The following is a 65,401-nucleotide window of genomic DNA, read 5'->3' on the forward strand; positions in this document are numbered from 1 at the left end:
TAATCGGTTGTTTCCGTGAACGGCCGAATGTTGTGTGACGGCAAATGCTGCGGCTGCAAGGCATTGTGGGGCAGCATTTTCTCATCTCCTTTCGTAAAGGGAGGTCCAGTGGTTCCTAAGCTAAAGGAGGTTATAAAGGAAGTTTGAAACCTCTGGGTCATTTCACTCCGTTAGGAAGGTTCCTAAGCTAAATGGACTATTGGACTGCAACCCGAGTCGAGTCACGAGTCCCGCAAATCGGCACTCTAGTCCGACTCGAGTCCGACTCGAGTCCGAGGGTGTTTCTCAATCGCGAGTAAAGCTGCTTCAGAGCCACTATTTCAAGCATACTACGTCATCGAGTGCCGCCGAAGTACTGTTCCAATCTCCAGTATACTTGGAAATCTACCGAGCCCGGCGTACTCCGTTTGGAGAAATATCGAGTCTGCACATGAGTAGACTTCGCGGTCTTAAAATCCCCACAATGCTTTGCGCACGGACCAATTTCCCCAAATCTGTGGCGGAAGATGTAAGGCGGGGCCTCTCATATGACGCACACCTGCACACTTGCTAGCGTGTTCCACACTTTGTTTTCCGAATGCCAGGAAGTATTCTTGACTCGCTTCTGAAGCAAGATGCTCGGCAGACATGTGCTACCAAGCAAGCGTACTCGCGATTGAGAAACACCCCGAGTCCAGGACTCGAGTACTCCATCTCTGACGCACACCGGTTGCGCATCGCACTGATTGCTGCTGCCGCCGTTCCATGGTGCTCAGTTCAGTAGCAGTGGGAAATTACATACATATTGCTACAAGCACACACACAATTAAAACACAGCAATACTTAATATAAAAACACATCAGATCCCATTAAAACTGACCCTGTCACACATTCATATAGATTAAATCACCATAGTCCAGCACAGGTAAAAAGGTCACAGAGACTAGCCTTTTCCTGGCCTCAAGTGAGAAACAGCTAAACACCCTTAGCTTTCTAAGCAGATTATTGACCTGACATTTAAAAGAGAGGCAATTATCAAGCCAGATACCAAGGTATTTATAACAGGCAACCACTTCAAGTACTTGTCCTTGCGTAGTAACAATATCCAAAGTGGTCTCCGGTGTCTTTTTGGCTTTTGAAAATAGCATTACCTTAGTTGTATTAACATTTAAAATAAGCTTAAACTCAGAGAGCTGAGTCTGAATAATATTAAAAACTGCCTGCAATTTAACAACAGCCTCCTTAATGGAGGGACCTGCACAATACATCACGGTATCGTCCGCATAAAAATGTAAAGTTGCTCCATCCACATTTTGACCTAAACTGTTGATATTTAAAAAAAATTGTAAACGTTTTGTATACTCCTGTATGTAAACGTGGCTAACATTTATGTTTCCATTTCATTTTTCTATAGGTAAAATACAATGTGCTCCAGTTGAGACCAGGCAAAACCCCTGTCCAATTGGTTGCACATATAAATCCTCTTATCAGTATTGTAAGGTTTACTATTTATTGATGCTGCCAGCTTCATCGAAAAATACCTCATTGGCCATTGAAAGACATCCAACCCCTCTCAGCTCTAATATGTCGTGTGTGTTACTTTTAAAATTAGTGGTCTTATTTAAAAAAATAAAACACATTAGGAGTTTCCAGTTGTTCGTAAACAGCAGAAGGGTCAAAAATATGGACTAAATTAAAATTACAAGTTTTATTACAACACTGTCTTCATTTTAATGTTGACTATTTTTCAAGTTGTTTTTATAATCAGAGGCATTAACGGCACAGTCTGGCAAAACAAATAATAGTTTACTCTCATTGAATTTGAACTGTATCGTCAATTTGTGTCAGATTGGATCGACTATTCTCTAAAGTGTACCTGACTTTAAAACTCATGCTAAAAAATAAAACATCTTATTATTATTTTTAATATATTAGATACTTGATTTATGATCTATTGTGTCCCTTTTTGAAGTTGCATTATTTAAATGTTTTAGTTTGAGTCTTTACCGGCATGATCATTTAGTATGCATATAGCTTTTTTGTGCAAACCTGAGATTTAAGATTTGTATTGCCAACCGCTGCTTCGTAATTGTGTGATTGTGCAGAGGTGGAACATTATTCAGATATTGTACTTAAGTAAAAGTAGAAGAACCAGAGTGTAGGAATACTCTTTTACAAGTAAAAGTCCTGCATTCAAAATGTTACTCAAGTAAAAGTACAAAAGTATTAGCAACAAAATATACTTAAAGTACCAAAAGTAAAAGTACTTGTTCTGCAGATTGGCCCATATTATATGTTTTGATTATAATTATTGATCATTAAAGTGTCATCAAAGCTGGTAAAGGTACTGCTTTTAATAACACTGTAAAATTCAGGGTAGCTTGTGAATTTACTCCAGGTGTAACTAAAGTCTTATTTAAGTGTTGAATATATTTCACATCACTAATCCAAATCTGTAAAGTAACTAAAGGTACTACTAAGTAAATGTAGTTGAGTAAAAGTACACGATTTACCTCTGAATTGTAGTGGAGTAGAAGTACTCAGTAGCATAAAATGGAACTACTCAAGTAAAGTACAAGTAGGCCTACCTCAAAATTGTACTTAAGTACAGTACTTGAGTAAATCTACTTAGTTGCACTTTACACCACTGTGATTACGTAATTGTTGTGCACATGATAAGTAAATAACTTGAACCTCATTGTGTTTTCAACCTCAGTGTTATATCCAAATTAACTGTCAAAAGTCACTCCAAAATATTGAATTTGCAAAGGATACACTATCACAAATATTGTTATCTCCAGCTCAGCAAAAACCTTTCTCTGGCATCTCTGCATAAGGTCTGGGAAATGTCTCCACCGGAAATAGAGAAATCGTCATCCTCCCGGAAAGGGAAACGTCAACAAAATGAGGTGGTGTTTTTGAACATTTGGCAGAAAACAATACTCTTGCATATTTGTCCTGTTCAGGAGGACTACACGAAGGGCTCCTTGTTGGAAGTTGCAGTTTTTAAAACCTTGAAACGGTGAGTTCACTAAACAGAAGATGGGGCAGCCGCTGCTGACCGGTCACTGTTATGTAATTTGTCAGATGAGCTGAACCGCTCGAGTATGCAGGTATTTAAATGTCAGCTCCTAAAACACATGCTCCGTCCTTTATGTTTTGACACTGGCAAGCGGGTGAGTAAGTCGATAAAGTGGCTAATAAATGTCTAACATTGAAGGGCGAATAGAAAGCGAAAATAAACGAAAAGTCAAGTACAAGTGTCCCACAGTAAGCTAATGTTAGCTAGCTGTTATTTTACCACGGGCTGGAGCGGTGAACTGTGTCCGATGGGCAGTTTTTGTTTTCTAGCTAAAACATAAATGTAGCTAGCACCGAGAGGGCCCACTCTCTGGGCTCTTGTGTTATTTCTACATATTGCTTTAGCCATTGTTTGCTAATCTTGTCTAGGTGTTATTATAAGCGTTGTCTTTTTTGTACGGTTCTGATGTATAAAGAGCTCGAGCTCAGTCAGTTCTGCGGAATGTTGCGCGTGACTTTCCAGGAAATGAGCTGCTGACAGACAGACAGACAGACAGACTACGTTTTGGGACAAAATGGTCCCAAAACATTAATTTTATTGTTTAAACTTCGGTTCAAAATGGGTAAGATATAGTAAACACAGACACATTACAAGGGAAGATAATGGTACAAATTACATGCATTTTGGACCAAAGAAACTGCTGCCTAAGGCACTTTTTAAAGACAGACAAATACATCTATATGGTATTATCAATCTCATTCCATACTCGTGGACCTCTGCAAACCACACTAATGTTGGTACATTTAAATCTACATTTTCCGGAATAAGATGCTTTCCCCCTAGTCTTATACTGTATATGTGCAATGGGAAATACGTCGTTGGGAATCTTTGTCCTGCAAATAAAATATACAGGATTTACATGTAAAAAATACATGGATTAGAACATGAGAAATAGAGAAAACACAGAGTCTGTTGAAGCTGAATAGACTGAAGGAGACCAACATGACTTTATAGGGCATCTACCCGAATGTTGTAATAGGATAAAAGTGCAGCATAAATCATAAATCAACCCAAAGCATTACAGTTTTGAATTCCAGTTTAACAGAAGAAGTGAACAGCAAAAACATGTATGTACAACACTTATTGTTTAAAACTCCTGTAAAGGTTTTGTCTTCTAAATTCTACCACTTCTACAGGATTACTACACATATTTTAATAAAACATGGGGCATAAATGTCTCCGGTTGAACAAAGGCCTAAGGACAGACATTGAATGTGCTGGTCCTTCTGGAACAGGAAACAACATCAGTTCATCCTGCTGAAGAAAAAGCATGAATAACTTTACATAAATCTTTTCTGGATATGAGATCTCCAAAAAAATGTTTTAATAATAAAAAGCAGTTTTTACTTATGGCCTTGATTTGGTTGATAAGAGTCTGTTAAAACAAATACTTCTAACATGGCCTTTTAGTGTTTTAGAGTTCTGTAGTATAGAGAGGCGAAGTCCCGCCCATCTACTTCCGACCCATGGGACCTTATTTCGGAAAAATTATGTATTGAAGTCAATGGGGAGAGAAAGATTATCTTTCGATCCCGTTTGAATTGTGCCACGAATTACACATATGATGTTTGTCAATCTTAAAAAATAATTTCCATGTAAAAAAAGTCACAGTTTGTCGTAAAACTGTTGAAATATAAGACTGAAAAATACACACAACTAGAAAGACTACAAATCCCAGAATCCCGGTCCCACATGCTGGCTCTTACGAACCGACTAACTCCCCTTGTGTGTATGTACAGCTCTCAACATGCCCAGACTTGTAGTGATTTTCACCTCTTTTAATACTTTTCGCCTCATTCTGAAAGAAAGAAGTGAAATGTGCCAACGCGACGGCCGTCTTGGTGTGTGGTGCGAGACGGGAGATGTAGTTCATTGAGCGGTTTCACACAAAAAAGTGTTACTTCACAGTTTTACGACACATTTTAATTTTTTTGACTTGTAAAATTATCTTTTAAATTGACAAACATATGTGTAATTCGTGGCAGAATTCAAACGGGATCGAAAGATAATCTTTCTCTCCCCATTGACTTCAATGCATAACTTTTCCGAAATAAGGTCCCATGGAGCTCCCCCGGAAGGGGAGGGACTTCGCCACTCTATGGGAGGGAAAGTGTTTGCTCCTTGATGCCATATGCAGTGATTTCTATCTTATTGTTTCATTAAAGTAATGTATGTTCTCTCTCTGTCAGCTGTGTGTTATCAGGTTACTCGGTTCAGTCTGGTGACTTTTGAGGGAAATGCAAGTCAGCAGCACTTCCCCCTCTTCCTCGGACAGTCGGGTTGTTTTTGTTTCAGACTTATATCCTGCTCTCAATCCCTTCTCCAAATTCAGAAAGGAGTATGACTTTGGTTAATGCAGGTCATTCATGGCGACTTCAGAATGAGAACATCTCTGAATTTTTCATCAGCATGTCATATACATAGTTTTATCAGTAAATTAAGATGGTCTGTGGTTGGCCCATGTTTTAGAGCTTTGATGAAAAGAGAGGCAGTATGAGAAAGAGCTTTTTGAACATTAAAGCATGGAGACATGTCACAGTATAGGCACAACATTTGAAGAAATGATCATTATATAAGCCCTTTAAACATAGCAGTCTGTCGTATTGGAGAAAATGTAATTACCAGCTGATGTGAATATTTCCCTTTTACAGATTTCATCTGCCAATATCGGTGTTGTGCCAATTTCATTGTGCATTCCTAGTCAGATGGTGTTTAGAAATCTTTATTTTTTTATTCTAGTGATGTTTTTGTTTTATAGGCAGTTATTCCCTTTACCAAATCATTTGTAATTTGGCAGCCTCTGGTAGCTTGTTGTATTTATCTCTTACAGATTGTGGAACAGTGAAAATCTCCAGTGTCAGTCTGAATGGCTTCAGAAAGCTAATAAGATATTTATTTAATCGTTTATTTGGCAGGGACAATGCACAGTAATGCTTAAAACATTAAAATGTATCAAGCGTAACATTGCTAGATTTAGCTTTGAGCTCATTTCCATCCGCAGTCTCTCACATAAAACATTTAAGAAGATTACATTTTACAAACATAGCAAAAACAAAATACATGATGTGCAAAAGAGCAAGAGCAGCATACACAAGTATTTATGACATGGATACATTCCTGTTACTGCAGCTTTAAAGCCCTGAGTACGCAGAGCAGCTCCCTCACCGACTGATTCCTCTCTGTCCCTCCAAGGTGCTTCTCAGAGGCATGAATGACTTTGCAGTTCTCAACACGGGGCGGAAGATGCCCCTGATCGGACTGGGAACATGGAAGAGTGAGCCAGGAAAGGTAGAGGCGGCACTTTTATAACTTGTTTAATATGATTTCTCTCTTCCAGATGACTTTCATAAAACAGCTGCCCTTTGGTAGTTAGAGTCATTTAACTGTCAGACGCCAATCCCTTTAAAACAATTCGGCAATAGTATCCTATTCAAATGAATACGCCACTGCATATATTGTAATTATATATTGTGCACATTTACAACCTCTTATCTTTTATATAAATATGTGTATTCAATTTGATGGTTCTTTATCATTTATTGGATATTTACTTTGTCCACTGTAGTGTCCACTGCACTCTACCTGCTACACACCTAGGGATTCTATTTTGGAAGGTGAAAACAAAAGAGTAGATATAATATGCGCTGCCATTGTCATGGTGGAAAGAACTAATAAAGTTGCAGTTCAGTTTTTGCTGTTTGAAATGTACATTGTGTGTATTCATGACTACAATTGTAATAAATAATATGCATTAGGTGGCTGCTTATTGACAAGATCACCATATGAACTTTATAAGATAATAAGTCAGTTTTGCACATTCTGCTGCCCCTAGTGGCCAACAATAAAACACGTGATAGCATTTCCCAACCAACAGCGCTCCCTTTTTCCACCACACAGGTGAAACAGGCTGTTATCTGGGCATTGGAGGCTGGGTACCGCCACATCGACTGTGCATCCATCTATGGCAACGAGGAGGAGATCGGAGAAGCCTTACAGGAGACGTTCAGCCCCGGCAAGGTAAAACAGCTTCACCAAAACTGCATTAAAGTCAAACTAAATCAAACAATATCCTAACATGTTATCCGTGCATCAGGCCCTGAGAAGAGAGGACGTGTTCATCACATCCAAGCTGTGGAACACCTGGCATCACCAGGAGGACGTGGAGCCGGCCCTCCTGAAGACCCTGAAGGACCTGAAGCTGGAGTACCTGGACCTCTACCTCATCCACTGGCCCTACGCCTTCCAGTGAGCGCCCCCTCCTCCAAGGTCCAATGCTGACAGGATTACCTCGTTATCCTCAGGAAACCACCTTGTGTTCCTGACATAACGAGATAATTATCTTCCCATATCAAGTCCAGGGTTCATGGGTTTTGAAAATATTTTTCTTTGACAATAGCTACACTCCTTTTATTAAGGAAATAAATGAAAAGCAAAAAAATTGTTTTACTTATGTTCTACTTCAGTCTGTCCTCTACTGAAGCACTGAGAGGGGATTGAGGGAAAGGAAATTATGATGATCCATTTTCAATTAAATCAGTGAACTCCCCTGTGTTTATTACTTTGATATGGAAAAAACCTTTCTGCAAGAGTGTTTTCTTTTTTTCCAATTTCTATAATGTATTTTTCATCTGCTTTTGAAAAAGGTTTTGGTGTGAGTTTTTGGTGTGGTGTTGTTGTTGTATTATTCATTTCCGCCACAAGAGGGCACCAACACCACATGTTCTTAATAAAAATGGATGCACTTCTTGCTAGGTGAGTTTTAACAAGATACATATTGTATGTTAGCAAGTAACTCATTCAAGTAATGGATCAAGACAAAGACTGATTCATTTAAATGAAAGGACTCCAGTCAGCTATGCTTTTATCAGATGTCATGGCAAACTAAGGGAAGGGTCTTAAAGTAAAACATGAAACTGGAAGAGAAAATCCACTGTCTTACAGTACGTCCACACGGCAGCGTCGCGTGCTTCAACGGAGACGCACCCCATTCACTTTGAAAGGGGTGACGTCATGCTTTGCCGAACTGCATTGTGGTTCCGTCGCGTCGCTTTGCCTCCGTTGCTCGCGCTGAAAGTTGAGAAAAGTTCAACTTTTCAAGCGTCGACGGAAGTGCCAGCCAATCAAATCATATGCCAGTTGAAGCTCTAGCCAATCAAATCATATGCCAGTTGAAGCTCTAGCCAATCAAATCATATGCCAGTTGAAGCTCTAGCCAATCAAATCATATGCCAGTTGAAGCTCTAGCCAATCAAATCATATGCCAGTTGAAGCTCTAGCCAATCAAATCATATGCCAGTTGAAGCTCTAGCCAATCAAATCATATGCCAGTTGAAGCTCTAGCCAATCAAACTGCGTGCTTGTGTGTCCGGTGCGGGAGATTCATGTGATTGGTTGTTGGTCGCACGCCAGACACGCCCACCGGCAAGCTTCAACGCGACGGAACCGTGTGGACGTACCGTTAGTGGAGTGGCATGATTATGGGGTAGTGGTGCCCAAATGATTATAACAACAAACACAAGAAATTCCCCTGTAATCACCAAAAAAAAGAGTGCACCTTTTTCACCCACTTTTTCACTGTTTAAAAAAATCTATCTTTATTTTTGTCTCCCACTCTGTATCTCCCAGACGAGGAGATGCTCCTTTCCCCAGGAAGGAGGACGGCACCCTGCTGTATGACGACATCGACTACAAGCTGACGTGGGCGGCCATGGAGAAGCTGGTGGAGAAGGGCCTGGTCCGATCCATCGGCCTGTCCAACTTCAACAGCCGGCAGATAGACGACGTCCTGTCCGTGGCCAGCATCAAGCCCACCGTGCTGCAGGTACGTGTGTGAGGATCAGGACTTTATTTGACTGAGAGTCAGTGGTTGAATGTGAACACTTACACGTATCTGTGTGTGTTGTGCAGGTGGAGGGCCACCCCTACCTGGCCCAGGTGGAGCTGCTGGCCCACTGTCGGGACCGGGGCCTGGTGATGACGGCCTTCAGCCCGCTGGGCTCTCCGGACCGGGCCTGGAAGGATCCAAGTGAGCCGGTTCTGCTTCAGGAGCCGGTGCTGGCCTCCCTCGCAGAGAAATACAAGAAGTCCCTCGCTCAGATTATCCTCAGGTGATCTCTCTCTGCTGATTACATTGCAGCTCAATAAGCAAGTGTGCATACTTTTTTAGAAAACGACACATTTTTTGCAAAGGCTAAGTTAAAGATTAGATTTATTTCAATCTTAAAGTCCTTCATTTTTAGATTCGATTCGATTATGTTAGATGTGATTTATTGATTCCAATTTAGGAAATAGTTTTAGTCTTAGCAGCATGCCTAATAAGGATTGCACATGAGTTCAAATAAAATAACAAATAAACGTAGACAGTAAATATACACATATCAACATAGGAATACATCTCTATGAAACATAACGTGATCTGAATAAGTTGGTGTACACTATAATGACCAAATGACTACTAACATAGGATACTACTTACATTATACTAGTGTGCAAAGTCCTCTCAGTTTTTAAATATATTTAAATGCAACGAGGTACAGTGTGACAACAAAATAAACAAATAAATAAATGAAGGTTATTAAAGGTCAAAGAAATGAAATAATTTGAGATCTTAAAATGATCTAAGAAAATTAAAATGTATAAAAGGTTTTCACATATTGTTGGCATGCGCCCAACAGCTTACTTAAGAACCTGATGTACACATTAATACATTCACATCGATATCAGGCGGTTTAAAAAAGTTGTAGAACCCTTTTTTTATTGTTAAACTGATTCTATTTAGCATTTAAGTCCTAAAGTGGTTATTGGAGGCAACCACAGTAAAGGGAAAATGGCTGTTGCAGGACAGCTGAATATGTGACTGTTAAAATACACATTAAAGTTGTGATTTGGGGCAACAAGTTGCATACACAACATTTACATTTAAAGTGAAATTAAGAGACATTTAAGAAAGTTTAAATTAGGCAAGTTTTCAAATTGTCCCTTTTTTGTAGTTACTATTGCAAGTTATATCAATTTAGACATTTCCAGATGTTTTTTCTAATGCATTATTTGAACAATTTAAACTATAAATCAAAACTGTACGGTACAGGAATATGAGTATAACGTTTAGGCCACATTGACATGATGTAACTACGTCAATACTGCACAGTTTTAGATGCTCTTGTAGTGTATGAAGTGCACTTTGCCCACTTAAGTGTAAGTACATTTGAACAAGTCTGTTTTACATGCAGGTGGCAGACACAACGAGGAGTGGTGACAATCCCTAAGAGTGTGACGGAGTCCCGGATCAAAGAGAACATTCAGGTGGAGTAACATCTCACTCACAGCTGTTCCAAACATGAGGCTATTATTTTACACATGGCCTTCTTACTGAGATTCTCTGAATTTAAGATTTAGGCTACGCTTTTGCCCTTAAGTAGCTAAAAGCTCATTTAACTGAAGAAGCTGTGCATGTGTGTACGGCATTTCATGCACAAGGGTAGCTTGGAATGGCAAAGCAACTCTTGTGGGGTGGTTGGTGTCGATAACGTTTCTTTCTTTTTTTTTATGTTGTCAGGTGTTTGACTTCACCCTTGAAGCGGAGGAAATGAAAAATATCACAGCCCTGAACAAAGGCTGGCGCTACATTGTACCAATGATCCAAGTAAGTGGCTTTATGTACTGCATGGTAAGTCTTTAGTTCAACACAAATACATGTATCCCTTATGTGTGAAAATCATCACAATACAGTGCAGGTCAATATGAAGCAGGATGGTTTCTTCCTCCAGAGTATCACTAGTATTAGAATGACTTTATAAAAGAATGAACAAACCACATCACATTTCTCGTCAAGCAAACATAATACTAGACAAACCAGGATATTTGAATGATGGTTAATTTAATTCAACTCATAAAGCTTCTGCTGCTGCTCAAAGCTAGAATCCGGGAACATTAAAGAGGCCTTTAAAGATGACAACAGTATCATAGCTACAAAATAATGAACTTACTCTACTCTGATTATACGCTTATAATAATATAATAATGGAAAAATAACTCATTGATAGTATGAGCCCAAAGTGACAGAGTAATAAGTGATGTTACTTTAATATTAACTATAATTCTTCAATGAGTAATTAGTACTTTTATTGGACTACAGTTATAGAACCCTTCTTACCCTGGAGATAATATATGTTTATTCTGGTAAATCTAAAAATCATTTAAATACTGGTACGATCTCCTTCTGACTAATCAAATCTCATTTAGGTTGTCGGGATATAAGCATTAGATATATAAATGTAAGCCCTCAAAGTCTCTTCTCAAGCTGTTTGGTAAAAAGCAATATCTGTACACATGTGTCTGTAACGATCAAACTCTGCACTGGGTTTGAAAACTGCCAGGATGAACGTCACTGTACGAGAGGGAAATGTCTGTTTGTTTCTGATGTTGCAGGTGGAAGAGAAGCGTGTTCCCCGGGATGCAGGTCATCCTCACTACCCCTTCAACGACCCCTACTGAACACCCCCACTGCAACCTGAATATGTGCCTTCTACACCCACACCACCCCCCACATCACTACTAAATGTTCCTGCAGTTTGTCTTTAGATCATGTCACATCCTGCTCTATCATTACAACATTTCAAGTTATCGTCAGTGATGAGTTCTGGAGAATCTGGTATGACTGTGTACGTGTTATTTTTAAATAAACATTTTGTTACTTCACTTCCAGGCTTCTTTATTTAACCAGTGGATTATTTATCAATGGAAGGAATTGTTCCACAGGTTTTGTTTTGTTTCAATCTAAATCGAGAATGAATAATACTAAACAAGTACATTTCATTTAGGATACTGTATTGTTCCACGATGCCATAGGAACACCTTCTCTAACTTCAGAGTACCAAAGATATTATTAAGGTCTGGAGTCAAGCTAAAGGTCCCATGTCATGGCCATTTCTACTGATCATAATTCCATTGTTGAGGTTTACTAGAATAGATTTACATTGTTCAATGTTCCAAACTCACATTGGTTTCTCATACAGCATCTCTGTATAGTATGTGTATTCACTCTCTGTCCTAAACGGCTTGTTGGAGCTCCTGCCCCCCCCCCTCCCTGTGAGCCCAGTGTGCTCTGATTGGTCGGGACGTTGCGAGGCTCGTTGCGAGGCTCGTTGCGAGGCTCGTTGCGAGGCTCGTTGCGAGGCTCGTTGCTGCTCGCCGCGGCTGTGAGCTGCGGCGAGGAGCGGACAAGCTTCCGGGTCGGCGATACAGCGAAACACAGCTAAACTCATCCTGAGCACACACAAACACTCACAGCCGAAGTAAAAACAATGAGTGTGGCTTGATATTGAGTAAGAAAAAGGTTTATAACGCTGTGAGAATGGGTCTGCGGAGAGCATTTCTCCGCCATCCCAACTCGTCTATTACCAGCATTCAGGGAGCTCTATGCAAGTCAATGGGGACTCCCTGTTAGTTAGCCAAAGGATCCCGGTGTGTGAGGTGCTCCGGATTGGTCCATTTGGGCCAATCCGGTCATTTGTTGTTGATTTGGGTATTCACACGTCACAGAACCCAGGAAGCAAACAATTGAAAAAGAGAAATCTCCAACGAGGTGTTCTGGGGCAGCATAGACAGGTCTGCAGATACACGCTTTACAACATCAGGAGGATACGTCCCCATCTGACCCAGAAAGCGACGCAGCTTCTGGCCCAGGCTCTCGTCATCTCACGCCTAGACTACTGCAACTCCCTCCTGGCTGGTCTACCTGCGTTTTTATTTTTATTTAACCTTTATTTAACCAGATAAAAACATTGAGATAAAATCTCATTTTCAATGCTGACCTGGCCAAGAAGGCAGCAACGTTACACATAACACAAACATATAAAATACAGAGAACATAACTAAGAAAACAAAAGAGGAAAAAGCAGTCACTACATTGTGCACATTAGGACAGTAAGAAAAGTACACTACTTGTTACTGCAAGAGCAGCTGGTGGTGAGGACTTCAGACAACTTCAATTTAAAACATGCTATAGAGACAAGTGCCCTCAGTTTAAGGCGTGATTGAAGGTCATTCCAAGACCAAGGACCATAATAAGAAAGACTCCTTTTTCCAGCCTCAGTCCGCACAGCAGGTACCTGGAACCGTATCCAGGCACTGGATCTGAGGTTGTAAGAGTCACAAACTGGGGCAAATCTGACACATATGTACAGTGGAAGCTTACCTAAAATGGCTTTATACATTAATAAAAACCAGTGCTGCATACTAAGTGAGGACCATCCAGTTAGGCTATACAGTGTGCAATGATGAGTCCTATAGGGTGCATTTGATATATAACGCAGTGCAGCATGGTACAGTGGGTCAAGTTTGGCCAAAACAGTGGGACAGGCAAATCTATAGGTGGTATCACCGTAGTCCAGCTGGGACAGGAATAAGCCAGAGACCAACCTTTTACGGGATGAAATTGAAAAACAACATTTAAGTCTGAAAAGGAAGCCAAGAGTGAATTTCAATTTCTTTGTTAAAACTTCAATATGGTGTTTAAAGTTCAGATTACTGTCCAACCAAAAGGCATGTGCCATCCGTCCTCTGCAGCTCATCCAGAATGCAGCGGCTCGTCTGGTCTTCAACCTTCCAAAATGTTCCCACACCACACCGCTCCTCCGCTCACTTCACTGGCTTCCAGTAACTGCTAGAATCCACTTCAAGACACTGGTACTTGCGTACCATGCTGTGAATGGATCTGGCCCTTCCTACATCCAGGACATGGTTAAACCATACACCCCAGCACGTGCACTCCGCTCTGCATCAGCCAAACGGCTCGCTGCCCCCTCACTGCGAGGGGGACCCAAGTTCCCATCAGCAAAAACACGTGGGTTTGCTATCCTGGCTCCAAAATGGTGGAATGAGCTCCCCATTGACATCAGGACAGCAGATAGCTTACACATCTTCCGGCGCAGACTGAAAACTCATCTCTTTCGACTCCGCTTCGAGCGATAGAAGCACTAACAAATAATGACTAACAAAGCACTTATATACTAACAAAGGACTGGCTTATCTAAAGCCAGTTGAGTAGCACTTGAAATGTTTTAGCTCTATGAAACCTGATGTACTTGATTCTGTTTTCTTCAAGTTTGTATCTTGTTGGTCGAATGCACTTATTGTAAGTCGCTTTGGATAAAAGCGTCAGCTAAATGCAATGTAATGTCTTTTCTGTGTTAGTTTTACTCCCTACAGGGTGTCCTTTGAGGGTTTGTGACTCTGCAGACCGTTTACATGCAGAAAAAGCTACATAACACACAAGGGGACGGGTAATAACCGGAAAAGCATGACATGGGACCTTTAACTTTTTTACAGTTAATACTTTTGTGTTGTATCATTTAAATGCTTCATTTCTTCTTTGGGGATTTATCTTAAAGGGGTCCTATTATGCCCATTTTCAGGTTCATATTTGTATTTTGAGCTCTTTATTGTTCTCAAACGGCCTGTGCTGCAGCACCTATCACGTACTGTGTTTGAGAGCTAGCCAATAGAAGCGTAAGTGTTGATGTCACTATGTTACGGAAGAACACAAAGGAGTCCAATATAGGCGTTTCAGGCGTGCGGACAAAGGGCATCGAGCCTTTGCAGACCACTGACATGCACACAAACCTATATAAGACACTTAAGAAAAAGGAAACCCCAAAAGGCACAACAGAATGAAGGTCATAGAAGTGAAACACTGTTAAATCATTATTTCTTCTTAAAGCGAAAAGTGGCAGAATTGATGATTTACACTGTATAACCATCAGGGACGTTGTCATCTCTTTTTAATATAAAAAATAAAAATAATTTACAAAACAGCTTCATTCATACACAGAGGCCACACATTGCATGATTTCAAATTCACACATTTAAAACTGTATGACGTGATTTTACCAAAGCATTACATTGTTCTTGGCATGTTCTCTGACTGATGAACAACAAATACTCTACATCCTTCCCATATTAGAAAAATATGTTTTAATTATGTATACAAAGAGTAATCCAGGAGGTCAGCAGCAGATGGACGGTCACCTCCTGCTCTGTGCCTTCAGCCTCAGTCTGTGGCCTCTGTGCTGACGGATGGACTGTGGAGGGATGAAGAATTGATTCTTTTAATGCAATTTGGAACTAAAAATGCAATAAATTAAAAAAAATATTATGTTTTCTGTTCATTTCATGTTCTTTATCTCATCGGAAATGTTGAAGCTTCATTCACAACACTGATATTCCAGTTCTAAGTCGCTTCTTTTTCTGCACAGTTGCAGATAAGGATTAGGCTACACTTGTATTTATAGTATATTATTTGTAGAGTTTGATTTAAGAGGTGGCTGGCTACTTATGATTGTTTCTGCATTGGGTGATCCATTAAAGCCAGAGCAACTTAAAGGAAACATTATTGTAAAAAAAGGATGTAATAATTTCCCAAATATATACAAAAATATATAAATATATATGTTGTTTTTCTTGCATGCCTCCAAAAAAATATGTATATGTTATTTTAGGGTGATATCATAAAATATGAGTAGACATTCAAAGTGTAATTGGAAACCACTCTAGAGGCATTGAAATACATTGAAAAAGGACATTCCGTGTTGGAATAATAATGACAGATTTTCTCATGCAATGAATATCAGATCAGATACATCACAGAGGAAATGCAGGAACGCTGTGAGCCCGGAATACTGCGCTGAGCTAGCAACATGCATTTACTTTGTTGAAACAAGTCAATCAACCATCAGGATTATTCAACTATACACCAGTATGTGTGTGTGTGTGTGTGTGTGTGTGTGTGTGTGTGTGTGTGTGTGTGTGTGTGTGTGTGTGTGTGTGTGTGTGTGTGTGTGTGTGTGTGTGTGTGTGTGTGTGTGTGTGTGTGTGTGTGTGTGTGTGTGTGTGTGTGTGTGTGTGTGTGTGTGTGTGTGTGTGTGTGTGTGTGTGTGTGTGTGTGTGTGTGTGTGTGTGTATCTCACCTCCTTGGTGTCCTCCAGCGTGGTGTATCTGTAGTCGGGGGGGCCCAGGCTCTGCAGCAGGCTGCAGTGGAGGTGTCGGCTGCTATGGATGAAACGCTGCGTCATGGCCAGCTGCTGCTTCAGCATTTCATTCAGCACAAACACAGCTGGGTTGAAGGTGCTCAGAGCTGAGAGGGGACACACACATTAACAATGAAATATTCAGTAAGACGCAGAAAAGCACATTAACTGGGTTCAAATGAATATTAGACTCCCAATATCACTGTGTCACATTGAATTATTGCATGCAAGGGGTCATTTAGCTGTAGCAAAAGGGGGAAATGTTGTCTTGTAAAGGATCGTGCCATTAACGGTACCACTAGTGTGGGACGAAAATAAGTAAATGATTTGTCTTCAATATTATACACTGGCTATTAACACCGATTTGACAAATACATTGTACACACAAGTACAATAACTTGAAACAGTTTAGTGTAGCATTGCATGATTTTATTTCAGAAACATTTAGCAGGCGTGGTTTTTAAATGTTTCTGACACACTGCCTGTTAGAGCCAGTATTTTTGATTTGATAAGAAAGGCCACCTAATTGTGATGTCTGTAGTCAACGCACTATAAAGGACTACAATTCCCACGGCGCCTGCGCTAAAGCCACAGTGATGGGCAACCTGTTGAGAGACGCCGTCGAGGAACAGTTTGTAACCGTACTACACGTACACATACACATCGTACAAGTACCCTTTAAGTTATGAAGTTATATAAGCATTATTAAGAAAGAAAGAATACCTCAGTTGTTTATTATTTTATTTGAGTTTTTGCTTATTTCTTTTGAATATTGTAAAGGCCTATTTTCTTTGTTGCATGTGCAAAAGTTTGTTATTTTATTTTGAGCAAACGCATCGCAACATCATCTAAACCATCGGAGGCCAAGCAACTCTTCAAACTGTGAGTCATTTAAAGGAAAGAAACTGAAGAAGAACTGTCTGTTTAAGGCGTCTAGTGGCTTGATGGAAAGACAAGGAAGGAAGCCACGACACTGCCTATTCATCTGTAAGGGAGACTGTGACCGAGTCACTTTATCAGCCAGTCAGTCAGTACAGAAGATTTATAAAACCACTGAAGCACAAAGGCATTCTTTCAGCTTGAGAGAGAGTGGGCTGGTGTGATCCCATAAAGCAGCTGGCAAAGCTTCTCTTAGCTCGTGACTGACAACATGCTTTACTCACTTTATTGCATTTCTAATGATATAACATTATAGTTGTCTCTCCTCAGCTGAACTATACCTGATGTTCTACACCTTACAGCCTGCTCTCCGATATTTCTTTATAGGGCTGGGCCACTCCCTAGAGGTGAGGTATATTGCCTCATAAGTTAACTTATCAGTTGGCAAAATCGATCAAATGTGGTACATTATTCTTGATAATTGAATATACTTAATAAACAGCCTACATCACAACTTTCCATAGGGTTTCATTTATTGAACGGTGTATTTCAAGCTTGTTATGCAATTAAAAAATGTTATCAACTAAGATTTGTTAGAAAACGTTTTTGACTTTAATTGACTGAATTTATTTGAAAAGTGGGCCTATTGCCACTTGAATACTAATGTGCAATATATGTGGACATATATATTTAAGAAGTACAATATAAGAAAAGCAGGTGTTTCAGGTGTGGGCCATATTCCAATTCCATTATACTTTCAGAATTTGCTGAGGGACAATTCAAAATGGACCATCAGCCGCAGTTGGGCCGTAGTTTGGACACCGCTGCTCACCTGTAGATGGCGTAACCGCACCAAATGTCAGTGGCCCTACCACAGAGCTCTGAGTATGACATGTTGCATCGCCCTCATCCTTAAGGCTTTATCATAGTAACCATCTGCGTTCCTCTTTCTCTCAACATGACAAAAGTCTGAGCCTGGATGTCACATCTGGAAATGATTCTATGAGTGTTCTTGTTGTGTTTTTTGTATTATGTTGGATTGGGTCTTACTCTTACCTTCCACCATTTCTGCACTGAGAGTATGAGCCACCACTGGGGAGGGGTCCATGTATGACAGACCCACTGCAGGACCCAAAGCAGCCCAACCTACAGGGGGAGAGCCAGAGACAAGATATTATAAAATGATTGTTTTCATTTTATTGCAAATGAATGACCGAGAAACATCTGGTGACCCATTTTCTATCTCTGATTCAAATGGCTTTCTCTCCTGTGCGTTTGACTCAATAACAAGTGAAACGTTTTCTTTTCTAGCTGGATTATTTTGAAAGCTACTTTTTTTGATCAGGTTTTTAAACAGATTCATTTCTTTTTTTGTTTTGTCAGGATCTATTTTGTGTTTGTTGTTGTAGAGGCTGAAGAGAAGTATTCATGTTTTACGGGTTAGTTTTGATATCTCCATGCACCATTTTTCACAGATGTCAACTTAGAAAAACAATTTTTTTCCACCTGTTGCACAGATTAAACAAATTAAATTGAAGAACTTTTATTGAAGATCAACAGTTTTGAAATCACAAACACAGGAGAGAAAACAATGAACCAGTCTTAGAGCACTTCAGTGCTACTGTGAAGAACTGTCACCGTGGTAGTGATGGTAAGTCACCCTACCACATCTTAAATATTGAAGTGTAAAAGACTAACCTGTGTGAGCCAGAGGATCAGGCTGAGTCTGTACGGCCACCTCTCTCAGAACCTTCCTGGTTGAAGCCCCCCTCCTCCCCTGGTGGGAGGAGTTTCGGCTGCTGTGTGACTCGGAGGATCTGCTGCTGCGTCTCTGACTGCCATCAGATGTCCGTGAGCTGCAGGAGCGCCTTGTGCCTGAGAAAGAGCTGGAGTCATCTTCTCCTGTCCTTCCACGGGACAAATCTGAATCTGAAGCCTCCTCTCTGATCACCGAGCCATCCTCCTCTTCCTCTGCGTCTCCCTGCAGGTGCTCTGAAACCTGGCTGTGATCCGTCCTGCTCACACTCTCAAAGTCACTCTGATAGTCCTCCTCCTCCTCTTTCTTCTCCCTCTCTTTGAATGGTGGTCGTTGTTGATGTCTGTTAGAGGATCCAGGATCAGTGGAGCTGTGTTTGACTTCTCTCTGTTTAGACTGCAGGGAGAAAGAAAACAATCAGCCTGAGGAGGCCTTCAGAGGATCCACGAGATCCCAATATATTAAGCAACGTTTTACTATCATTCTTTACACAGTTTACCAACTAGTCGATGCATAAGAACGGCTCATTTCCTACTAACTGTTTTCCTTCCTAATTGTATTGTGTGTCTCTGCTGTGACATGTCTCCATGCTTTAATGTTCTCAAAGCTCTTTATTCTCTCATACTGGCTGTGCTGCAGCACCTCTTTTCACCCTCTGTCTGAAACCAGAGACGAGTCTGCTCTGATTCGTTAGCTGGCTGGCTCTGTTATGATTGGTCAAGCGCTTAGAGATGTGTTGGAAATGTCCATTTACAGTGGACCCCTAGACCATTTACATGCACACAAACGTATATAACACACTACAGGAAAGGTCAAACCCAAAACATACCAGAATAGGTCCTCTTTAACGTAACACATAATGTGTTACTTTACTTTACAGCACTCTGTTACCTTCTGTTGTTACCCACCTTCTTCTCTGGGGTTTCCTCAGTAAATCCAAGGGTAGCAGGGACAAGGTCGTCTAATGTCATCACATTGATCTTGAAGTCTGCAATAACACAAGATCATACCAGAAGTTTATACACAATTATATCAATTTTATTTAAAGGTGGGGTAGGTCATTCACTTCAGAAACACTTTTTGTTATATTCCATGGAATGCTCTTAACATCCCGATAGCAATGAATACATTAAATGCTTTGAAAATAAATACATACAAATGTTTCATCTGTGGAAGCCGTGGCGCTGTAAAAAGCCTTTATTTAATGCACCTGGTAAGATAAACCTAGAAATTGAATGTAATGCAGAGCTAAAGAATGGTGCCTATACAGTATGTACCTTGTTGTCCATCTAGGATGCATGAGGTAAGGAGTAAAGAATAAAACATGATTAATATACAAAAACACACACTAAGCCTTTAGACATCAATTCATCCAGAAATGAGTCAGCATTTTAACAAGTCCGGTTCTGTTGTCTGGAAGTTAATGATTTCTTAACTAAATAAGGTTAACAGAAGCTTAACAGATTATCATGTTTTATTAGATGACATCAAATATGTCAGTAATTACTCTACCTGTAAATGTCCTAAAAACAGCAGTTGCTAACAAGTGGCTAAATGAGAAAACGTCATGACAGAACATTAGCCACCTTTAGCTGATGTAGTTCCTTATAGCCTAACGTTAGCTTTTTACTTCTGGCGATGGCATTTACGCTTCAAAAATCACAAAGTGGTGGTAATATGTGGTAATATGTGGAGATTATCTTGCTGAAAAAAACCTGAAACCTGAAGTATCATTTGTTTCTGAAAAATGTTGTTGGTTTATAGTCTCTTAATGGTCTTGGGCTTGGCCATTTGTCAGATATTGTTTTAACCAATGAACCCTCTAGAATCCTCAGATCTTCTACTAATGGTCTTTTAATTAAACCTAAAGTGAAAACAAAGAGTGTTCATACTTTTAAGAGCTGACTAAAGACCCATCTTTCTAATTTGGCTCTAAATGAAATTGTATTTATTATAATTTATTTGTATTTGTTCTCTTTTTTTTATTTTAGTTGCTTTCAGTCCTGTGTTTATATCAGTGGCGAGCCGTCAGGGCCCTCTCTGAGGGCCTAAGATATTCTAAAAAATAATATTTTAAAACATTAATTTTTTTTTGTTATATTTGTCATTAGTTTTATCAAAATAACTTGATTTAATTGTATTTAAAATAACATTTCCAACTAAATAAATCCTTTGAATCTGCCTATTCAGTTTCTGTTGGAATGTGAAGGGTTAAATGAAAGAAGCTCCTTTGGCCGTCTCTGCGAGGTGAAGATAGGAGCTGATTGGTGGTCCTGCTGTAAGTTCACAGAGGGCCAGCTAGGGTAACTCAACGAGAGAGTAATGTCAAATGACAGTACAATTGACCAATCATATCTTCCCTCTAAATGGGTGGGCTTTATTATTGCAGACTTTATGACAAGTTCCGCCCGCTGTGAAGTTTATGCATGTGTTATAACAACGGGTCAAGCTAGGCGGAAGTAGCTGATTAGCATAAGTTCGTTCATGATGGCTCACGTCAGTTACAACGATAAATTGGAGTAGCAAAGGATCAGCTGCATGACCCCGCCATCAAGTTCTTCATCCAAAAGGACAGGAGGATGGACTTTGTGTTTAAAGTGGACCTATCATGCTATATTTAAATGATATATTGTAGGACCATACCTATATAAAGTATATTTATACGTTTCTGTTTTCAAAATACCAAACAGATCATGCATTTTAGCCATGCCTCATTTCGCTCTATGTGCTGTTTGCTGTCTACGGGTCTGATTCTGTGAGCTGCAGCAGACCACGCCCCCCTGCAGGAGAGGGGAGCCGTGCTCTGATCAAGTCAAGAGGGGGAGAAAAAAAGATCTCCGTCTTCCGTGTTTTATTATAGCCTATTATTATATAGAGTCGTTATTCATTTGTTTTAAAGCTCAATAAATAACAAAGAAGACCTTTGACCGGCACTTTTCTAATTTTGTCCGGAAGATTTAAACTTTAATGGACATCTTGACCGGCGAAAGAAACTGAAACTGAAACTCTGCCGCACGGTCCCCTCGTTCCTTGGAAGAGGCGGAGAGGTGGGTGTTTGTCATCTGCTGGTGGACTAACCAGAGAGAATTACAGTGCTTGCCTCGACGGGGAGGGATTGCATTGAATTAAAGCAGCGGGAGCAAACGCTTGCCTCGGGGAGGGAGAAAAAAAGCCACAGCGGAGAATAAACAGAAGGGTAACCATGGTAACTATGGGCGGGAAGTCTTCTTCGCTGCTTTTGTGGCAGACGACAGCGCCACTTACAGGCCTGGCATATGTACTACAGCGTCTCCAGCGCTTTCGAGCGGCAATGGCCGGCCGTGGCCCAACCCCACATTCCCCTGATAGGTGGAGAGTTGGCCCAATAGCCGTAGCGCCACCATCCTGACGTCAGGACAGTGTTCAAATCTGGATCAGTTTTGATCAGATCCGTTGCAGCCCCTTTTTTAGAGATTTGGGTATGGAGGAAAATAGAGAGGGTTGTGTTTTCTGACACTTTTTTCTTTTAATTTTTTTTTTTTTTTAAATTAAAAGAATATATATATATAGCACCAAATTGCAACTGAAGTAATCTATCTACGGTCACTTTTCACATGTGCTCTTTTATTAAATAAACTAAACGCCTATGTTATTTATCCAATGTATGTGGATGTTTCAGTGTCTACACACACACACACACACACACACACACACACACACACACACACACACACACACACACACACACACACACACACACACACACACACACACACACACACACACACACACACACACACACACACACACACACACACACACACACACACACACACACACACACACACACACACACACACACACACACACACACACACACACACACACACACACACACACACACACACACACACACACACACACACACACACACACCATAAACCTGGCTGCATTATCCTCTTTCAAAATGATTTGACCGCCGCGAGCAGGGGCTGCAATATACCCTTGCTGAGGAAAGGAGGAGAACAACAAAGTGTAAAAAAGTCAAACAAACCTGCATTATTGCCCCGAGCTCTGCTGTCTGCCCGTTTGTGTGTCCCCCCAGTTTCAAATTAGTTTATTATTATTTTTTAACCTCAGGACGTTATCGATAAAAAAAAGAAATTCAAACGCTTCTGGGACGCTTCTGAGCCGTAACGCGCCGCGTGTGGTGGAATAGCTCCCATTGACTAGAGTGGCCGTGATAGCCGCGGCACAGCCGTAACGCGGCCGTAACGCGCCGCAGACGGACCCGGTGGAATCTAGGGGTGAGTCATTTTCAATGTGGGCCGCCGTGCCGACTTAATTCATTTGTAATTGTTACTTGGCTGTGGGTGCCCTGTCATGATAGGTGTTTCTATAAATGGTGTTGTTTTGTGTGGTAGAGGGTCGCTGTCATTGATGCGTTTTGCACCCTGGGCCGCTGTTTTGATATTCCGCTGAAGTATACGCTGTGACGTAATAACTCTTCTTTTTTTTTCTCGAGGGAAGGGGGGGGGGTCAGAGGGCCTAGGTATAAAAGTCACGGCTCGCCACTGGTTTGTATAAAATACAAAAGTCATGCGTTTCTTGTTATTTATTATCTTGGAAAGTATTTTTGGTTTGTGTTACCTTTTGTGTATGAAAAGTGCTTAATAAATCAAGTTTGATTTGATAAACGTGATCTTATTTTCTGCAATGTACCGACATCAAAATGGAATAATCTGGTTTCTATTTGTGGAGGGAATCTGGTTCGGCCTACAGAAACATCACGGCCCCGCTCTACAGACTCCTGATCTCAGTATCTGCAACATAAGGGACTTCTCTCACCCTCAGAGGAAACTGCACTCATCTCGCTGTGAGGGTCCTCAGAGAACAGCTCCTCCAGTGAGAGCACCTCACCCCGGCCCGATATGGAGGAGAGGGAGCGTGGTGGACTCCCCCCTCTGTGAGGTGAGGGGGAGAGCAGGGAGGGGCTGAACTGGGCCTGAGCCTGACCGGTGAACCGGAAAGGAGAACCGCGGCGAGGAGGGGAGGGAGGTTCTGGGAGGGAGGAGGATGAGGGAGAGACATATGGGGGGGGAGAAGGGGAGCGGACCCTCTGACTGCTTCTGCTCAACATCTGTAAGAGAGGAAAACATCAAAGTGTTTTAAACAGAATAAGCTGTGTCTGTACATTAGTGTCACTTCTGTTTGTTACACATGATAAAGACACATTTGTTTGTGAGAAACAAAGACGTTTTTGATGAATCAGAAATCGTTTGAGCTGTCCTTGAACATATTTGATTCACAATTATGATATCTATTGTCCTATCATTGTATAGAAGCTGCCAGAGGCTGTATAAAGGCACAAAGGAACCTATAGAAGTAGTACATCTGTATTTCACTCTGAAAGAGCGGTCATTTGCTTCTCATTCTCTCCCTGGTAGTCGTTGATTATGTGTATGAACTATTCAAATATTTAAAGGATTGCATGATGGAAGAGGTTCAGTTATATTTAATGTTATATAAACTTTTACAGCAGCTCCATTTTCTTAAAGAGGACATTCTGCAAATGTTTGGTTCATATTTGTATTTTGTTTGTTGTTTACATGCTTTAATGTTCAAAAAGCTCTTTATTGTTCTCATACTGCCTGTGCTGCAGCACCTCTTTTCACCCTCTGTCTGAAACCAGAGCCCAGTCTGCTCTGATTGGTTAGCTGGCCGGCTCTGTTGTGATTGGTCAACCGCTTAGAGATTAACTTTGGGAGTTAATCCACTTAATGCACAAACACGATATAACACACTACAGGAAAGGGAAGAATAAATTAAATATGTGATTTATCTGTCATCTAGGCCAGGTTTCAATTATTATGCTTCCAAGTTCTTTGCGTTAACAAGTCAATTCATTCCTAAATGTTCCTGAATATTCGGATTATCTGATGAATGTAATGTTTGTTTATTTACTGGACCCTGGCTGCCTGTCATTTGGCAAAGGTGGTCCCTGGGCTATTATACCCCCTGAAGATTACAATATAAACCATGCTTATCTAGGACATGTAAAGCTGTAGATAGAGGGAGTGGACACCAAGCAGAAAGTACCTTGTCTGCAGTTCTTAAAGAAGAGGCTCTGACTGGGGCCAGGAAGCTGTGGTCTTCTGAATCTAAGGATTCTCCGAGCAGCTTCCTCATGTCCTCTTCATCACTCTCCAGACTCACTCCTCTCACTGGCTTCCTGTCCAAACCTGCTGCAGGACCTGCAAACTCAGCAGCTCTAGATCTGGACCTCACACCAACATCAGGACTGCCAGCAGCTCCAGCTGTTTTATTCTTGAGTAAGTGTTTCCCCCCCCTGCTCTGCTCACTGCTGGACTGTGCTGAGAGTCTCACAGGGGCCTCCTGGGACGGAGACGCTGCTCCCATGTTGGAGGTCACACTCTCAGCGGGGCCATGATCCTGAACCTGCATGCGGCTGCGGACGCGGCTCTCGATTTGAGCCAGTTTACTCAAAGCAGCAGCCTGGGAGCCGCGCTGAGAAGATGACACACTCCTGGTGGATGAATGACAATAAAAACACAGCAATTGAGTTTCAGCAGCAGAGGAAAATATCAGAACAGGACATATTTTGAGCAGAATCATTGGATTGGCTGGTAGAAAACAACAGCACCATTTATCTATGTATATAACACAGAACCAGAGACAGAATGTCACCAAGTGCATGTACTTAAGTACTGCATGTATTTAGACTTTATTTAAGTGTTTTTCTTTCATGCCACTTTTTACTTGGACTCAACTACATCTCAGAAGGAAACGTTGTGATTTACTCCACTACATTTATCTGACAACTTAAAGTCGTTGTATTACGTAGTTACGTATTACTGTACAAATCAAGATTTAATAAGATAAGATATAAAGAGAGTTACTATAACGACTCTACAAAACTTTTTTCACTTTTTTTTTCATGTAAAAAGATAGTTTAATTGTTCTTACTTCTGAAATGTGAAGATTTGCTAAATGATGCTTCTTTCCTGATTATTTTGTATCATTTTGAGGTAGGTACTGTTGGTTTGATAATATTCCAAATGTAGCTTCACCTTAACAAACTACAAAAGTAAAATCCTGCTTTTACGTTAATGCATGAGTAAAAAGTATCTAATGATATGATATGTAATCATTTATCAGTCACATTGGACATACATCAAGTAAATGTTCCTGATTATACTTACATAATGTATGTAACATTTGTAATGAAGGACTTTTACTTGTAACCAAGTATCTTTTACAGTGAGGTAGTAGTGCTTTTACTTTCCACCCCTAGTGCAGACGTACCTGTGTTCAGGCACCTGCTGCATATGGCGACTGCGGACAGGAGACTGGCTGCTGTGGATGGCAGGTGGAGGAGCCTTCTTCAAGAACCTGCTCCCTCCTCCACCCACAGGAATCTGAGGTCTGAGATCCTGGCAGAGGAAAGGCTGATGTTAAATTGGACTTTAAAAAAAACATTGCATTCTCTTCCTGAGCAATCCAGCATCAGTTAGAAATACATTCTGAAGTTGTTTACCTGGGTAGGAGGACCCTCTCCCTGTGATGCAGCAGCAGAGCCCAGCAGGGTGTCAACCCCAGGCTCAGGAGCTGAGCTCACCGAGGACAGGTCGCTGACATCCGACAATAAAGCGTGTGTGTGGGGGGAAGAGGATCTGGCTTTAACCGATCCACCCACAGCATCCTGGAGAGAAGAAGAAGAATTTGCATCTGTTAAAACATAACCTGGATTAACACCACAGGTCTCTGAAACCTTTGAAAGATGTAGACTCACTGAGTGTAGCGACCCCGCAGACCCCCGCACAGACCCCGCGGCCCCTCCGCCGCTCGTCTTAGCGGACAGCAGGGCTTGAGCTCGGTCCAGAGCGGAGCTTCGACCGCCTCGCTTCCACATCTTTAAACCGACGCTCTTTCTAATGCTGCCTCTCTAACTGTAACATAATAACTGTGATAGAAATGTGACACTTTATTTTAACAGCAGCCCGCCATGTTTTGGGCTGTTTCATCGAGCTTTAGAGAGTAGCGTTAGCTTGCTACGCTAACTATATACGATGCACTTTGAATTACACATGTGCTTCATATAACTCCTTTCGAGGCATTTCAAAGCATGCTAGAATTTCGCATGAATTAAGTTACATAAAACAGTTGATAATTTTGCCAACTTCTGGTCTTATAGTGCCTACTTTTTGCATAGCGACCACTGAGGCGTCGCTTGTCTCCATGGAACGGCTGCCTTCTTCTTCTTCTTCTTCATATAAACTGGTCATGTCAGTTCCTCATCCGGGTACCAGCGCCACCAACTGTTCATTACGTGACCCAAGCACAGGAATGGTTTAACAAATCTGCAGTGAATCACGGTATGTTGAAGAATTAGTATTTTGTAAGGTAATTGGAATCAGAATCAGAAAAACGTTATTGATCCATATGGGACATTGGGTTGCTCTACACTGTAGAATATAAATATAGAGATGATAGGGAATGATATAATGTATACATTGAACAAATACATATGTAAAGAATGGGACTTCAATATAAAAAACAGTATAACAATAATGCTGAAAAATGTACACAACAAATAGGAATGCCATAGTAAATTATCGCACAAAGTGATTGTAGGCTAATGTTTAAGAGGTCCTTGTTTTGTTTTGGGGGGTTTCCACCCCCAATAGTTTTTTGTGAATGGTCTGCAAAGGCCTCCCACCCATATCTAAAACGCCTCCATTGGACTCCTGTTTTTTCCGGTAACATAGTGACATCACTCTGTAACACTTGGGCTTCTATTGGCTAGCCCACCGACACATTGTATGTGATAGGCTTAGGGGCGGGAGATCTCTGCGGTTAACCAATCACAACAGAGCCGCCCAGCTAACCGATGAAGCGTAGCTTCAAAAGCGTTGCTCGCTGCAAAAGTTGAGCAATGTTCAACTTTTTAAGCTTCGGCGGAAGCATCAGCCAATCGAATCATATGCCAGTACAAGCTCTAGCCAATCAAACCGCGTGCTTGTGTGTTCGGGGCGGGAGATTCATGTGATTGGTTGTTGGTCGAGTTTCAGCCCCCCCCCGCCGGCAAGCTTAAACGCACGCCGCTGTGTGGACGGGCCGTAAGAGAGTCTGGCGCTCTGAAGGAAGAGTTAATGAGTTTATTAGCCACAGGCAGGAATGAATTCCTGTGGAGCTCTCTGGTGTGTTTTGGTCTATATCATGATATCATCAGTGTTTTATGTCCGTTCTTTATTAGTCATATTCTTGTTGGGGGTGTTTGGATACTGAGATTACTTTGAATCACATGTAACAGATGAAACAAATGTACATAATGTTTTATGGTCAAAGATTAGTCAAGTCATTCCTGCTTATTTTAAACCAAATTACCTCAGGACGAGTAATCATCTATGTCATGATCCAGTTTTACCAGAGTTGTAATGTTATTATAATTTGACAATGGTTGATTGAGCTGAACATCATAACTTTTTCAGACAATCATTTTGGAAGGCAAGGAATAAGCAAGGGTTTACTCCAAACCATATGATCAATTAATGGACATGTGTACAATACCGCTGTTTAAAGGTGGGCACCCAAGATAAGTGTCACCACATTTATATCTGATCAAATGTAATCTAGTGTTGCAGAGTTATGGTGTTAAAATATGAACAGGAGTGTTTTTTCACATCATTATGAGGCTTCAGGGCAGTTTACATGTGATCTTTCAGATATTAAATGTCATCACTTCATAATTCTATCCGTGTGAAATGTCATAATCATTCTATGGATTCATAATTTATGAAAAACATTTGAAAGCTTGATCTTTTACAACCTGATCAGTTTTAGTGCACTTGCGAAACATTTAAAAATTCCCTCAAGGCATTCCTGAGATACCGCAAACAATAGAAGCATAAAAATATGTTTTAAAAAAAAGAAGAAGAAATGTGTAACAGCAGTTGAGGAAAATGATATTGTGCAGATTAAATAAAACCATTGCATTATCAATTCTCTGACAATAAGACATCACAACTTTATAATTGTTAGGATCACAAGCACCACAAGATTATCTCTGTTTCCAATGTTTTCCTCTGCCCCCACTGAGCCCTAGCATTAAAGCCAGACATCCCCCCCAGTGGGAAACTCTCAGATCCGGCTAATGCTGTTTGCATCCTGCAGAGCTGCATTGTGACTGCCTGAGTGCTCTGTGTCTGCACGTGTATTATAAAATGAACTTGTTTACCTGTACATCAACAAGCTAAAAGGTTGTGAAGGCTGTTTGTATTTCTCTCCCTGAGCCAGTCATCAGGCAATTCCGTCTAAATGCTTTCATCACAAGCCTTGTTCCACCATTATTAAGTTTATGTTGTTCATGTCCTTTTATTCCTCTGCACATTTACTTTGTCCACATTAAATACACAGCATCGGCCTGTAGGCTATGGACCATCGTGCACCTTTCATTGTTTCAGGCAGTTAAACAACATGTTGGACATTTCTGCTCCATGTTTCCTCTTTTTTAAATCAGCCTAACTCTCCATTTTGAATATACTTGCAACTTAAAGGAAAATCGTCCAAACGGCAGCAGACTTCAGATGATGGTTAATGGTCCGACCCTCAACATGTCCATGTGCCACTTGTGAGTTTTTCTCAAAAGCCGTTGCCATGACAACGTATCCCTCGCCGTTAAACAAAATATTGCTATTACTCCAATGAAAATTGTCATAAACTGGTCAAACTTCACATACGTGCTAACAGTCCAGCCCTGATTCTGAGAAAGTTTAGCTTGATCTTAAAGGCACAAAGCTGATTCCATAATAAGAGAGATGAAATCAATTTGCAAAAGATGTATTATTTTTCCTTCTCAAATAAACGTATACATTTTATTTTTTAGTAACTTCATTTCAGATTTCAACTACAGGTGTTAAAATGGCGACTACATCTGGCTTCAAAGCATGTGGCTTCCAAGCTACGTTCATAAAAACATAGTAGAAAAACTGTTAAATGACAGTGGTTAGGATCAACACAACAGAATCATGTTAATGACAGTCAGGGCAAGACAAAACAAACCATATACAAAATATACTAATATATGCGTTTAATCAAGCTAAAGTCTAGATCAGGGGTGGGGAACCTTTTTCCTCTCAAGGTCCATTTCAATTTTTTCAACATCCTCCGAGGGCCGTACAAATTATTGACCTCTGCTTAAAAATACTAAAATCACAGCCCATTCATTTGGCCTTTCTTTCATGCTGTGCAAAGAAAAAGCAGCCTCTTAATCGAGATATCTTACCATGCATGCACGTGTACGGTGTGGCATGACCACCAAAACAGAAAGATATGGACACAAGATGTGTGCAAATGTATTTAGTTTCCTATCCATGTGAACATGATTTAAGTGGGGGGGGGACCTAACCTCCTCTAGGGGGGTCCGGGGGGCATGCTCCCCCAAGAAGATTTGTTTTTAAATGTTGAAGTTAAAAGCATCAATCTGGTGCACTTTGAGAGCAACATGAAGAGATCTATGGATACATCTCTCAACACCCATATGAAACAGAACTGTAACCAGATTTATTTTTCTTTATGGATATTTTACAAATCACTCCCCTTTTAAACTGTATTCTTGTTTATTAATTAACAACTTTTTTTTACTGTCATATAGTATTTTATACCTGTTTTCTTTATTCTCTTATTTTTTTATAACTATAATGATCATCATGTGCCTTTACCTCACTGGTTGTAGAAAAAGCTTCTTATATTCGTTAGCATAGCTAGCTAACCAGATGCTAATAACAACAAAGTTATTGACTGTATGATCAGTATGACAGATGAACAGATCGCCACTGGGCTTTCAGCTAAAGACACATCCACGCAAAAACTGCGGCATGTGTACAGCTCCTTATGTGTACTGCAATTTGTGAAGTGGGAGCGGCGTGCTGGTGCTCTCCGTCAGCACTACACCCCTGTTAGACGAGACATATACCACGTGATGACACGTTAGGCTTATGTTGTGTTCAAGGACCCTGACCTTGGCCAGGAAAAATAGGCACTCGCTTGTTTTATTTTTTTGCGGTCTAGATTTCTTCAATTTTTTTCTTTTTTGCGTGTGTTTATAAATTACCTCGAGGGCCGTACCAAATGGTCTCGCCGTCCGTATACGGCCCGGAGGCTGGAGGTTCCCCACCCCTGGTCTAGATTATCAGGCTAAATCAGATTCCACATAAAGACACGGTTCGGCATATAACCTACTCTCTTTGTTCACCCTCACTGCTCTCGTAGGAAAGCCGCGAAAGGCAAAGTAACCCCTAGACAGAGTTGGGTGTAACGCGTTACTTTTATAATTCAGTAATCACACTACAGTTACTAACATTGCCCCGACACGCGTTACTTCGTTACTTTTATAAAATCAGTCATAATCACACTGACAGACAAGAAGGGTTTCCGCCGCAGGTTTATATGTACGTAATCTGCACGACTTGCGCGTCCAAATCTCCACGTGCAGTGCTGCATAAACATGGCTGAGTCAGCGATAACTTTCGAGGGGTTGAGGTATGCCCATTATTTTGAGTTCGTCCGAAGAATAGACAAGAATGTGACGGTGAGGTGCAAACTGTGTCCAGGCCAGAAGCTGTTATCCACTGCTGTAAACACCACGTCAAACCTCAACAAACACCTGCAAAGAACACATGCTAAGGTGAAGCTAATAGCTAAGGACCCCCGAACCCAGAGTGAGGATGTTGTGAGTGCGCCGCCGCCAACTCCGAAGCAGCAAAAATTACCGGTAACCAAAGCAGAGATGGACAGGCTTGTAGCATCCTTCATAGTAGAGAACATGTTGCCCATTTGCACAGTGGAATCACCATCGCATCGTTCAGAGATATACTGCGCAAAATACAGATAGCAGGAGACAGGACAGCCATGGTCAGAGCTATCTGGATCAGTCTTATGCGACAATGGAAACTGAACTAAAGAGAACATTTGAAACTTTAGCAGTCTGCGTGATCTGCCTGTAGGGAGGGGCGGGCCGGCCCTGCGAGTAAAGTAACGAGTAAAGTAACGAGTAAAGTAACGAGTTACTTTATGTAGAGAGTAACGAAGTAGTGTAATAGGGAAGATTACGCAAATGAGCCGCTGACTTCACTTCTTCTTCTTCTGCTTTGGGAAGAAGAAAAACTTCCCGCGTATACTGCGACGCCCACCCACTCGCTGTACATTAGGCGTCTGTTGTTTACCTTCCGACCTCAGACATGATGGAGATGGAGTTGACTGAAGTTGTGCTGTTTGTGCTCATGTTATACAGCTTTGTAACTGAGTTAATGCAGCCTGAGCAACTTGCGTACAATAACAAAACAAGCCGAGCACGAGTGGTGGTGGAGAACGCTTTTGGCAGACTGAAGGGCAGGTGGCGGTGCTTGATGAAAAGAAACGCTGCATATTACATAACCTTTGTGAAAGTAATGATGATGAGTACAGGGACGAATGGACTGCCTTACCGGCGACCCAGCTTGATGGGCCAGCCATTGCCGAGGCTGGGGGCCAAGACACGCGCACAGCCCTTATGAGGCATCTGAACAGCGTGTAAATTGTACATTGTAAACATTTTGACAATAAAGCTGATCTTTTGTACAGTGCTTTTGTTTCTCTCTTTTATTTTCCAGTCAAGACAGGCAACATTACAATAGTGTACAGTGTGGCAATATAATAACAATAAACTGTGCCAGGTGTGTTGTATGCACAGTAAATAGGCTCAGCAGCAAACCCACCTTTATTATTTATTACATATCTTCCTGAGACCCACTGCATCCGTCTGCCATAAACACTATGGAAACCTACATGTTAGTTTTGGCCCATAGTGGACTCCATTTTGTGTTGTGTAAAATGGGGGGGGAATTAAAAGTTAGCAAATCCCCATGTCCTCCTCAGAGGATAATCATAAAAACATTTAGTTTTAGGTCAAATAATATTTAAAATTATATAAATTATCATTTTGTGTATGTGCCCCTGCCATTCCTCCACAAGGTTGCAACATTGATGATAAATAAATGACAAATAAAGCTTCGCCAGTTTATAACCGATGAAACATGATGGTATCAGAATAATCACTTACATGTGATGTATAGGATGCTACACAGGTCACTAAAGATAAAGTGTCAGGAGAAATAAGCAATATACAGGATCTGTTTAATCGCCATGTAGGTTCTCTTTATTGCACTCTCAAGACATAACAGTAAATAGAAGTTCACATTTTAATGTAAATAAAATAGAAGTTGTACATGTAAGTTAACATTATCAATATAAAATAAAGTGTCAGTTGTATCAAGACTATATAATAACAGTAATAACAATAATATAAAATAAACTGTCCCAGGTGTAGGGATAGGCTCAGCAGCATACACACCTTAGTGCTAAGTTGTGTGTCAGTATTAATAAAAACAATACAAAATGTAGTCCTGTAGCATACAGGACTACTTTGTTTGTAGTCCTGTATGCTTGAACTTTGTTTAATGTTGTTGAGGCAAGTTTTCTTACCGGAAGTCATGTGACCTCTAGCCCGGATGTTTACAATGTTTGTGAGAGAGTAAAAACGGTGCGAAAATGTGTAAACGCCGGTCTAGGCGAATACGTTTTCACGCTGTTTCATAATTGTACCAAGAAGGAAATAAACGTGATTGTGAACATCAGTTCGATGCGTAACGTTCTTTCAAGACCAAGTTACAGTGTGTGTACCTTTGCGTTTGGTTGCTGGTAAGGGGGACGAGCAAGCGCTGTGATCTGGAAGGGAAAGCTCGCTTGTTTCTAATCCTGAGAGTTGTCCAGCCTCGCCTGAAACACACGATTAGTTCCATGAGTTAGTGAAGCAAATTACAGAAACACTGCACAGTTATTCACAAGTCAAAACGTTTTCATAGTGGCCGAGAATATCTAGCTAGCTAGATGTTATTAGCCAGCTCGGGGCCAGTGTTAGCCAGTTCAGCCTAGCATGGCTAGCTTGATCTACTGAGCAAATAAAAGTACATCTGAGACCATTATTGTGCAGATTAAAACCCCAGTGCATGTAGTTGATTTTACCTTCGTCGTGGTCGCCCACTGAATCCGCCGTTTGAGCGGCCTCCCACACCATCGTGCCCGAATCGAAGGTCGATGCTGTCCCGGAGAAAAGGTCTGTGGCCTAGCAGAGCATCCAAGCGCTCGTACCATTTACTGGTCTTCCGGTCGTTACCACGCCGACACCTCCTCATCACTCCACCGCTTCGATTATTTATTGATGCTTGCCATAACTGCTTTCAAAACAAACTACTCTCCGTTGGTGCGCTGGGTTTTTGTAGCGAGCAAATAAAATGGCGGCTCTACAAAACATTTCAGAGTTTTACGGGGCGCGGTTTGCAATTCGCCCAGCCAATCAGAACTGGGGCACTTTTTTCCCCAAGGAAAGTACGATCTCTCAGCAGGCACTAAAAATGGGGGTAAAAGTTCCCGAGATTAAGTACTCTTTTGGTGTGAACGCGACATAAGGGGTACTAACGGAACTAAACGCGAAAAGTACGGTGAAAAGTACTCCGGTGTGAACGCGGCTAATGGGTGCTATTCCACCACACGCGGCGCGTTACGGCTCAGAAGCGTCCCAGAAGCGTCCCAGAAGCGGATAGGATGAATCCTATTTTTGACGCGGCGCAGCCGTAACTTAAGGTCGGGCAGGCAGGGAGTGGAACGTTCAGAGCATATATAGCATATATATTGTTGTAGCAAACACCGTGGTGGTGGCTTAAAGCCCACCTCCGCTACGCGCCGTCCGTTAGATGAGCCTGGTTAGATTTAATAAAAGAAGGAGTTCAAAACACCGGAATAAAGGTTATAACAATAATCTGATTTTACTGGTAAAAAACACTTATACAAGTTTACAGAGTACTCTGGACTTCCAGTTCTACTGCCGTGCAATACAGGTATCGGGACCAGGCAGTCAGAAACAGGAAGCCCAGAGTACTCTGGACTTCCAGTTCTACTGCCGTGCAATACAGGTATCGGGACCAGCCAGTCAGAAACAGGAAGCATTTTGCATGAATTCATAAACATTTTTGGGGCGGAGATGTGTTGACTCTTCCGTCCCATTTTACTCCGAAGCGAATCAGAGAGTCCGTGGGGAGGAGCTGTGTGAGCTGCTCACTCCCCCAGGTGTTTTTACTGGTTGGATTCACTTCTGGTCGGGTCCAATACAGCGAATCAGAGTTCTGGGGAAAAAGTACGTTTCTTCTGAACAGAGCGTGAGATTTTCTGAAGTACACAAGGACAGAGTCAATCTTTATCTCTGCACCTGTATTCACTCCTTTACTTTCCCAAGGAATATTTCACACAAACTATTCTTTCCCAGACAACCAAACATTGTACACAGATATATTGATGCCCAGAAAGGACCTTGAAAAGAATATGTGTGTGTGCTGGTAGGAGGAGGTGTATGTGTGTGTAGCAGGATATCTGGGTCAGTAGGGATGGGTATCGTTAAGGTTTTAACGGTACTACTACTTTTATCGATACCGCTTATCGGTCCGGTCTTTTAACGGTACTCTTATCGGTTCTTTTGGAGAGAAAAATGAGGTAAACTAACTATATGTTGTATGTCAGGGACGACGGATGGAAATTAGCTCAAAGCTAAAATCCGGCATATTTACACTTGAAGCTAGGGTGACCAGATGTCCCGCTTTGCGCGGGACTGCACAGCATTTTCACGACTTTTGGTGCGTCCCGCAAATTGAGACGATGTCCCGCATATTTCATTTTGATTGGCCAAAACGCTTTTCTGCCATTATGATTATGTTTTAAACGGCATTATGTAAGTTGCGCTGACAGGCGACAGAGGTCCACAGTGTACCCATTTTGCTCGTGTTACCGCCCTGACATGCTAAACTCTTATTGCACTTTAGGCAACGAGCGAGACGGGTAAAGTTTAACCACACCTCGGAGCGCGTTCTCTCCGCCATCTCCTCCGTGTGTGTGTGTGTTGCTGCATGTAGCAGCTGCGTGTGTGTAAACTGCCCCGCCCCCTCGCAAGCAGGCGGGGGGAGAGAGATCTCTCGTCTGGATTGGAGAGATCGAAAATACTAAAAATGACGCATTTTGCAGTCTTTTTGCGTATTAGAAACGGAGTTGGCGACACTAAAACTGCAATATAATGTTTGTGTAGCAATAATACACATGACATATTTTTTAGATGTCTCCAGTACCGATAAAAAGACCGATAACGTTGGAGCTTAACGGTACCACGGTCTTTAATAATTCAGCCCCGGGGCCCGTTTAATACCGGGGCTCGGTACCCATCCCTATGGGTCAGTGAGTGTAAGTGAGAAGAGAATATGTATAGGATTACTTAAAACAGTTCAAACAATACATGTTCACTAAAATACAGTTCAAAATAATACATGTTTACTTCAATACAGTTTAGAACCATATCTGTTAACTTTAATATATATATATATATATATACACACACACAAACTAATTTTGCAGACCCTATCCCTCCGTAGTCTTTCAAGTAGGAGGAGAAATGCCAGCGTTCTCCTCCGGTTTACAGGCACTGTGTAAATTATATATATAGAATAATTATGATGATGAATGCATTTACCACTAAAATACAGCAACACATCTTTGATTCATGTCGTTTATAACTGGAATATTACAGTTATTATTAACTTTGTCTGTACAAAGTAGCCTGTCCAGGAAATATGCCCAAATCAACAAAAACTGCGAGCCGGCAGGCAAGACGCTCCGCTTCTGAAATGCTTCTGAAACGCGCCTGGTAGGGTATGACGCCGGTGGAGGCCGGACCAAAACCGCGGCGCAGCCGTAACGCGACGCAGCCGTAACGCGACGCAGCCGTAACGCGACGCAGAGGGACCCGGTGGAATCTAGGGGTAAGCAACTAACGCCGCCTACACACGGCGGCGTGCGTTGCCGCTTGGCGGTGGGCGTGTCTTCAGCTTGGGGAGTTTACGCGAGCAACGCGACCAACAACCAATCACATGAATCTCCCGTGTCTCTCCCCAAAGGCTGGAAAATGGAAGAAGTGACCAGAAAGTCGGGTTTGTCAGCTGGAAAAAGCGATGTCTATTATTTTAGGTACTAAACGAACGGGGGCTTGCAAAACGTTTAGCTGCACAGGACACAAGAGTTTGCGGAAACAAGACAGGAGTTGATAATTGGAAGGGGGGGGTCTGTGTAAAGTTTGTGATGGGAAGGGGGGGGGGGGGTTCTGTTCGCAGCAGGGTAAAAAGGCTCCCGTGTATGAATCTCACCATAGACATTAATGTCTAAAAAGCGATTTTTAATTAATGTCTATGGTGCTATTTTATGCAACATTGCATGCTGGCTAAATATACTGTCTATGCCTGCTGTCCATTCAAACGAAGTAAACTGGATATAAACTCCCCAAACAGGCGAAAACCTACCAGTTTCACCCACTGTCTCTGCCACCTCCCTCCATGCCTGGCTCCTCCGGTTTGTATCCCGGTAGGTGAACAGAGACTGATCATATAGCACCGGGTGATTCCCTACCGCTACGATGATTTTCTCCTCCATTTTTTGCATATGAGGAAATGAACTGCGGTATGGCTCTCCCAGCATACACGCGGTTTGATTGGCTAGCGCTTGTACTGGCAGATTTGCATACGCGGGATTTGATTGGCTGACGCCTCCGCCTCAGCTTCAAAAGTAGAACATTGCTCTACTTTTGCAGCGAGCACCGCGAGAAAAGCTACGCTTTGCTCCCACAATGCAGTTCGGCGAATCGTGACGTCACCCCATTCAAAGTGAATGGGCAGAAGCGTTGAAGCGTCAACGCACGCCGCCGTGTGTAGGGGCCGTAATTGGCGAAGCATTTAGCTTCTTAAAGGTGGGGTAGGTAAGTTTGAGAAACCGGCTCGAGATACACTTTTTGTTATATTCCTGGATGGCCTACCTGCCTGTCAGCCTTCCATCTGTGCACAAACTTATCTCGTGTGTGTTGGAGGAGGGGCTCTGTAAGGAAGTGGCAGATTTGTTCCGGCTGTGTATTTTCAAATCCTAGCGCACTCGAGCTGGTTTCTCCAAAATTACCTACCCCACCTTTAACAGACTAAAATATTCCTCAGGAATGGGTGGAGACCAAAAACAGAGCTAAGAGGAAGTTACATGACCTGATACAAGATTCTGAACTTGCGTATTTGCTTTATGTATGAACCAGCAACTGTTTGCTAACAGTAACAAACGCCATATCAACTTGAAAGATGATAATAAGTTGGATGTTGTATTCAATTGTTTCTACCCAAGTGGTAAAATAAATGTGTTAAAGATTTCGTTTAAAGGTCTCCTATCATGCTATTTTTTGGCATATATTATGGGTCTCAGATATATAAAAATATATAAAAACATGTCTATGATTGGCTCAAAATACCAAACAGATCATGCATTTTAGAAATCCCTCATATCCCTCTAGTTAAGCCCTGTTAAGGCCGCTACACACCCACCTGAGACCAAAGAACGCGTACCGAAGGCGTCCCGACTTTTCCCGACTTTTACGTCAGCTACGTCGCCTACACCGCCCGCCTACGCCGCCCGCCTCCGCCGCCCGCCTCCGCCGCCCGCCTACGCCGCCCGCCTCCGCCGCCCGCCTACGCCGCCCGCCTACGCCGCCCGCCTACGCCGCCCGCCTACGCCGCCGCCTACGAACACACCGCAAATACAGTCGACGAGTGGCAATAACTGTCCTTGCCAGCAGGCAGCGGTAGTGTGAACAGCCAATCAGAGTGATTGCTTGTCCTGACTTTCTCTGACCTCCCGGGCGTCGGGAGGTGTGAAAAGGTGCCGTAAAGAGACGACGGTGCGGGACACACAAACCTGAGTAGGGCGCCGCGAATGCCCGACTGCCTCTGACGGCCTCTGATGGCCTCTGATGGCCTCTGACTCCCAAAATCGGGCTGGTGTGTCCGGGCCTTTAGAGAATTGCTGATCTGGGTCCTTAGCTTGAAAAAAAAGAAAAGGGGGAGCTTGTGCCTGCTCAGAATTCAACGAGATACTCAGCTAAATGCTGCCGTGATTAAATGCCATATAATGTTCCAAACTACATCAAGGATTATTTCTGAAACAGTATGGAGGTCAAATGCTTTTTTTCTTGCAGGTTTATCACGAGGTGAGTTATTTTTCTTATTTCCTGCTTTTTTACACATACTCTCTCCAGTACAGGTTAGCTCTGAGTGTTAGCGATGCTAATGTAAACAAAGACCATATTACGTCCAAAACAGTCGGGCATTTTTTTTGATAGCAACTTTCTGATAGTGCCGTGGGTCCACATTTCCGATATTACGTCATATCGGACGCAAATCTGGATCAGCTCCGTTGTAGCCCCGTTTTTAGAGATTTGGGTATGGAGGAAAAGAGGGAGGGTTTTGTTTTCTTACACTTTGTGAGTTCCCTGACACACCGGGGACACCAGTGACGTGCGGTGAGGTTCATGGCTGGTGAGGCACTGACTCACTGAGTCAGATTTACAAATATTATATTTTGACCTTAATCTAAATATTCGGTTATTTTCAAAAGCTTTTTTAGTCTGATGCTTCGATTCATTTTAAACAGACCGTTCAACAAAAGGATACCCAAAATCTAAATATTAGATTGTTCTTTCTTAGTAAGATCCCATTTTCATTACAAATGTGCATGGTCTTACCTTGACTTGAAGATGAAGTCCATGCTATCCTTCTGGACAACAATCTCTATTACTTTTTTGTAAAAGTCCTCCTTATCTTCCTGTACAGTAGTTTCAAAAGTCTAGTTTGTTGTTTGTGCGTAGAATTACAGTAGCAACAAGAACCTGTGGGCTCACGTGCGCCCCCTTCAGTGCGGCAGAGGTTATGGCTGCCTCCCCTGGTGCTTTTTTCATTGCCGTTGTATGATGAGACCAGCGAGCCTAAATATCATATATACGTGAAATAAGTTATTTAGAGACTATGGATGGCGAGGATAAATGTAATAAAGGGATCTACAAACATTACATTGGTGACCTACAGTGAGATGGTAACAGGCAAGCGCTTAGGGCCCGCTTTCCAGCCAGTTTCTGTGGGGTGACGCATTCTGAGGTGAGGCAGATCTCATCTGTGCCTCACCTTACCCCACAGTAACTGGCTTGAGCACGCTCACAAAATAAGTGCCCGCGCTAAATTAGTGCCCGTGCTCCAGCAAGTTACTGTGGGCTTACGAGAGGCAGAGCTCGTCCCTGCCTCACTTCTCATCGCTCCCGTAGCGGAGCTCGGCAAATTTGCTGATTTTGACTATAAAAAGCGATTGGAATCATACATAAATCACACTTACAACACAGATCAGTGGAGACATTTTATTATTATTACTATTTAGTTTTTCTTTTGTTGTTTTTCCGTTACCCTGCCTCCCCTGACTGCACGTCGCTGGGGGACACATATGTATGTATAAAAGACATCAAAAAGTGAATTTTGCATGATAGGTCCCCTTTAAATTTAAATAGGTTTTACCATGTAGAACTTTTGCTTGTGTTAGTTTTACAATTAAGCGATACTGTAGTAGTACATTCATTGTCCCCCAAAGATTTATTGAATAGCTTGAAAATGTATTCTTTTTTAAATTATCATTCTCTGGAAATAAAATAAACGGTATATTGTTCTTGGTCCTAATTGCCTGAAATGCAAAGATATTAGGGATTAAATTAACATTGGGATAAAGGATACTTTGAATAACCTATACCAGTCATTAAAGGAAATGTCTGTTGACAGTGTTGAACCTTAATTAAAGCTGAACAAACTACAGTCTGACTGCCCTCAGATCAGAGCATATTTACAGCAGCCGTTGCACACTGCTTTTAAATAAAGTAAAACAGGAACATTTGACATCATGAAGTACATTTTGAATTTGAGTTTGTTGGATGTTTATAGGATGGCCTAAAAATGTCAAGCAACAGAGTAAAAAAAAAAAAAAAACTTCTTCCCTCCATGGTTTTCTAGAACAGCTTGAAGATTTTTTTATTATAATGCACTGCAGGAAATATACATTTGCTGTTCTTGGTCTTAATTTCCTGCAACATAAAGATAAGGGGTAAATTAATATTGGAATAAGTCATTAAAGGCACTGCTTGTTGCCAATGTTGAACCTTCAAGCTGAACATACTGCCTAGAGTCTGTCAGCACTCACATCAGAGAGCAGGAGGCTGCACTCTGTTTGAAGATAAAATGAATACGAAATATTTGGCATCATCTTTATATATATGCTCACGTCCTACATCTCAAAATGTGTGCATTCGCTTTGAAACTAAAGTAATTTATAGAAGTCGAGTGGTTGATTGTTTATATGACCGGCTAAAAATGTCAGGCAACAGAGAATGAGAGAACTTGAGCAGCTCCAACAGTAGCTTTAAGCTTAGACCCAAAAGATTATAGAAAATCAAAGCAAGAGACACACACAGTAGCATGTGCAGTTCACAGCTTTAATAATTACTTTGGAAAAAACACATTGAATAATGAGAGGCACTTGATCTGCTGAATGTCTTGCTATAAATACAATGACAGTAAACAGAGCTAGTTGTGCTAATGAGTTCTTGATGAGTGAAGATCTGATGAACTCTTTAATAAACAGTGATTGACATACATGAATATTCTTAAAACCAACAGAGCATCAGAATCTGCAGCTACAACACAGAGCTCTGGTTTCTTCTTCAGCATCATCAAAGCAAAAACACAAACAGTTACAGACCTGAGCAGCAGAGCGACAGCTGGGAATTAGTTTTACACACAACAAAGCACATGTTAAAGTTATGAAAGTAATGTTGCTGCTTTTGGTAGCAGAACATAAAGCCAAAGTATAAGTAACAAATATTGCAGTTCCTTGAATGGCCACTTTAGGCTAGCTCCAAAAGCAAGTTAGTAAAGCTTCATAGAACCCTACGTTCAGTGGCGGCCGGCCCATAGGGGCGCTAGGGCCGCCCCCCCTCTTCCCACATTAAAAAAATAAAAAAATAAAAAAATATATATTTTAAAAATATATATATTTTTTATTTTTTTATTTTTAATAAACAAGGTAAATATTATATAATTGGTATCAGTAAAATGTATAATCTACAATAAAATCTCGTTTAAAATTGTGTTACGATGTCTAAAGTTACTGATAAGTCACATGTTTCCTGCCTGGCCTTGCCCGTGTATCATTACTCCCTCTCGTCTGGGCGCTATGCACAGCGCCCAGACGAGAGTGCAGCAAGTGCAGCAGAAGCCAACTGTTGCTATCTTTAAACTATACCGCCGAAACATAATTTCAGCCAATCAGCGTCGTCAAATCTGATGGTCACAGGGCGCCTACGTCAGCGCCCGGTGCAGTCTGTGAGTTGTTTGGACTCGTATCCAAGGAGACAAAACAGGAAGGTGTCATACACTCTGGAAGCTACCATTAGCAGCTAATGAAAACTCTGTTTTTGACATAAAAATGGAATTATGGATCATCAATCATTTTTCAAAGTGACAGACACATTGGATTAACCTATGGATTAACCTTCAGCTGCGTTTTTCTCGTTTTTGATCAGAATTGTTATTCTGCAAAAGGTGAGCATATCTCCGTGTTTTGCTACCTAAAGCTACGTCGTGTGATGTCTGTATTTGCTTCCCCTGTCGCAAGTTCTGATCGCTCAGTGATGATACTTATATTTGTTTGTGCATATCCGATAAGTATATCGATTGATTTATACCTAGAGTGCGTTAGCATTTTTTCGCTCAGGGCTCATTTAGACGCTTCTTGTGAGACTTGTATTTTGTTTCGGTAAACATGGTTCATCATATCATCAGTTAGCTGCGTTTCCTCTGAGTAGGACACATGAATAGTTTATTACATTTTAAGAAGCCCTGAGACACAGTTTCGTGAGGAAAAAAAACGGGGGAAAAAAGCCCCTTAACAGGTTAAATGGGAATTAAATCATTTAAAGTAATTTTGAGTGTTCCCAAAGCCCCGGTGTTCTGCAGTTTGTGTGGGCCTACTGTACTGTTGCACAGATTATGCTGTAGAAACTATGTCCAGGACAAGGTGTTTGGAAGTTTTGGAAGATTCATAGCTAACCACACTGAAGTTATGGAGGTATTGATCAGTCTTCTCATATTTTTAAGCCTCAAATTGTCCTTCCCCTCCAACATCACCAGAAGTCATAATTTAGGGGGTCTTTTCTAAAAAAAAATTACCGGGGGAGCATCCCCCCGGACCCCCCTAGTATTGTTTGATCACCATTTCCACAGCCCCACCTAAAATATTATCCACCAGCCGCCACTGCCTACGTTGAAATACCCTACCTTACTTAAACATTTTTTAAGCCTGCTCCAAAAAAGGTTTGGTCTATTTGGCTATTTTCCTTGTTCATGAAAACTGCACATGGGGTGACTTTTTGTTTAATTGCAAGCGAAACAGCTAGCTTACCAGTTCAAGTCATCATTGCGTTGTGCTTCTTCCGGCTAAGACTATAGCAGCTGCATATAATTGCTGCATGAAATGATTCTATAAACTACTTGTTTGCAATAGCATTATAGAAAACTGCTGTAAAAAATGGCCAGAAGCTACCAAGTGTCAAGTTAAGTAAAGTAGTTAACTTCTGTTTACAAAGTTAATTAGCTAGTACTCAGTTTTGATAGTCTGCCTGTCGGTTTGTGAATTAAAGTACAACTGTTCAAATGGACAAAATAGATGAACCCCTTTTTCATTTAATAGATAATAACTTTCAATGTTTTAATGATGTGTGACCACCAAACCTGGAATTTTAAGTTTTATAAATCTGGTGATTTGAGTAACAGTACAGAAGATGTTCCACTTCTCAAATGGACATTTCAAATGAGACAAAGGTTTGAGGAAACCTCTACAAAACGCAACTGCATCCACTGGACCTACTGGGATCAGTGATGACCAAGAAACAGCATCAGAGAAAAGTTGGAGCGATCATGACTTTACGTATGTCCCATTCCAGTAAAATTATATTTATAGTTATAATTTCCTTGTTGAAATGTCCAACTTTTGACCTCAAAGCGTTCCAGGTGCACAGTGCTCAAACAAAAACATGGAATATATATATATATATATATACGATTTTTTGTTGAATAGAGTGGTTCAACATTTCGGGTCGCGATCTATTGACGAAGGAAAAAGTGGGTCCCGAGGCCTGACCAGTTGAGAACCTGACATTTTTTTTTCTCAATCAACACATTCTTTTCCACACTGTATGGAGCCAGCCTTGCGAACAAGAAGAAACTATAACAGGCACGTATAACTCAAACACGAAAAACAGTTTAGGGACAGCCAGAGAGTTCTCTTTACTTTTGTTGTCTGCAAAAATCTCCCAGGTTTAACAACTATAAGTCATAGTCTATAATGTCAATGGTTAGTTATCGTTCTGAGAATGTTTTGAGATTCACAGGCGATCTCATTTTGAAAATAAGTGATGAATAAAACATAAAAGACAAGACCATCAATTGCTAACAACCTTCGGACTTAAGGGAATTTTCTAGGATAATGAACTCTCCATTTTTTATTATAACTCCAAATCCAATTAAACCAGGTCTCTCAAAAGATTCAATTTTTTTAATCAATATTTTCAGTCAGCCAGCATCATTCTCCAAAGACTCTCTTCTGCTCTGTATCACATTTACATTTTAAATTTTAAATCCTAAACTTGTTGTTGGACTTGTAATTGCTCTCAACATTTTGATGAATGAAATTGATGAACATTGATCCAATATTTTTGAAATCTTCCACAACCATGTGTGGCACCCCTGGGATGTGTGACCACATTAATATAATAATTATTATTATTTAGAGTTAGAATATGCCTTTATTTTGTACATCTGTCTATTTTCATTTCATTAACGGGGTTGAGCAATGCATTTAGTAGTATGGCGGAACTTTTGTGTTTCGGGGACTGGTTAGAGGGACGGACTTCCGGTGTTTCCTCAGAAGCAATCTGGAAGGAAACCAAATAACCCGTGTCCTCATTGCTTTAAAGTGGCTTTCTCACTTTAAACTGTTGAATTAAGCTAATAGCATTGCATTGATGACCAAACGGAAATTCATGTGACACTCATAAGGTGCCACTTGTTGCCGTGCAACCAATAGCTCTCATCAAGTTCTCATACAGTATCTGATTTGACATGTGTTTGTAAGGCTGATGGGAATGGAATTTGTTCAGCTTCTTGCAATGAACAATGTAGCTTATGGATTCCAGTGAAGGCACACCAGAGAACCCAGGCATAATTTCCTGTTGTGCACTGACAGATCTTTTTCTCTGACTTGTTTTTCTTTAATTGTGCAGGTACTGATCTGTTGCCAACATTTCTTTTCAATGTTTTTCAGCTTTTATTGGCAATATTTGATAGTACTCATAGGACATATTTGGATCTGGACTGTTGAGGGAAGGACTGATGCCCAAGCACATGGGCGCCTCATACAGCTGTGGGTAATTGGGAACCAGGACTATTAGCTTGTTCTCAAAACTTTCCATCATTGTTGTTGCTGATGGGCAGCCATGTGCACGCGATCGCGGAGTTCAAGAAATTCAACTTGGGGGGTAGCCAAGATTTGTTTTAAATGCAGGCTACAGAAATTAAAGGTATTGAAATGGGCCGATGAGCTTTGACTTGCACCAATGGTCTTCACAATTAAAACGTCACGTAGTCTACCAGTCTATGTAGCACCCTCGACTTTGATAGAGGTCACAGTAGCCATGAAACAACGCTGGAAAAGGCGGTCAGGGTCCGGAGGCTGGTTGTCACAGTCCAGCTTCCCCCTCTGGAAGTGTTTCCTGAAGCCTTCAGGACCAGCAGGTGGGGCGGTATGACTTGGCCCTGGTCCTTGTGGACTCGATGTAGTGCCTGGAAGACAGAAAACTCACATAGAAACTTGTATGTGAAGAGCTTGTCAGATAAAAAAACTACCAAAAGGACTACTATTTAAAGAACTTGCTTTATTATGAAAGGTCAACACATGGGTTCTATTGGTTGAGATGGTTACTCAATGTACAAGTAACAGAAACTAGAAAATTCAGAGACATTTTGACTGTGTGACTGAAACTTGGGTGCGCTTCCCGATGCTAACATTACCCCCGCTGAGCAAGTATTAATAACATTAGTTGTAATGTTAAGTACAACAAAGAATATCCATTAATTTTAGCTCACTTTTAGCTGACTATTTTAACTGTTTATCTATTACATTTTTGGATTCTTGTACCACATTCCTGCATCGTTTCTGAACATCTTTAGAATACCACTGGATTTAGTTAACGACCGACAGGTGTGTTGAAAGATCAAAGTGTTTATTTTATAGCTCCTCTCCCCTCTAGCCGTGATGTCACCCACTCTAAGTCTTAACCAGCTCTCCCATTCATTCCTATGGGGCAATTGATGAAAACGGCTAGGCGAATCTCTTATAAAAGACATAGCAACCCGATCCTGGTCACTCCGCACGTTTTGATGTGTTTTTCGTGTGTTTCGTGTCAACGCTGCCGGACGAGTAGCATGACAAATTTAGTGGCGGAAGAAGGAGAATAAGATGAGACTAGAAAATGCATTTCCTGCTGAAAATGCGTGCGAATGCTGTAAACTGTGTACATTTGTTGCTGAATTTAGCTGAAAATGCAGAAAAAGCTGAATATGTTATTAGTTGAATGTTCTCTGTAGCTGCTTTTAGCTACAAAATCCAAGTAAGTGTGTTGCTGAACTTAGCGGAGAAATGCAGAAAAGTGAAATGATTTGAATCAAAATTGTTACAGCTCAAATGCATTGCAATGACTTTATTGAAAACTTGAAAGTGAAATGTTAAACTGGAAGAGTAGGAACAATTGTGAAGAAGCTTAATATTTAAAAGAAAAGGTTTAAAAAAGGTATAAACAACTAAATGTACAGCCTCAATGTCCTGAAATAGCTGAATAATGTAATAGTTGAATGGTTTCTGTAGCTGAAAGCATGGGCGTCGCAGCCATTATATGAGGGTGGGACAAGTCCCCCCCACTTTTTCAAATGATTAGTTTAGACCCCCCCACTTTGACTATGCGGAAAGTCTGTGAATCGGTCTATCCACTCGCTGAACTTTGTAGATTCGCTGTGTCAGTGCTTCACTATCAAATGAAATCCATTCCACTTGCTTATTGAGAGAATGCCCAAATCAATGAAACTCCGTACCATGTTTTCACTGCTACTTTGTACCAAGGCAGATTCTCACATAGCGCGCGCATGTTCAAGGAGTGTTGTCATAGTTGGACGGCTCTGGGGCCTCATTTATAACGCCTTGCGTAGGATTGACGTAGGAAGGTTGCTTACGTAGTACAAAGCACAAAAATAGGTACATACATTTTCCGCCATTTTCCGATTCACAAAACATTGCGTACCGGCGAGGGAAGTGCGTACGGCACTCCCTACGCCTGTTTCCCTTGATAAATCACAATCGACTCGTAACGCCCATATTTGCCTATACATAGTCAAAGAAACGCCCATTCATTCATTCATTTTGACTGACTGCATGAAGAAGATCGCAGGAAATTACGATAGAACAGCTAAAAAAGACATCTCACACCGTGTCAGATTTTGGTTATTGTGGGGAGGTCGAGATAAATCATATTGTTTGGTGGATGCAGTTTGAACCAGAGTAGCAGCATGGAGGTCGGATCGTCACCAAAATAAATAAATAAGTGGTCCGAAAAAAGTTAATGACAAAACAAATACACATAACCTTCCTCAGGCAGTGTGTTTGTCCCGGGGACAGGAGACCCCCCCCCCCCCTTGATGAGAAACTGTAAGAAATGATCGGGGAATCCCTCCGGAGTGGAGTCATGACGACTGGATCTGAATTATTTTTGTTGTATTTGGTGGTTTGTGTTCCAGCTGTCGATCAGCAACTATATATCCATAATCCACCAGTTAAAGGAAATACAATTAATGGATTGTGTTATATTAGCTGTACAATTTACCACATATGGTGTTCTTAGTTTCCATACCTCCTGTGTTTTACGAGCGACTTATCAAGTCTTGGCAAACGGGATAAAACACGATTAAACGTGATAGTATATAAAACCATGCTCGTATCTACAACCTATAGAAATGCAAAACGGCGGCAGTTTAGACGTAATTCTGTCCTCCTGCTTACCGCATCATTTATGAGAAAACATTTCATAACATTAACACAACATATTCGAGGTGGTTTTAAATAGCATATGCGTATTTATTTATTTCTCCAAGTTATGTTTTTGTGTGCACTGAGGAGTCTCAAACAGGCGTTTGTTTAATCATTTAAAGATTGGCTTTAATCAATGTTTGAAAATGAATTCTTCATATTTGATAAATGAGAGGTAACATTTTATTTATGGTATTATTTCCACATATTTCTCTCCATTCTTCCTTCTGCCAACGGTGTCGCAGTTTCTCGTCTCTCCCGTTTGTGTGCTTAGTGCGTACGCATGGGTTAGAGTTTGCGTGGAGGACAGCACATTTTCCCGTCAAGTTAGTATTTTATAAATCGCAAACATTGCGTAGAAACTGGCGTACGCCATTTTTTGAGCGTATATCCCTTTATAAATGAGGCCCCAGATCTGTTGTATGAAGCGATGCCGGTAGCGGAGGTAAGGCACACACACCAAATGTTCAGGAAATGGTTAATACAGCGAAAATCAAAGCTGACGATCTCTTGGTTTGATATGTTTTCTCCCCCAGACAACATGGGCATAACAACATTTTTTTCAAAGAAGAGGAAAGTAAGTCATCAGCTGGTAGCAGTTAATCAGTTAACAGTGCTGGCGGCGTCTCACTTCTGGAGAGGAGTTTCGTCTTTATGTCATGGTAGAGAGATACCTACTGCTTGGGACTTTGAGTCTTCAAAATGTCCAATGTCACAGACTGGGACTTACTTTAGAGTCAGTTGTATTTACATTCAGTATGACTTGTTATGATTCAATGTGAAAGAGTATACTGCTCAATAAATAATTATCACTTCACCACCTCTCTTGACATCTAGGCACTTGAGAGTGAGTCAGAGGCAGAATACAGGGACAGTGGAGAGAGGTCCATTGCTGAGGTGAGTGATGAAAGGGAAATGACAGTTGAGAGTAAATTGTGATGTGGACTCTCATCCCAGGATTTTAAGGAAATCAGTGGGGATATTGAACAGGAAACATTTCAGTCAAGGGGCATCATATGACCAATATAGACAGAAGAGCAACATTTATTTGAACATTTAAGTCAATGATACCATTCCTAGGTGAACTTAACATCCCTATGGAGTCAGATCAGTCTCAATATTAATAAATGCTCACAGAAGGATTCACAAATGTATTTTGCGATTTATATATAAATGACTCTCCACAACAATATCTCTCAATGCACTCACAAATATTTATTGTTGTATATAAATGTACAAAAAAATGGGCATTTAAACTGCTTTTTATTAATTCAAAGACAGCTCTGAATTAATAATCAAATATGTTTCCTTTCTTTACTACTGGATGAAATTACAAAATGTACCCATCATTTTCCTCATGCTAGTATAGCCACATAAAAGTATCAAACCACCTGTTAAAATGCACCAGAATACAGGAAATCTATATATTTTTTCGCCCCCACACCCCCCGTTAAAAATGTCCCCCCCACATTCAGGATGCTTCCTACGCCCATGGCTGAAAGTAGGCTGAAGGAGTCAGATATTAAATGTAAGTCGTAGTGAAAGAATGTGTATTAAGAAGAGAAAATAAAGTAAAAAGGCTTTGAAAAGCATCAGAATATTTTAACTGCAAACTTTTCGACTAAAACCATATGTCACCAATAATGTATAAAATATGTGGAACATGTTGAAGTCAGTATGAAGTCTCCATCAGACAGAAAATAATAGGCTGAGACCCCATTTACACGGGAACGAAACGGGTTGTATCCGCATAGTTTCTCTTGCGTATAGCCCTTTCATTTACACAAAACGATAGACGATAGAAACGGACCCCGCAAACGATAACGGGTCCCAAGGTGGATAGATCTGCAAACGGAACGCTCTGGGGGGTCAAACGGCTCTGTGTAATCGCCTCTATACGATCATTTCCCGATAGATGAAGCCATAGCCCCGCCTCTCCCCACCTCTGCTGCTCACTGCTGATGCTCACTGCTGATGGTCAGTAGCTACTGTCAGTAGCTACTGCTAGTGCTACTGCTACTGACCATGCTACAGATGTTAGTGCAAAATCTACAGCTCGACCATGCTACAGATGTTAGTGCAAAATCTACAGCTCCTCTACCACAACCATCAGCAACAAGTGGACATGGAGAATTACATGAACTACTACATGTTGCTAAATCCACCGCGGGGCATAAACAGAAGGGCAACCATGGCAACCATGCTCCGGGGTCTTCTTCGCTGCTTTTGGTGTATTTTGTGGCGGCAGCAGCGCCACTTACAGGCCTGGCATATGTACTACAGCGTTTCCAGCGAGTCGAGTGGTCTTGTGTGAACAGACACGTTAAATGAATCGAATGCGTGTGAACGGAAGATTTTTTTGAAAACGCATACGGTGCGTAAACGTAAACGTTCCCGTGTAAAGGCAGCCTGAGACAGTCTGTTAAACCCCAGTCTGTTTGTCAGTGTTTGTTTCTGTGCTGAGCACCTAATCATAACACCTGTATGAGCCCAGAGATCAAAGGTTTCCATGGTGATGTGCAGTGATCTGTGAGAGGAGAGCCTTTCCATTGATCTGAATGAGAGATAAACCTCTTACATTTGAACGTTTTGTTGAAGAACCGTAGCAGCTATCGGTGACATTTCAACGTGTGGAGCATCTCAGGATCCTAAGGAGTGTCTTAGTCTGCTTTTTGTGTACTTTCTGGTCAATAATGTGGCTTTTTTGGCAGATTAACTAAAGGTGTGTGGCTGGTGCTCTGAGGAAAGATCAGGCTGAATTTACAATGGGCCTTAATGGAGACATGTTGAACGTTTTTGTCACGTCATGCCCTCAAGAGGCATTTTGTTGAATTTTTTTGCTTAAAGGTAGGGTAGGTAAGTTTGAGAAACCGGCTCGAGATACACTTTGTGTTATATTCCATGGAATGCTCTTAACATCCCGATAGCAATGAATATCTTAAGTGCTTTGACAAAAAATCCATAAAAAAATGTCATCTGTGGAAGCCGTAGTACTGTAAAAAGTACGACCAATCATTTTAGCCGGCCCGGCTAAAATAACTGGATGGCCTACCTGCCTGTCAGCCTTCCATCTGTGCACAAACTTATCTCGTGCCCTCATTGGTCATGTGCGCGTTCGTGTGTGTTGGAGGAGGGGCTCTATAAGGAAGTGGCAGATTTTCTCCGGTTGTGTATTTTCAAATTCTAGCGATCTCGAGCCGGTTTCTCAAACTTACCTACCCTACCTTTAATTTTAATTTTTCAACCTAAGAGAGGTTTTGCTACAATTCAAGCACACAATTATGTCCCAGGAGTGTAGGGTTTGGGAATTATGGCAGTTTTAAAAGAAAATTAAGTTGAATTCCAAGCTCTCCTCCACTCTATCTGTGACATCACGCACTCTAATGCTGTGTTCACACCGGACGCGATGCGACGTTTGGGGGCGGCGCGATTACATGTAAAGTCAATGCAGAGACGTGGACAGACGCGAATTCGCTCCGACGGCGCGCATGAAGCGGTGGACGCGGCGCGAATTACACGATTGAGGCGATTGAACGGTGCCGCGTTAAACGCGAGAGTTCAATTTTTTCAACTCGAGCGTCAAATTCACATGACGCGTTCTCGCGGAAGCCAATCAGCGGTGAGGATCTCAGCCGCCGTCACTGACGTTCAACCACACAACATCAGCCGTTAGCTGTTAGCAGTTAGCACACAGAGCTCACAGCTCCTCATATCCGTTCAGAAACTGGACAAAAGTTAAACAAGTACAAACCACAGACTGTCTGTGTCATGGTGAATACAGTCGCTGCTTATTTATGTCTGTAGGCCGTTGTTATGAGTGTGGAATGAGCATATACAACGTTAGCTTAGCCTGGTTGACCCGATCTTCATTCAGAAAACAAGCATTTTAAAAGGTGTTTTGCCTGCCGTCTTGTCTGCAGACTTGTCAAAGCATTAATTCATGGTTGTTACTAACCGGTATCAGTATGTTGTTACTTCGGCATCATTTAGAAACGTGTATTACAATTTAATCACGGTAAAATATGTTCATTTGTTGTAGTTGTAGCTCCCGAGCCAGCGCGTCTTGTTTGAATGATGCGAGTAAACACAGCTGGCAGCCGCGGTGAACCTCCAGCGTTTAGAGCGATGCGATAGGAGCGATTAGAGCGAAGCGAATAGTCGCATCGCGTCCGGTGTGAACGCAGCATAAGCCTTAACGAGCTGCGCAATACACACTAATGTTAAACTCTGAAGAAGGCCTCTTTAACAAGCTCCAAACTAAGTTAAAGGGGACCTATCATGCAAAATGCACTTTTGTACGTCTTTTATACATAAATATGTGTCCCCGCTGTTCCAGGGAACTCACCAAGTGTCAGAAAACACAACCCTCTCTATTTTCCTCCATACCCAAATCTCTAAAAAAGGGGCTGCAACGGATCTGATAAAAACTGATCCAGATTTGAACACTGTCCTGACGTCAGGACGATGGCGCTACGGCTATTGGGCCAACTCCACCAATCAGGAGGAGACAGCCACGGCCATTGCCGTTCAAAAACGCTGGAGACGCTGTAGTACATATGCCAGGCCTGTAAGTGGCACTGTAGTCTGCCACAAAAGCAGCGAAGAAGACTTGGTTACCATGGTTACCCTTCTGTTTATTCTCCGCTGTGGCTTTCTTTCTCCCTCCCCGGGGCAAGCGTTTGTTCCTTATGCTGCTTTAATTCAATGCAATCCCTCCCCGTCGAGGCAAGCACTGTAATTCTCTCCGGTTAGTCCACCAGCAGATGACAAACACCCACCTCTCCGCTTCTTCCAAGGAACGAGGGGACCGTGCGGCAGAGTTTCAGTTTCAGTTTCTTTCGCCGGTCAAGATGTCCGTTAAAGTTTAAATCTTCCGGACAAAATTAGAAAAGTGCCGGTCAAAGGTCTTCTTTGTTATTTATTGAGCTTTAAAACAAATGAATAACGACTCTATAGGCCTATAATAACACGGAGGACGGAGATCTCTTTTCCTCCCCCTCTTCTGACAGCCCAGCAGCTGATCAGAGCACGTCTCCCCTCTCCTGCAGGGGGGGCGTGGTCAGCTGCAGCTCACAGAATCAGACCCGTAGACAGCAAACAACACATAGAGCGAAATGAGGCATGGCTAAAATGCATGATCTGTTTGGTATTTCGAAAACAGAAACGTATAAATATACCTTATACAGTATAGGTATGGCCCTACAATATATCATTTAAATATAGCATGATAGGTTTCCTTTAAATATCTCAAAAAGTGTAAAAGATATAAACAATCTGACTAAAAGGTCAATAGCTGAAGGTCTTGTGACCGTTTTAAAGTTGGAATGAAGTCTCTAGCTGAAAGTATGTGGAAGGAGTAGCATTTGGCGCAAGGTGTAGGTAAAAGAGGATTTGAAGGTTCCTCCCATTGAGTTACATGTTAAAGAAATAGTTTATAAAGCTAAATATTTCAAAAAGTATAAAATATTTTGAACAAGTTGAACGTTTCCCATCATGTGCTGAAAAGGCTGAATATTTTTGATATTTGAATGGTTTCTGTAGCTGAAAGTATGCTGAAGTTATTGAGAGCCAAACTTTTTGTTGAAATAATAATAATAAGAAAAAGATGCGGAAGAATAAGTATACAGTAAACAGCATTCCACTAATAAGTAAAACAGCATTCCACTAAGAAGTATGTTGAATACTATACTGTGTGTGGCTTCGCCAGTCACACAGAATTAAATTGTGAAACATGCCCGCACAATCTCATTAGACATCATAGGAAAATACATGTGTGGGTGTACTTGGGGTGCAGAGATTTTAATTGAGATTGTTTAAAAGTCAAATACTTCAGATTTACCGTATATTATTGCTTTTAACCTCTTAAGCACGGCGGTCCCCCCATTGGACCCCTCCCACCGTTTTGTTTTCGAGATAATGTCTCAGGGCTTCTTAACATTTATGAAACTATTAATGTGTAGCACCAGATTAACGGGAAGAATCTCAGCTAACTGAAGATATGAACCATTTTTACCAAAACAAAACACAAGTCTCATAAGAAGCGTCTAAATGACCCCTGAGCGAAAAAATTCTAACGCACTGCGGCACACAATTCAAGATAAAGATACCCTTATTACTTATCGTAGCTGCACATACAATATAGCCGATTAAAGCTGAGACTCCACTGATTATTTAGGTATAGTATCATCACTGAGCGATCCTAAATTGCGACAGGGGAAGCAAACACAGACATCACAACACGTACCTTTACGGAGCTTTTACGGCAGATCGTCTCACCGTAGCTGTCAATTAGGTCAAAATATGTGTTCAATGGCATTAAAACGAAAAAAAAAAAATCTACAACTGTTGATCCATAGGTTGATAATGTACCTGTGCCTTTTAAAAAATTATTTATAATCCATAATTCCATTTTTATGTAAAAATCGGAGCGGAAAAGTTAGCTGCTAATGGTAGCCACCAGAGTGTATGCAGCTTCCGGTTTTGGTAACGCGTCACTCTCACTCCTTATTTGTTAACGTGTTGGTGTGTATATAACTTTCCCTCGATTCCATTGGGTCTAGCGGTTATAAAGAGATTTCATTCATCAAAATCGACCAAGGGGGGCCAGAGATAGGTCAAATCCACCCAAATGACCCCAGAAGTGGGGTTTTTTGGCTAAATCTCTCTAAAAAGGTCAAATTTAACTTGTTTTGCATCAATCTTGATACAGGGTACTTATTATATGTTGTACTTTGGATTCCTAAAGCTTTTAGTCTACTAACCCATCATCCAAGGGTAGTTTTCACTATCTGTAAAAAATAATTTTTGGACGGACACTATAATTTACAGTTTTTTACTATGTAAAATCTGAATTTTCTTTAAAATAAAAAACATCTATATTGATTCTGACTTTTCTAAATCCAACTCACAGGTTTATCATTACTTTGAGAAAAAAGATGATTAATTTAACCCTTTTAGAAGGGAAGATATGGTCATTTGTTCTGGGAATGTCATTTTCGAGCCTGAGACCTGAAAAACAGGCTCAGGGCTTAAGAGGTTAAACAAAGCAGCAGTTTTCTTACTTAAAGGGCCCATGTCATGGCCATTTCCACTGATCATAATTACATTGTTGAGGTATACTAAAATAGATTTATACTGTGCAATTTTCCAAACTCACATTGGTTTCGCATACAGCATCTCTGTCAAGCATGTGTATTCAGCAGTATTCACTTTCTCCACTAAACGACTCGTTGGAGCTCTTGCCCCCCCCTCCCTGTGAGCCTAGTGTGCTCCGATTGGTCAGCTCGGCCACTCGTTCTGATTAGTCAACCACCAGAGAGGCTGCGCCCATGTCTAACAGTGCTTTTTCCCGGCTGCTCTCAGCGTAACATCAGTCTTATCATGGCGTCGGTACAGCCGTATATTTTATATACATATATATTTTTAACTGTTGTTATAGAAGAGTGTGACGGCCCCAGGGCCTTTGTCTTACGATGGGGTGGAGCTGAAGAGGCTAATCAGCACGATCACGGACACCTCCGGAGCTATTAAGCCCAGCTGCCCGGAGTCACACGACGGCCCCAGTCTCTCTCCAAAGCGGCTGCAGGAAGACTAACTCTGCGATCCTCTCAACCACCTATGTCTGCATTTACCACAATAAATGTGCCGTGGTTTTGTAAACTCGTGTATGTCTCCTTGTCTTTCCGTTGTGGCCTACGAGCCGCTCATAACAAAGAGTAAGTTATTTTTACCCGTTATAAACTACTACTGTTTGATGAGAAATCAAATCATGGTTTGCTATATATGAATTCAGGGAAGAAAGGATAGGCCTACTAAGTATTTCCATTAAACTTTATTTTTAGAAATGTACAAAATGAACATAAATATACATATATACACACGGTATATCATCCATTCCTCCTCCTCGCATCTTGCCTGCGCACAGTCGGTGCGGTGCCTTTTAGCACGAGGCCTCAATAGTAGTAGAAGTCCCTTCCCCGTCATGGATTGTCCGCCAGGATCTGGCTGGACGAAATCAAATGCAAATCACAAAATATTAGAGAAACTTAGTTGTTTTAGATTCGTTAGTAGTAGTTGTGTAATGAACAGCTTGCCTGCTAATATGCTAACCTAGCTTTGTTTACCTTGGTAGCTAACACGATATGAACGTTAGCTTGGAGGAAAGGCAACTATAATGCAGTGTAATAAAACTACTATGAACAAAAGCTAGTGGTTCATATTAGGCTAGCAATAACGTGTTTATAATTGCAATCGTATACGGGTATTCTGCTACCATACAATGTAACTTGCATGAATACATTGTTTTGCGCTAGCATACAGCTAGCCTCGTTAGCTACATGCAGTATATGTACTGTCACAATGTACGGTAAATCACCCGGAGTATACTGTATGAGTATTCCGTGTGTGTGACTGCAGACATTCTCCTGCCATGACAAACATGTAAGGCCATCTGCTGACATTGTAGTTGATATTTAAACGCTAGCAACGTAGCATCACAAAAATGTTTTTCCGACCAAAACTAGCTCTAGCTCCGTGTGTTAGATCGGTTGCATACACGCTACGCCAGCTATAATGTAATTACGTTTCGCGACTGACCGCACGGCAAATCACCCGGAGTATACTGTCAATAGGTATTTTGTGTGTGAATGCAGACATTCTCCTGCTATGAGATACATGTATGCAAGGCCATCTGCTGATATTAGAGTTGATATATGGAAACTCTAGCAACTTAGTTAGCACAGTTAGCACTGTGTCAATGGCTTAGCAGTCCAACACAGTTTACACATTTAAACAGTCTTGTTTGATAAATACACAAATAACAATGCAAACTTACAGGTTGTGTACCCAGATCTTCCCCTGCTCCAAACGGTCCAAACAAGCTGTGCATATCCGGCCTCAAACTGGGCAATGTTTTGGAAGCTTTCGTCTGTGAAATGTCGGTTCTTCGAACCTCTGGAGGAGGAACACGCCGCTGCTGGTGTGGCCATAGCTCTTCGGGATTGGTCCATTTCGTTCCGGGTACCGCATGACATCAGGCGGTACCCGGAAGAATCAAATGGGCAGTGACGTATCTCCAACGAGGCGTTTTGGGGAGGTATTTTCTGTGTTAGAGTTTTACTCGCTACAGGGTGTACTTTGAGGGTTTTGACTCTGCACACCGTTTACATGCATAAAAACCTTCATAACACACAAGGGGACGGGTAATAACCGGAAAAGCATGACATGGGAGCTTTAAAGAAAATTGTGAGAATTGGTTATTTCACTGTTCTCCTATCTATTATTCCATTACTTTTCCATTTCTGCTGATGACCTTTGTCATTATTGACTAAATGAAAAAAGAGCATTGAATGTATTAGCAGTCAGTTTTAAGAAGGAAATAACAAGCTTGGAACTCTGAAAGTTCATTTCTTTCAAAACCTTCAGGGTTTTATTGAGATTTTAGCGGGATGCCTCCTGCAGAGAGACGGAGCTGCGGTCAATACCTGGAGCTCTGAGTGGCAGCCCATTGTCCAGACTTCTGGGTTTAGTGGTGATGAACAGATAGCAGAGGACACACAGAGTGACGATGAAGGCCAGAAGAACCACAGCTGCAACAGAGAGACCTACAAGAGCTCCAAGACTGTAAAGCAGAGAACAAAGACACAGGAGGACTATTATACATACCTTGCTCTGAAAGACTATACATAACATTTGCAACCAACTGCAAAAGTTTAAAATGTGGACACTGATTAGAATAGGTAAATATTGCTATCTATTTTTGATTAAAGGTGCAATGTCCAATACCTGGACACAAGCTACAAATAAATAGGGGCAGACCATACTACTGAGTTTAGGATGGCTAGATTAAAGCTAGCGACCAAATTGATGTCGGATTTGTGTGAGAAGTTACATAAAATGATGCGGAATTTCAGTACATGAGAGGGAATCTGAGTGAGAGTTTGCTGCTAGTGAGCCAAAAGTGGTACCAAACCCATCTACTAGATCTTTACAATCTAAATTAACAGTCACAAGTTATTAAAAAAGCCAATGAGAAACTAACGCAAGGTCTAGAATATGAAAAAATGCAAACCAAACTGCTGAAACTCTTAGAGCTGATAAAACAAAAAACAAGTCCACGAGTGGTAGTGGACTAGTTTATCTAAACATCATTTACATGTTAGAATGCTAGCGTTAGCATTTAGCTCAAAGCAACACTATGCCTCAGTACAGCCTCACAGAGCTTCTAGCATAACTAATTTGGGAACATCCAACTTACACTTTCAATTATCAGTGCATACGTGCATTCTCACTGACTAGTACTCGGATGGTGTACTGAAAATGGTCGAAAAGCTGAGCGAAGAGCGCTGGACACTGCACTCTTATCGGTCGCCATCATAGCTTTGTATGGGGATGGAAAGTTCCATTAGCAGTTGCTCTGGTGAAACAGCACTTTACAAATGTAAGTTAAGTACCGCTGTCGCCTATTGTTGTCGGATTGAAGCCATCAGTATGTTTATTGGGTTGATTTAGGAATTCATTTAGTCTGTAATGATTTGGTACCGTGAACAATAAGGATGCAAACGGAGGCAATTGTTATTTCCATTGAGTCCACAGCAGCCGTGATTAATCTGAAGACTGGCTTCCTGTCTGTCAAATAATTGATTTCATAATACTGCTGCTGGTTTATAAAGCATTAGGGGCGTTCACACCAAGTACTTTTCCCACAGTAGTTCATGAGAACTTTAGTTCATGAGAGCTCTTTAGTTCTGATGAACTAAAGCAGATCGCGTTCACACCAAAATGAGTTCCTGGGGGTGGATTAGGCAAATGAGCCGCTGACGTCACTTCTTCTTCTTCTGCTTTGGGTTTACTGGCAGGCCGCAAACAACTTCACGGCGAGTACAGTAGGTGGCGGTATGCACCTTAAAGTTGCAATTCGCCAAAAAACCGAGAGAAGAAGAAGAAAAAAAACTTCCGCTTCCGCTGTATGCTTCTGTTTACCTTCCGACCTCAGGCACGGTATGGAGTTGACGTTTTGGTGGTCGTGTTATACAGCTTCGTAACTGAGTTATTTAAGCCAATAACCACAAATACAAATACAGATCGACCATTCAAATGCAATAGAAATGCTGAGTCGGAGGCAAAGGCGGTTAAGAAGCCTTAATAAAAGGATTGGACCACGAAAAGCACACGTTATGGACATGTTTCGCCGTAGGACAGCTGAGCATGATGACCGTTATCACGCCCAAAGAACAGCAATGGTACGTTCATTAAATTACATTAATACTATCTAATGTTGGATTTATGGAGTTATGTAGGGCTAATTTGTGTCTTTGTATGTGTTTCCAGATATGCGAATACTACGGAACGCGTCGTGTCCCGCGCTCTCTCTGGGTGAACAATAGAACATCGGCTTGGTGGGAGGTGGTGCCAACACCAATGTGCAGTGGATCAAAGATTTCCGAATGTCCAAGGGCTCTTTTCAACTCCTCTGTATTCGCCTGGAAGCAACGTTGGGGAGAGGCATCTGAACAGCATGGAAATTGTAAATTGACAATAAAGCTGATCTTTTGTACAGTGCATTTGGTTCTCTCTTTTATTTACCAGTCAACAGACACAATTACAATAGTGCAGACACACCTTAGTGCAAAGATTAAATGTCAGTATCAAAACAGTACTCATACTGTATATTTGTATATTAATGAGTATATTATTATGTTAAATGTGTGTTAAAGACAATGGGATGAGGTTGAAAGCTCTTTAAAAACTGTTGTATACCATCTTTACTGTGATAAATACATACATGTTAAGCATACACACCTGAAGAACTACGTTACACACACACAGGTTAGTCTGTGTACCGCTGCACTGCTGCTGGTTTAAACAAAGACAGTCATGATGCTAGTGCTGTGCATGTAGGTTCTCTTTTATTTATCAGCAGCAGATCAATAAGTGTCAGTATCAAAACAATATAATAACAGTGGCATAGATAGATATATATATCTATATATATATAGATATATATAGATAGATATATATATAGATATATATATATATATAATAACAATAGGTAGGCTCAGCAGCAGACACACCTTAGTGCAAAGTTAGGTGTCAGTATTAATAACAGTGGCATATATATATATATATAATCACAATAATACAAAATTAACTGTCCCAGGTGTAGGCAATTTGGGGTGAAGTGTCTTGCCCAGGGACACAACGACATCCTGACTGCAGTGGGGTTTGAACCTGTGCTCCCCTGATCCGAACACCAACGCACCAGACCACTGCACCACACGCCTCCCAACAAGTCATTGTACAGTTTATCAACGACGACAAGTTTTTCTTAATTTTTGTATTGAAGGCCTGTTGGATTTAATCAGCTCGCTTAGCACTGCCAGAAGCCCAGCCTGAAAGGTATTTTGTTGCTCCACCTCGATTCCTGGGCCTTGTGTGAATGCAGCAGCCGTTCGTCGTGCATCTCCTTGGCACGCAGGTCCTCATTCTCCTTGCTGACCATGGCACGGCGGTCCATCGCCATGATGGTGTCAAGGAAGCTGTCATCGCGTGCCCACTTTCCTAAGGTGAAATATGCAAGATACAAGATCAGTTTAATCGCAACAACGAGGCAAAATGTTGATTAATAGTCCAGTTTACTCTGAGATAGAAGATCAAACCGTTTTCATGTAATCCTTTTATTTATACATCACATATACTGAGGTAGCTGGGCCAATCAAGCTTGGACTGAAATATCGAAATTACATCTCTCTTTGATATTGACTACAATTATTGCTACAATGCATCAATTCATTATCAAGCAAATGACTTGTGCATGAACTCTAAGCAGCGGTGATGCAATACATATTTCGATTTACTTTTACTTATTAATAGTTATATCACCTTCTTCTTCTTTCAAGGCCAGAGTAGTTACAGTGTAAGTGGATTGACATCTAACATAACATGGCTGAGTACAATTATAACAATCAATAAAAAAAAGGAAAAATAAATAGAATTTCAATTACATTTCTACTTAAATGTGCAAAAATATTAGAACATCAGTCTTTGTGGCATGCAGGTAATCAACTGTTTAAGCTTTTACCATTAACATGTAGAATGAATGTTGCAAATTACTTGAAATTATAGCAACTAATGTATTGTTAGAGGTAAGAATACAGAGGTAGCATTATGTCCAGCTAGCATGCTAATTGCTAACGTTATATTATTGTTTTATCCCGGAGGGGAAAACTAGTTTCTAATCCTGAGAGAAACACCTCGCCTGAAACACACGATTAGTGCCATGAGTTAGTGAAGCAAATTACAGAACATTGCACACTTATTCACAAGTCAAAACGTGTTCATAGCGGGCATGGCTGAGAATAGCTAGCTAGCTAGATGTTGTTAGCCAGCTTGGACCTAACGTTAGCAAGTTCTAGCATGGCTAGCTCGATCTACTGAGCAAATAAAAGTACATCTAAGACCAGTATTGTGCAGATTAAAACAGTGCAGTGCATGTATTTTATTTTTACCTTGGTAGTCGTCCCGACATGACTTTGCCAGGTCTGCTAACTTTGCAGAGCCACGGAAACTGCATTCAGTAGAAGCTTCTGAATGCGGCGCTTCGCGTCCTCCGAGTAAATCGCCAGAAGCGCCGAGACATCCTCATCAATTCCACCGCTCCGATGATTTATTTAGTGTTGCTATAATAACTGCTTTCACAAAAGTAATCTCTTCGGGTGCGCTGCCCGAAGCGAGCAAATACAATGGCCGCTTCCAAAAAAAAATTCAGAGTCAAACGGGCGTGGTTTACATTCCGCACAGCCAATCAGACGTACGAACTATTTTCTCCCACAACAGTCCCTGCTCTCTAGCAGGGACTGAAAAGCGGGTCGGACAAACTAATTTGAGCTACTTTAGTTCCTGGGGCTTTTTGGTGTGAACGCAAATATATCGTCGTTCTGATGAACTATTGTGGGAAAAGTACACCAAAGTACTCCGGTGTGAACGCACCTATTGAATGGTTTAGGGCAAAAATACATTTCTGATCTCCTGCTAAATGATGAACCATCCTGATCTCTTAGGTCTGCTTTCTGTCCCCAGAGTCAGAACTAAACGTGGAAAAGCAGCATTCAGTTATGCTCCAAATATCTGGAACAAACTCCCAGAAAACTGCAGGTCCGCTGCAACTCTTACTACTTTTAAATCCAGGCTGAAGACTTTTCTTTTTGTTCAGCTTTTAATTTAACTATTCATATCTCACACTGCACTGTATCTTTTATTAATGTATTTTCTATGTTTATTTTATTATATTTGTTTTTTAATGACTGTTTTTAAAGGCCATTTTATAATGTTTTTCTGCTGCACTATTTTTATGTTTTCATTTTTGTAAACAATTTGAATTTCCTTGTGTAGAAAGGTGCTATATAAATAAACTTGCCTTGCACTGTTGACATGCATGCACTATGCAAGTACTCAGTGTACACAGTGTACTTTAATGGAAGTGTAATAACAGAAGTATCCAAACTGAGACGCAGTTGTTTATACTCCACAGTTCTTATGTGCTGCCCACTATTCTTGCAAGCGTGTGTATTTTGTTTAATTTAGTTTGAAACTGATTATTCTTACCCTTTTCTGCTATCTGGCTTTTGTATTTTCTATTTACAAACAATACTCAATCAAGGCAAACATTGTCAGAATGTGAATTTGGATCCTGTTGCTGCTTATTCTCATATTCAGTGAGTGTGATTTGGTTTGAATAAGTGAAGTGTGCGCTTGCATATCCTTAACACTTCTGCCAGGTGTTAAATGATGTAAAGATGTGTATAAAATATTCATTGTCTCTGTTTGCTAGTGTTCTTCAAATCTAAGCAGCCGATTAACTGAGTGATGTGTTATGTATTCATGCCTCATTATACGAACGCCTGCTCTATGCCTTGAAACAGTGTAAATGTGTTGTACTATTCCAAATGGAATTCTTTTTACACATAATTACTGCTCAGAGGCGGTTAATTTCACAGGCTCAAAGCTCCTTTAGAAATGTGTTTGTAACATGCTACATGACTTGCATTGTGATAGGATTACCCCCCCCCTGCAATGTAACACTTCCATTTCTGCCCCCTGTTTTATGTCTTTATGTCTTAACTCTTGTCCTTATATGTTTCTTGTTAAGCGACTTTGGGTTAATGAAAGGCGCTATATAAATTAAAGTTATTATTATTATTATTAATAATACTATCCAATTGTATTGTGAAAACAATGATCTGACTGTCACAACATTAATTATAGGATCTAAAGCTCATAGAGAAGAATATCAAGCTAACAAGCAAGAAACCTGTCCTTAAGTGAGTTTTACCGTTCAGGGTTTGTCACCAAATCTGCATTTTATCATCTCAGAAATAATAATGGCATGGGACCAATACTGTCCCAAAGTCAAACTAATGCTGTGTCTAAATTCAGACATTTCCCTTAGTACAACAGCATGTTCACTGTGAACACTTTTGAATTTCAACCATGTAGTGTTGATGGCTTGCTACTTATGTACTGAAAATAGAAATAGATGAGTGCAGAAGGAAGTTTAATAACTTAATCCAGACTGAGACGCCATTCTTCTAACTGTAAAGTTATCAGGGATGCTAGTAATAACTTATATTGCTTTTGTGTCAACTGACCTTTTTTTAACCTCTGCTAGTTTGTATTTAGATTTAGAATTAGATAGACGGTGTGTTGTTAATTGAGCACACTTGTGCAGCATGTGAATTTCGACCGCGTAGCGTAGCTATGCCATACTTCACATTAGGACACACTTTTGGCACACGTGAGGGCAGAAGGACACAAATTAAAGCACAGAATAATCCTTTAATATCAAACTGGCCAGATTACTGTAGTGCTCCCCCATTACAAAAAGAAAGAACTTCATCAGATTACAAATATACCTAGTAGCAATAGGAATAACAGTTCAAAATACAATATAATGGTGCCAGCAACAGGGGGGTCGCTCAAAACTTCCTAGCTAAATACAAGGACACAAAAATCAAAATGAATGACTAAGGTAATGCTAAAAAGACACATACGGTTTAAACAACATGTAAGTAACTATATATATAACACTTTTTCAAATCATTTTTAACACCAGCAGAAATGGCCTTTGGATTGGTCAGTGACTTACACAGCCTACCTCTACAGAAGTGGGAAATGTAAACGATAAACTGAACATTATTTTTTGTAATTATTCATGTAAACCTTTTATGTAATGGCCGGTATCGTATGTGCAATTACTTTAACGAGGAATCGCGAAACAAACTGCCCCCATGTTTTGCAAAAAGTATAAAAACTCAAAAGGTTGGGTTCATTTACATGGTTCAAAGGAACCAATACTGTGACCAAAGAGTTGTCTGCACATAGCTCGACTAGAATGGCAAGTGGCTGCTTTAGAGATGTTTTTTATTGATGTCATTGTAAATGGTTGATTGGTTTTTAAAAGGACATTGATGTGGCATTAAACGTGTCATCACTTGGGGGCCCTTCACTACCCGTGGCCTTAAGCAGTTTCCTTCTTTTATTTTATCTTATAAATACTACGAGCATGCCTTTTTTATATAAGAGTGTTCTATTTTCTTCATCTCTATTTATACTTTCCTGTAACAACATACATTTCTTATTTGTGGGCTAATAAAGGAATTCTAAATTCTGATTTCCTTATTCACATTCTGCATGTCTAAGCCTCACTCCACACTTTGCAAATTTTTTCAGAAGAACTACATTAGAAAAAGTCCCTTAAAAAAACATTGATGTCGGTGGATGTGTATTATCTAAGAGTCAATAAGAGCATCCTTAGATCTATGGTATTTACTGAATGAAAGGCAAGGTTTCCCCTAATGGTATTGCACTGTGTTCTGAACTCAAAGTGACCCTGCATTAGTACTGTAAATGCCATTTGAGCTTTACAAATGACTCTTTTATCTAAGCAAATTAGCCTAATTTGATCCAAACGTGAACAGACTGTAAAATATCAGCAACAGGTTGGCTCCTGACAACACACCAATGATACTTGCTTATCAACCCACAAATGCATGTGCTCCAAACAGCACAACTTGCATAATTATTGTTAACTGCAGGAGAAACTATGCCTATAATGCACATTCATGTTATGTCATGCATAAATAGTAAATGTACCCACATTATAAATGTCAAATACGGAGGTAAACATATGCAACACTTTCATTTGACTGTCCTTACCTCAACCACCACATGTATCCATATTCGTAAGGGAAGAAGCTGTTGGGGTCATCGCAACAGTACTTCAAGTCACTGAACCCGCAGCAGAAAAGTGCCGTGGCATCACTGTCCGCTTTCGGACACGTGAAGCCCTCCACGAGCACATCTGCCTCGCTGTAGTAACCTTCACAGTCCGAGCTCATATCCGACACACACTGTCCGCACATGGACTGCCAGATGCGGTGTGGCACACGTTAAAGCCGGCTCTGCTGCTGCGCGTCTCCCATCGCTGCACCTCCACATCACGGAGTCCTGGAGCTGCACACACAC

The 65,401-nt window shown here is 41.1% G+C and overlaps 3 protein-coding genes across 5 annotated transcripts; 1 reads left to right on the plus strand and 2 right to left on the minus strand.

Moving 5' to 3' along the window:
• Positions 1–2,845: 2,845 nt before the first annotated feature.
• Positions 2,846–11,758, plus strand: akr1a1b (aldo-keto reductase family 1, member A1b (aldehyde reductase)). Of its 2 annotated transcripts, none has more exons than XM_034140804.1 (9): positions 2,846–3,001; positions 6,254–6,349; positions 6,959–7,078; positions 7,155–7,306; positions 8,687–8,882; positions 8,969–9,168; positions 10,291–10,363; positions 10,617–10,703; positions 11,489–11,758. In XM_034140804.1, the coding sequence occupies exons 2-9, from the start codon at positions 6,269–6,271 to the stop codon at positions 11,552–11,554; spliced, it is 975 nt and encodes a 324-aa protein (XP_033996695.1). In that variant the 5' UTR covers positions 2,846–3,001; positions 6,254–6,268; the 3' UTR covers positions 11,555–11,758. The 2 variants fall into 2 exon arrangements, with proteins under 2 accessions (XP_033996695.1, XP_033996696.1); XM_034140805.1 differs by having other exon boundaries at positions 6,265–6,349.
• A 3,066-nt stretch (positions 11,759–14,824) lies between these two features.
• cunh19orf44 (chromosome unknown C19orf44 homolog) lies at positions 14,825–27,017 on the minus strand. Of its 2 annotated transcripts, XM_034140697.1 has the most exons (11): positions 26,923–27,017; positions 26,514–26,684; positions 26,259–26,423; positions 26,027–26,154; positions 24,800–25,247; positions 23,549–23,840; positions 19,630–19,709; positions 18,664–19,117; positions 18,022–18,111; positions 16,027–16,193; positions 14,825–15,141 (listed from the first exon to the last, which is right to left on the minus strand). In XM_034140697.1, exons 2-11 carry the CDS (start codon positions 26,631–26,633, stop codon positions 15,085–15,087), a joined length of 2,001 nt encoding a protein of 666 aa, XP_033996588.1. In that variant the 5' UTR covers positions 26,634–26,684; positions 26,923–27,017; the 3' UTR covers positions 14,825–15,084. The 2 variants fall into 2 exon arrangements, with proteins under 2 accessions (XP_033996588.1, XP_033996586.1); XM_034140695.1 differs by having other exon boundaries at positions 26,514–26,973.
• A 17,447-nt stretch (positions 27,018–44,464) lies between these two features.
• Positions 44,465–65,356, minus strand: LOC117491008 (protein shisa-like-2B). Its single transcript, XM_034140823.1, has 3 exons — positions 65,093–65,356; positions 57,364–57,500; positions 44,465–45,588 (listed from the first exon to the last, which is right to left on the minus strand). The coding sequence occupies exons 1-3, from the start codon at positions 65,296–65,298 to the stop codon at positions 45,401–45,403; spliced, it is 531 nt and encodes a 176-aa protein (XP_033996714.1). The 5' UTR covers positions 65,299–65,356; the 3' UTR covers positions 44,465–45,400.
• Positions 65,357–65,401: the final 45 nt, after the last annotated feature.

Source organism: Trematomus bernacchii, unplaced genomic scaffold (assembly GCF_902827165.1).
Source record: "Trematomus bernacchii unplaced genomic scaffold, fTreBer1.1, whole genome shotgun sequence".
NCBI lineage: Eukaryota > Metazoa > Chordata > Actinopteri > Perciformes > Nototheniidae > Trematomus > Trematomus bernacchii.

Coding starts and splice junctions, on each gene's coding strand:
- akr1a1b (XM_034140804.1), top strand. CDS start 6,269: ATGAATGACTTTGCAGTTCTCAACACGGGGCGGAAGATGCCCCTGATC. Junction 7,079..7,154: donor AGACGTTCAGCCCCGGCAAG/GTAAAACAGCTT, acceptor TCCGTGCATCAG/GCCCTGAGAAGAGAGGACGT. Junction 10,364..10,616: donor GGATCAAAGAGAACATTCAG/GTGGAGTAACAT, acceptor TTATGTTGTCAG/GTGTTTGACTTCACCCTTGA.
- cunh19orf44 (XM_034140697.1), bottom strand. CDS start 26,633: ATGTGGAAGCGAGGCGGTCGAAGCTCCGCTCTGGACCGAGCTCAAGCC. Junction 26,155..26,258: donor GAGAGGGTCCTCCTACCCAG/GTAAACAACTTC, acceptor TTCCTCTGCCAG/GATCTCAGACCTCAGATTCC. Junction 25,248..26,026: donor CAGCAGGTGCCTGAACACAG/GTACGTCTGCAC, acceptor TTCATCCACCAG/GAGTGTGTCATCTTCTCAGC.
- LOC117491008 (XM_034140823.1), bottom strand. CDS start 65,298: ATGTGCGGACAGTGTGTGTCGGATATGAGCTCGGACTGTGAAGGTTAC. Junction 57,501..65,092: donor GGATACATGTGGTGGTTGAG/GTAAGGACAGTC, acceptor TCTGCTTTACAG/TCTTGGAGCTCTTGTAGGTC. Junction 45,589..57,363: donor GCTGCCACTCAGAGCTCCAG/GTATTGACCGCA, acceptor TCTGTCTTCCAG/GCACTACATCGAGTCCACAA.